At 38.6% G+C, this 72,089-nt stretch overlaps 4 protein-coding genes, 1 long non-coding RNA gene and 1 pseudogene across 26 annotated transcripts in view; 3 read left to right on the top strand and 3 right to left on the bottom strand.

The window, feature by feature from the left end:
- LOC131297896 (uncharacterized) overlaps nt 1-3,577 on the bottom strand; it is an 11,030-nt gene extending 7,453 nt beyond the window's left edge. For 2 of the 15 annotated variants that reach the window (XR_009190406.1, XR_009190412.1), the window contains exons 1-4: nt 3,192-3,475; nt 1,641-1,887; nt 1,435-1,522; nt 192-377 (exon numbers count right to left, since the gene is read on the bottom strand). Coding sequence is in view for 1 of the 15 variants with exons in the window: in XM_058323111.1 (XP_058179094.1) it covers nt 1,435-1,522; nt 1,641-1,693 (141 nt within the window). In the remaining 14 variants the exon portion in view is untranslated. The other 13 variants (XR_009190404.1, XR_009190402.1, XR_009190392.1 and 10 more) reach the window with 13 other exon arrangements.
- Nucleotides 3,578-8,342: 4,765 nt separating this feature from the next.
- On the bottom strand, nt 8,343-12,316 carry LOC131336726 (uncharacterized). Of its 2 annotated transcripts, none has more exons than XR_009202944.1 (4): nt 12,174-12,316; nt 11,082-12,074; nt 10,640-11,003; nt 8,343-8,971 (listed from the first exon to the last, which is right to left on the bottom strand). It is a non-coding gene; the product is annotated as an uncharacterized LOC131336726 (long non-coding RNA). The 2 variants fall into 2 exon arrangements; XR_009190383.1 differs by having other exon boundaries at nt 8,344-8,971; nt 11,519-12,074.
- Nucleotides 12,317-17,836: 5,520 nt separating this feature from the next.
- LOC131329085 (non-specific phospholipase C4-like) lies at nt 17,837-24,707 on the top strand. The gene is made up of 3 exons (XM_058362155.1): nt 17,837-17,942; nt 21,785-21,842; nt 24,288-24,707. The coding sequence occupies exons 1-3, from the start codon at nt 17,837-17,839 to the stop codon at nt 24,685-24,687; spliced, it is 564 nt and encodes a 187-aa protein (XP_058218138.1). The 3' UTR covers nt 24,688-24,707.
- A 4,363-nt stretch (nt 24,708-29,070) lies between these two features.
- Nucleotides 29,071-40,543, top strand: LOC131336697 (putative acyl-activating enzyme 19). Of its 7 annotated transcripts, none has more exons than XR_009202917.1 (8): nt 29,071-29,536; nt 32,133-32,567; nt 35,704-35,900; nt 36,108-36,311; nt 36,814-38,505; nt 38,863-39,287; nt 39,539-39,917; nt 40,060-40,543. XR_009202917.1 is itself a non-coding variant. In XM_058372637.1 (8 exons), exons 1-8 carry the CDS (start codon nt 29,149-29,151, stop codon nt 39,771-39,773), a joined length of 3,543 nt encoding a protein of 1,180 aa, XP_058228620.1. In that variant the 5' UTR covers nt 29,072-29,148; the 3' UTR covers nt 39,774-40,543. The 7 variants fall into 7 exon arrangements, 6 of the variants coding, with proteins under 6 accessions (XP_058228611.1, XP_058228620.1, XP_058228636.1 ...); XM_058372637.1 differs by having other exon boundaries at nt 29,072-29,368; nt 29,402-29,536; nt 39,539-40,543; XM_058372647.1 differs by having other exon boundaries at nt 29,246-29,368; nt 29,402-29,536; nt 32,120-32,567; nt 39,539-40,543.
- A 5,959-nt stretch (nt 40,544-46,502) lies between these two features.
- On the top strand, nt 46,503-49,623 carry LOC131336689 (transcription factor bHLH10-like). The gene is made up of 3 exons (XM_058372617.1): nt 46,503-47,331; nt 48,482-48,868; nt 49,486-49,623. The coding sequence occupies exons 1-3, from the start codon at nt 46,657-46,659 to the stop codon at nt 49,576-49,578; spliced, it is 1,155 nt and encodes a 384-aa protein (XP_058228600.1). The 5' UTR covers nt 46,503-46,656; the 3' UTR covers nt 49,579-49,623.
- On the bottom strand, nt 48,271-54,323 carry LOC131329079 (pentatricopeptide repeat-containing protein At4g38010-like; annotated as a pseudogene).
- Between the last annotated feature and the right edge of the window lie 17,766 nt (nt 54,324-72,089).

The following is a 72,089-nucleotide window of genomic DNA, read 5'->3' as shown; positions in this document are numbered from 1 at the left end:
AGGAATACCAATACATGCAATTACTAACGGAAACATTGGAGGGGAAGACCTAAAATTTGGTTAGAAAGGGTACTAATTCTGTAATTCATTAAATTCCAAGCCCTTGGAAAAGAAGAAGGCCAAAAAGGATTCAAGACTTGGTCAGGAATTTGATGAAACACCAAGTTGTGTGGTTACGATCATTTCCATACCACTGCATTCGCATCTACAATTGTCTCGACCATGCCAAAACACCATCCCATTATACCATCATAGCTTTCTTTTTTAGCAGACACCAGCCACCAACATCACCACATCATTGTTGCAGCCAAATGACTAACTAAATTGTGCCACTATGCTTGTCTTGATCATCACCTTCTCCTTACTTTACAACTGAACTGCAAAACCACCAAATAACTGACACCACAGCTCCAATTTGTTTTCGTTCCTAAAGTTTTGGAACCAAAAAGGAAAGGCAGAACAAGCATATTCAAGCAGAACGGCTGCATGACTGCATCCCTTCAAGCACAAAAGTAGGGTCCAATTTTTTCGTTTGAAACCTATTTTTAATTCCTTTGATAAGCTGAGTAAAGAATTTTTTGCTTTGCTGCCACCACCAAAACCACATCACTTTAGAGTTGGTTTTCCCAAGTTCACAGGACTGTCCACGCAAGAATGATTTCCTAAAACTTTTCCTATTCAACCTTTTGGTGGTTGTTTCTACATTGCGTTCACCACAAATCTGACCTCCAATGTCTTCTCACATTTCCAGCACCTCTTGAGAAATCTGGATTTGTGCGGGAACAGGCATCACAATTCTGAAAATCCGACAAGAGGATATAATTCTGAGATGAACAACTTTTTGGACCTATTAGAGCATACATGATTTTACTGAAGCAGGTGCTGAAACCCTACTTTTGTACATGGTTCAGGCTATGGACAAAACATACCTCGAGTACATAATTGCTTTGAATTCCGAAACATCACTACCAGACTACCACCACTTTACCATTACCCCATTGCCAAAGGTAGCTCCACCACGAAATGTGCCAATCATAATTTGCCAATGAACTGCCTTTCATATCATGAAACACCCCACTGACAACACAAGCACCACAACCTTCACAACATCAGCAAATTTTTGCTTAAAGAAGAGAGGGGAACAAAAATAGAGATATGAGGAAAAATATCTCCATTCTCGACAGTCGACACTAAAGCCAACAACTGCATCACCATCTCCTTTATTGGCATCACTGCCAGTACCTTCACCATAACCCCAACCAATATGCCAACCTGTACAATTGACACTTGCATTCCAAAATTTGAAAATGTCATTCAGACTTGCTATTGTATCTCAAACAAACAGACCTAAACCAAATTATGTTTGATGAATTCTGACCCTAGAAAGTGAACTAAATTGGGGTTAGTACCAATGCAATTTACTGAATAACATACCAATGACCTGGAGCAATCGACGTGATGGAGCCTTGTCTGACTGTCGAATTTACTGAATAAAATATCAAAAAGCATTGCACTTTTTGCACTGCCAGCAAACAAAAACCAAATCAAATACTTAAGCATTGGAAGGATATGATAGCCATCTTCAGAAATCAAAGCAATTTGAAGTCTGACTAGTGAATACCCAACTCGCATAGAAGTACCTGTTCACAAGAAGAATAGTTTTGGAAGCCACAAATGCAGATCTAGTCACCATTTAGTTATCCACTATAAACTATCGGCGGCTGATTTGCTTGGTTAGCATATGGAAACCCAGAACTACTGTCCCCGGTTAATGGCCATACTCGTCAAAGGTAGTGAATGTTGTTCTGGTGGTTCTTGGGCCCAGGAATGATAATGTGGATGAGTTCGAAGACAAACTCCATGCATTGCAACTTTTTGCATTACAACCTAGACGCGTAATTGTTGTTAGTGCAACCTATTGATCCATTGCCACACACAACCAACCCAAAATGCAGCCAGGAAGAGGAAAATGGAGCCAACATGCCATGCCAGACCAAGACAATACAAATATCACAAACTCACTCAACCCAATTGATTCAGTTTCTAACTTCAACTTGATGAAACAAGATAGAGATTGAATGTGCAAGCTGGATTAACAACTCAAAAGAAATAAATGAGGATAGCTAGAAGCCTCAAGTAATAAGCAAAGCTACAGTACTGTCAAAGTTCATGAAATCCCTTTTCTGCGCTAATCAAGTTCATGAGCCCCAATAATTAATGAAGTATTCAAGAAACTAATTTGGGTTCCCGTTCCATGGAGGAAAATTGATAGTTCAATATCCAAGAGGATAATTTTTGTTAATACAACACAATTAGGAGAAAATATACACCACTAGAGAGACGTATATCAGACTCATGTTCTTATTTTGTTTAAAGTCCATAATATACCGAGACTACCATGGATCGTCCACAAAGTTTGCAAAAAAGAAAAATGAGGAATCGAGGATCATTAGGTAGATGGTCATTACCAGGTCCATTAATCACTCTTTCACTGTAAGAAAGCTCAACCGCTATAGCGAGAATCTGAGCCAAGTTCCTCTAAACCAAGTAACTTTCTACCACCAAACATATATAGTGCACCAAGGTTTTCAAGGAGTTCCATTATTAGAGAGCAAAAGGAGGACAATAGAACCTAAAACATTACAATTTGAAGTGACATCATTTGGTATGATTTTCACTTGAGAAAACCTCTATATGCAGTTCTCAAGTGAAATCAATTTCTTTCCAATTGTTTGCTACTATACATGCTTGTTTACTTCTCACAAAAAAAATATCGCTGCCACACAATGTGAGTCACTCATTGTCTCCTCATCAACCAACAAAAGTTAATGATAAAGTCCCCTGCCGCAAAATTTGTCGTCACATAAATGGTTGGGGGTAACATGTAGACAGCCAATTTGTATGTGTACATAAAGCCGTAAAATCATTCTCAAAAAGCCCTAATCAAAAACCCAATTTGTTTAGATACATGTGCTGCATATGAACAAGTGCATGGGTTAAAAAATCCCTAAACACAGTAGCAAAAATTCCCAATCGAAAGGCCAATTAGTTTATCTACAATACACTATGCATCACGGATTTGTAACAGGTGCGGGCACGCGCACGCGCGCGCAAACACACACAATATATATATATATATATATATATATATATATAGAGAGAGAGAGAGAGAGAGAGAGAGAGAGAGAGACCTCGGCTTTGGTTTAGGGTGCTGACTGACGGACGAAAATGGACGGACGACGGCGAACGACAAAGAACAGCGATGGACGACGGCGAACGACAAAGAACAGCGATGGACGACGGGCTTCTCCAGATCTCGACTACGGCTCCACGAAATACGTATGTTTACTTTTGAGGGAACCATTTAGGGGTTTTGGCGTGGAGAGGAGTTGGGGCTGCTCGCATCGATTCCTGCATCTGCTGCACTCCCAATCCCCTTCTCTCTCTCTCAAACTCTGCCGCAAACTCCAGCCACGATGCCTCTAGGTTAAAAAAGTCGGATAGGTACTTCAGTCCCAAGTCTGGCCATTTCGCCTTTGTGTTTGAATGGGGCTTTTGGGCTTAATGAGCGGGATCTCTCATCAAATAGGAAGGAGCTTCGGCCATTCTACTTTCTGCAGTATATCTTTTTTTATTTTTTGGGTAAGTAAATTAATTTTGGTAAAACTGAATATTTCGGGCTAATTTGGTTTTATAAGTCAGATAGCACGGAGTAACTTATTTTTTGTTTTTATTAAAAAAAATTGTATTTGTTAGTTTTGCGTCAAACTTTTGCGACTTATTGATTCGTCTCATCGAGAGGAACCGAAAAAGTAAAAAGTATAATCGAAACTCATAATTTTTTGAATTAAAACAAAAATCAGTCGCAAAACAAAAAAATGCAAAAAATAAATAAATAAACAAAAAAATAAGTTACTTGACTTAGTCCGAACCCACCCTTTGTTCAATCCATCTCTAACTGGAGTCTCATGCACTTCAAACACAAGATCTTAGTTGTACACTTGTCCTCTCTTCAATATTCGGAAACTCGCATTGATCAAAGGCCCCGTTTGTTAATAGGTATGGGTGATGGGATTGGATTATGAAAGAGTGGGATTTCTAATACTATATTTGGTTTCACAAAATTGGAATGAACTATTAAGCCGATAGGAGTATGAATCCCCAAAAATGGGGGTATTATAGCATTTCCAATTTTGACCCAAATTTGAATTTGGGTAAATACTCATTTTGGGGCAAGCCCACTCCCTGGAAAAATAAACTTTTACCCAAATTTGCTGTTTTTATGTTTCAACTGTACATCTTCTCTTCTTCTTGTCCCCCCACGCCCTCTCTCTCTCTCTCTCTCTGTATTGTCAACACAGTAATCGACTCCTCCAAACCCCCCTCTCGACAAATTTTGTACTCCCAATTCCCAAACCTCAGTACTCTTCTCTCTCCTCCTTCATGGTTCATACTCATCCATTGATCAAATTTGAAAACAACAACTGTTGGTTGAGAGAGAGAGAGCGCAGGGGGGTGGGCGGGGGGCAAGGGACTGAGTTTTTTTTTAAGTTTGTAGGATAACAAACCAAAGGACTGTGTCACGCCCTGATCTCGCACGACCCGAGCACGTGAGTTAAAAAAAACTCCAAATAATGATAAAAGAATATCTTTATGGAAAGGTCCAAGTCATATGCCATAATACCAAATCAGATCGCGCCTAAAGGTGACCTGATTTTTATAAATAAAAAAAATTTGGAAGAGAGTGTTTGTTTCAAGGACTTTCTCAAAATGGTAAACACCAATAAAAAGAAAACCTAGAAGTTTTACCATAAATACCAATGAGGCTTCCCACCTCTCCAACAATAGAAAAATTACCCATAAGCGTATTCACGTTTCAAGTTTTTGAGAGAGTCAAAATATGTGATTAAATTTATTACAAACCCAAAAGAATACCAAGTCACAGAACTTCCAAAATCTTACCATCAAATTAATGGAATACAAGTATATCAACTAAGCTCCCAAAAAATATATATATAACAAATCAAACACTATCATGTCTTCGGATCCCCCGCCTTACCTAAAAAAGGTTGGATTATACAATGTGAGTCGACACTCAATAGGAAACATGCTAAAGGCGAAGATAAAAGAACGCAAGCAAAATACACGATACACAAAATAATTTGTTCTAGTCTACTTCTTTTCGAATACATCAATTTGCGAGTATACACAAAATCCTAAGAGAAAACGCATTTTAATGATCCAAAAAAAAACATTGAATGTAATACTAACATTTCCTTCTCAAATATCAAACCGAAGTAAATAAATAAATAAAACAATCCGATACGGTACGATACAATGAAAATCCAATTCCCAAGTACCGAGTTATAATCAAACCACGTAAACTCATTTCATCTCATATAATAATCAAACCACGTAAACTCATCTCATCTCTTATAATAAACAAACCACGTAAACTCATCTCATCTCATATATCCAAAATCCTTCAAACACAAAACACGTTAAATTATTTAGTCAAGTAGGAGAAAATAAGAGCACATAAGACCGATGGTCCAAATTAACAAGTTGTGTACCAATCCTAAGCGACTAATCAGGTCCCTAATCATCCAAATTTATGGCTACTAACCCAAAGGCCTATGGAACACCTTATCCCGCGCGGGTTTACGGACTATACACCGACGGATAAACTTATTATCCATATGCTTCCGGCTACACAATAAGTATAAAATAGCAACGTTAACCACCAATACATGACTCACTATCCCAAATATCAAGTATAAACTCCAAATCATCCTTTATTTAAATATAGAAAAATCAAGAAAACACAAACATCTAGGTTCAAGTTTCTTAAGCTTGTATGTACTTATCATTTTTCCTTATTCAAGGTAACTCTTCCATTACTTACTCTATACTACAATTGATAAGAGAAAAACAAAATATGTTCTTAACAAGATACCAATAATTCATCTAAGTACCCAAGATTACATATTAGGCTAAATAATCATCATACTCTATCATGAAAGCTATAGACCCATGAACAATACACAACATACATATATCACATCTACTTAGAACACATTAGGGTTTTCATGAAATTGGAGGAAAAAAAATGCTATACACCACAAAATTTTAGGTGTATCTCACTATACTTTCCCATATTTAAGCATTTAGCAAGAATCCTACCTCAAAAAGAGAAATCCCCAAATTGCCATGAAATCCCGAATTTGATCGATTGAGATTCTGTTTGGATAGATGCGTAGCCCTTTGTCCATAGATCACGTTTTCTACTTGTCTTTTTGCGAGATTCACGAGCCTTGACCTTCGATTTTGGTGTTGAAGCATGAGGGTTTGTTAAATGTTTAAGAGAGAGAGGAGAAGACGCAGGAAGAAGAAAAGAAAAAAAAAAAAGGAAAAGATCGGCTGTCTGTCTCTCCTGGACCCATTAAGTATATAAGTAAACATATTACCCTAACCCCCTTCTACTTACTAGCACTCTCTCTTAAGTTCTACTTAACCACAATCCTAATTGTAACTCTATGTGCTATAAAAATAAATCTTAACTAATTTTAAAAGCTATCTGACATGGGTCCCCCAACACTCTCGCTCCAAGGCGCACACACTCAAGTCCAATCAACCAAAAACACCTCTACATATATGCACGTATATACATAGAAAAATTTCTGGCTCACCAAATTATTTATTATATAATTACACGCAATAGCAGTATTCAATAAAATAAATTAAAAATAAGCACGGGTCTCTACAACTGGGTTTTATTAGCAGAGAAATAGTTGTTGGAAAGGAGAAAGTAGCCATTGAAAAAATGGAAAGAATAATGGAGAGAGGCTTGGATTGTCTCATATTTGGGCAAAGAAATGGGTAAAATCCAAAAATGGGAAAGGGTTTGGGTCATGATTGGAGATGGGTTTTTGAGAGTTTTGCCCATATTTTGAATTTGGGTCTTAAAATGGGTCAAGATTGAAGATGCTCTTAAGAACCCCTTGGGGGAGGTGGTATTGTTAGTCCACTCCCAACACCTTTTTCTACATTGACCAAATGTCACTGTTGGACACAGGTAATGCTTTGGGGAAAAAAATGGACAAGGGCAATTATGAAAATTCTATATTTTAATCCTAGCTTACTTGTGCAAAACAAACATGATATTAATAGTCTTATCATCTAATAACATCCTAAACAAACAAGCAAGTCACCAATCACATCTCATTACCAATCCCAATCTTAATTCATCTACTTATGAATCCCACCTATCTATCACCGTTATCAAATGAAGCCAAAGAGTTTTCCTTAGAGTGTCCTCTTATGTATAATTTGGTGTGGTCAGGGGCATAATTGGAACTCGTTTGCGATTGGACAAATGTGACTCATTGTGTAGTGTGGGAATTTTTTTAGTTAGGGATGCAAAAATAACCAATGTGGAGATAGAGGTTGTTAAGTTTGATTATGGACTAAATACATAATCAAATGCTGACGTGGTACATTTTGATTATTGGTTTTGATTACTTATTACCATTGCGGATTAGGCAATAATCCCACCCCAACAAGCAAAAGTTATCAACTTCAACAAGTCTTTTACAATCTACTAGGGACATCGCAACATGCAAGGCACGTACGTCATGCCCGTTGAATTGAACGGTGTTGAATATTTTTGAAAGCATAGGCTGCATAAGTTTGATTAAGTGCATGATTTTGATTACAGGTTTATGTATATGATTGCAAGTTCATGTGCAAGTTGTAAAGGCATCGCCTAGTTTGGCTAAATTTGTAATGACTTAGTTATAGTAATGCGTAGTTATGTTATCGTTGCTCAAACAATGACTGCAACATATTGGAAATCAAGAGCTAAACCTAACATACAACAAAATAGGCTTTAACAAAAGCATCCACCTTAGACATAGTCCAACAATCGGTGAGAATTTGCCGAGCAAAAAAAAAAAAAAACAATCAGTGAGAATTTTCACTCTGTATAAGCCCGTCCTTTTAGCCCATTGCAAAGCCTCACGATCGCCATTGGTTCGACCATAACAGCTGAAGAAGCAAAGCCAACAGCACCACCTTTGTTTCAAATGAAGCCATTGTGAGAGAATGTGCACCAAGCAGCTGCAATAATTTGGACAAGAAGACCCATCCACAACAATCCTAAGAGTTACAGCACTGACATCCTCCCGAATACTTGAGAACACAGCTCGGTTACACTTCGCAACATCAATAACTCCTGGAAAACCCTTAGGAATCCTGCTCTAAACCTCGTTTAGGAGCCTTAAAAGCCTACAAATCTCCTGTAAACCCTCTTGGATAGTACCATGAATCCCTTGAAAAAAACCTCTATTACGCCTGAAACAAATAAGCCACAAAATAAATGTAGCCTCTCAAATAGTTCAACTATGCAGAGCTTCTCTAATCCAGTTAGAAAGCAATTAGAAAAAGACACAGGAATCCCTGTGGAGAAATCCAGCCCAGATTTGAAGCTCTCCACAGCCTTCGGATATCCCCCCACCCCCAACAAAAATAACAAACAACATAGCCCTTATATGCTCAATTCAAAGAGAAACCACAAATCATCCTTAAATGAGTCATCTGGGTGCACTTAAATGCCATAAAGCAAACCAACAAAAGATTGGACAAGTATACAAAATTTATTAACTACACAAAGTTCGATTCCATCAGCCCAAGTCTCCAATACCACCACCTAAAGAATGAATTGAGGAAACAGACATCTTTGTAAGTTATAGCCAAATCAAGTTCATGTAAGCATGAGTGAGCACGCACTTACATACACAACACGGGGGGATGGGGGATATATACAGTACAATTGGAGTTCAAGCTTAGGGTTCTGTCATGTTTCTATTTCATCTTTTGAGCTTGATGGTTTTTGCACTTACACTAATTTGATGAAGAGAGACTTTGGATGTATATTTTTCCCTTACTGCTCATATTACATAGATTCCGAGATCTCCCATGTCACGCCCTTGATTTTAAATATAAATATATAAATTAGTTCAATAAAGGATCCTTGCATTAACTAGATAATACCCAAAATGCATTTGCCACCTGTTAAATTACAAACAAGTCCCCAAGTTAAACAGAAATACATCCTTGGTACCGTAGCCCAAATTAATTTCGATACAAGTACAACATGTTTAGAATATTACAACTTATAGTCAAAAGATAATACAAGAGTTAAATTAGTTACAAGCCATCTTTAATCAAAAGCAAACCTATTACAAAGATGAGAGAGTAACTAAATCATGTTAGCTTCCAAAAGTCTTCGTTTCTAGGAACACCACATCGTACAACCTATTGCCCTGCATTCGAACCTAAAAAGAAGGATTTTGCCGAGCTACACTAGCCCAGTAGGAAATTCTCTACAAAATCTATATGTAGTGAGATGATGATGAGCATGAATACAACAAATTAAATTAGATGTCACATCACAAACGAACGTATGTCCATACCCTCTACAAGTGACATAGCATTCACATACACATATACACACACACGCATATACTCACACACACACTTCTCCCAACGAACCTCCACCCTTGCAACATTGTGTATCCACCCCTCGCGACACAATATACTCCACATTCACTTCACATTGACAATCACCCAATCATCGCAATCAACACCTACACCTTAAACTCATCCCACATACAACCAAACACTAACAAATACACCACACATAACTTATGAATCACAACATTCTAGTCCACAATACTACTTTCAAAGAATTTGCACTCCTCAAGCCTTAAAACATTATATTCGACCATAAATGGCAAATAAACATCTAAGTCACGCATAATCACCGCAAACATGTAGAGGAATAGAGAAATCCCTACCTATGTGGGTTTTGAGCAAAACCCTAGGTCTACCAAGAGCAAAAAGCTCGAATCCTCCAAAGACAAGCTTTACCCAAGCTTGGATATAAGATCTAGAGCAAATAAAACCCGAAAACATGGATAACAAGCAAAGATCAACAAATAATCGAGAGAAGAGAGAGAAAAACGTGATAGAGCTTCAAAGAGTGAGAACAAGAACACAAAACTCACCCTTGGTTTACCAAATGCAAGAATCTTGTGATTTTAAGGAAAAAAACCCTTGGATCTTGGAGATTTTAGGTTAAAATCAAGGGTTTTGGGTGAGATTGGAGTTGGGTAGGTGAGAGGGGTGTTTCCAGGTGTGTTTCGTGGGTTTTGGAGTGAGAAATGACAAAAGGGGGGTATTTATAGAAGTCCAAAAAGCGTGTTGAAAATTGCAGAAAAACGAAGCGGATATCGGTACTGGAAGATTCCCAGTACCGGCACTGGAGCCTTTCAAATGTCAATTTGATCAAGTGACTAGACAGCGGGTACCGGTACTAGGAAACAGCCTGTACCGGTACCGGCTAGGTAGAAAAGTGAAAATTTGCAACGAACTCTAGAACGAACCCAACTTGATACCAACACCTCCAAACAACATTACAACATCAAAACTTACATTTTACTATTCTCCGAGAGTCCAATACACAACCAAATACGTATATCCGTACACCCCCACAAACATCCGTACAACTTTAATAACAAAACTATTCTTTTAGACACCAAATGGTTTTCGAAATTATAATAATTTTATGGGTCTCTACATTCCAAATAGCAAGAAAATTATTTAGCCAGAGCCAGGACATACAACATTAGTACCACTGACCAGAGAATTCAGCATTAGTACCTCACAATCTTGCTATATTTAGCAAGAATAATTATAATATCAGTGTTATACTTATACCTTCTCATTCATGTAATTAGTCCAGTAATCCTCTCTTTTTTCTATGATACTAAGAAAATTAGATTGGCATTCTTATTCATTGAGTTGATGGTACATTGTTACATACATAATTGTTCAATGTAAACTCACATTCACAGCTAATGTTTTTGGGAACACAACTGAGTAGTCATAGCAACCCAAAATTTAGAATGCAGTTGCTGGTTCGAAAGTTTTGTTCACCTATCCTAATAATTAAAACAAGAAGAACAATGAGAAGGGGAAAAAAAAAACCACCACAGATTAAAAAAATTAAAAACAAAGACATGATAGCTACTGATGCAAAATCAAGAAGTGGGATAAGGAATTACAAAATAGCTATACTATATATAGGATAGAAAAGGTGTACCAATTCTATATATCCTACCTTACCTACTCCCAAATCAAAGGGAAAAAAATAGCCTCGAACACCTTGGGATGTGAAATTAATAGCTCATACAATCACATCAATGTATTTTGGAATGCAAATCATTCAAGTTATAGAGATTTATATGATTATATATGTAAAAAGTTCGGTTAATTTTTTCCATCAAGGTTGTAAAAAAATTCGCTACATAACGCATGCAAAAGCAGCAAAACTGCAAGACAATGAATATAGGAATAAACATAAAGGGCGTCTAATCTTGAACAATTGTTGTTAAAAACATAAATAAAAGGAAAAAAAATCTTTAGTTAAGAAGTACAGAATAAATAAAATGCTTACATCTAGATCTTGTTCGTTTTGGGATCTCAAAATCCCTAAAGAGCAAATTCGATTGAGGCTATAGTTGACGTGTTTGCATTGTGATTGGCCCTCTCCATATTCTCCAAATGAAATTCTTGGAAAATAATTCTCAATTGAGATCTTCTGATTTTACTGTATTCTTGTTTCTACGAATTTCATGCACAATATACCTGAAATTTTGGTTGATTGGGCGTAGATCTTGGAAGTGGTGGTAAGCTTGGAGCTTCAAAAATCAGTAAGGAGTAAGGAATGCAAACCCTAAAATTCCTAATATGTGACCAAAGAATGAACCAAAATCAGAAACAAACCAAACCACAAAACAATACTAATCATCAATCCTTAACACAATCTAAGGTTGTGAAAGTAAATAGTAAATGTAAGATACCACCATGTTGAATTGCATGAGACCAACCTTGTATCAGCGTTGAGCACAAACATTTTGTCGATGAAGTCATCTCAGCAAAGTGAACAGAATATCATTGAAGAACAAAAGTCACCGCAAATAACTGAACCAACTCACCAAGATACACAAACCCTAAAAAAAAATATATTCAACCACATTTGCCAAACCAAACACCATGCAAACCGTAGCAAAGAAGATACGTCGGGAAAAAGCCACCGAACGGGGCCAAACCTTTTCAGGAGGAGCACGATCCGTCGATTTGAGCACTGGGCGGAGGTACGAACCAGGAGAGTAGAAGCGAACAAATCTCAGACGGAAATATATGCTCTGCGATTGAGATAGTGCAAGGTCAGAATCAGTCGATTGAGAGTTCTCCGATCGAAGAAGAAGAAGAAGAAGAAGAAGAAACGGCGTGGTTGCCTGTGAAATCTACTGGAGAGAGAGAGAGAGAGAGAGAGAGAGAGAGAGAGAGAGAGAGGAAAGTGGGCGTATATACTATATACAGAGTGCAGACCGTCTAATAACCCAACTCAATGACACCTCTCACATTACCTTCGCCCCCTCACGACACGTAACCCACTAAATGCACAAAGTAATATGACCCTTCTACCCAACCAAACAAACACAACATCCCTACAATTGAGGGACAAATCAGCCCAAAATTGCCAAGCGATAAATCAATCAAAGTGATTCTTCTTTAGTAGGAGTAGGATAGGATATAAACGCAAGTTTTGGAACGCTCTTTTCCTCTAATCACCTTCCCATTTCTTCGCCCAATCAACTCTCTCTCTCTCTCTGTCGACTTTCAAAAGGTACTCAACAAATTTGAATCAAATCACAATACACCCACACCAAAATTAACAAAAACAACAAAAATGGCTGCAGAAATGACAACCCAATTCCCGATAAAAACAGTGGTAGTCCTGGTCCAAGAAAACCGCTCATTCAACCACATGCTTGGGTGGATGAGATCCCTCAAACCCAGAAATCAACCGCGTAACTGGATCCGAATATAACCCCCTCTCAACCTCCGACCGGAACTCTACCAAAATCACATTTGGCGAACACGCCGTCTACATCGACCCAGACCCGGACCACTCCATCCAATTCATCTACGAGCAGGAATTCGATCGGTGATAAATGGGATTTTATGTCAATCTCTCTCTCTCTCTCTCTCTCTCTCTAAGTGTTGTGGTTGTTGGCATCTTGCCAACTTTGTTGATGGATTAGGCCCTCTTTGGGCTATTTTTTCGTGAATTTTTTGGCACTGTTTTTCTATTGTCTTTTCTTTAGGCTGTTGATTTTATCACTTTTTTTTTTGTTAACGTCACTCCCCTGTAAGTATATTTTTATACACTTGCAGGGGAGTGGCGTTAACAAAAAAGAGAATGACAAAATCATTTCCCTTTCTTTAATTGCTAATAGATTTTGATATAATTTTGTTTTTGTCGTTTCTAGTGTATTTTTTTTTTCTACTTTTGGCTATGTTTTCATAATATTTTGATTCAACTCTTTGAGTTGTCTTTGTGACTTAAAAACTATGCCATCAAAGTTCTGTGAAAACTAACACCTTGTTTCGTTTAGATGGTATTTTGAAAAAAAAAATTCAACTCAAAAAATACTCATTACTCTTACTTTCAATTATTATTCTCTTTTATCTCTTCACTCATTACCGTTGTATTCAATTATTAATTATTCTTATTTTTCTCTCTACTCATTACCAAAAAATAAAAATAAATTTTTTTAAAACACCATCCAAATAAGGCATGAGAGAACACAACCAAAATAACCCAAAATAGTATCAAAAAGACTTTTTAAAAAATTTAGCTGAAGACATGATTTTTGACATAATTATGTGTCTCGAAGAGATTATAATATGAACGATTCTAATCATTGAATGAGACCCGTGATAGGTGCTGATAAGCACCCTTTTATTCCCATTAACTTAGGCTTTGTCGGTCATATCTAGTGTTATTTAACCAGATTTAATTGGTTTGTGATGTTTCAGGGCTTTTGGAGCATTCGGAAAGGATTGTGAGTAAGAATCATTAGTTAAGGATGTTCCGGTGGAGGCCACGGCGAGAAGAGGAGCAAAACAGCAAAGGTTGACAATCTGGTCCGGACCGAAGACTTGCTGGTCCGGACAACCAAGTCTGGAATAGAAATTGAACAATCTGATATTCTGGTCCGGACAATGGAGCTGCTGGTCCGGACCAGCGGGCAGCAACACATTAATTCTTTGTTTCGTTTGTTTTAAGTGTATTTTGGGCCAACTATAAAAGGGAGGCTTTACCAGCGGGCAGCAACACATTAATTCTTTGTTTCGTTTGTTTTAAGTGTATTTTGGGCCAACTATAAAAGGGAGGCTTTAGTTATTACTTAGGGCAGTTGGACTTTTCTTTTTACTTTTCCAGAGACGAGAGAAAAAGAGGCGTTCTAAGGGGATTTCCTCCATGTTTTCCATGTCTTCTTCAATCTCGATCACATCTTTCTTCTCCATTGTAGCGACCCTAATTTCTTATCAATAAAATTTTAAGTTTAATAAAAATTACTTTTACTTGTTGTCCTTTTATTTAATTAATTGAGAATTTATTTGATTAAACAAATCTTGTTTTAATAAATTTAGATTTTTAGGCCTTAATATATATTCATACCCATTCATAGAGGGAGAGATTTTACCGAGAGAGGAGAGGGAGAAAGAGAGTAGGTTGTCCATCAGTGTTTCCCTTTCCACTTGTACTGCACCAACATTTAACCAGCTTGGTAGTAGCTCTCCAGGGCTAGGAATTTTTTTTTAAAAACTTAAAAAAAAAGAAAAAGAAAAAGGGAGTGTGTGTACCAGAGAGAGAGAGAGAGAGAGAGAGAGAGTGAGTGAGTGAGAGGGAGATTGCCGAGAAGAGGGAAAGGATGGGATTTCTTTTTATCCAAATCTCCATCTGTCATGATTGTTGCCAGGCTATACCATCCTATGTATATATGGCCTATAGGGGAGAGAGAGAGAGAGAGAGAGAGAGAGAGAGAGAGAGAGAGAGAGAGAGAGAGAGGAAATGGCCGAGAGAGGGAGAGAGAGAGAAGGGAACAAACACTTACACTGCTCATCATTTCCCTCTATCTTACAATATAGCCTGTGGATGTGTAGCTCACCAATGACAAGACCAGAGAGAGAGAGAGAGAGAGAGAGAGAGAGAATGAGTGTGTGTGTGGAAATTGCCGAGAGAGAGAGGAGCAATGAGATAAGATTTCACCAGATTTTTCATCCCTCATGCCCCATCATTCACCCTATTATAGCCTTGCCCAGGCTAGAAATTAAAATATGAGGAAGTGGGTGTGTGTGTGCCGTGGAGAGGGAGGAGAGAGAGAGAGAGAGAGATGAGAGGCCTATAAATACCTTCTCATACTTCCCATTTTTGGGCATCCCACTTCCTTATGTTCTTTCCCTTTTGGGAAGCTAAATAGAGAAAGGAACGAGGGAGGGAACCACTGTAGGAAAAGGGAAAAGAAAAGTCAGTTTTATTCCACCAACCACTAATCACATCATCACCCATATAACTGTTCTTCAAAAAATAAATTCTACACTTTTACTGTTATTTTTCGGTCCTGAGAAAGAAGACTAGAATTTCGGCCAATCCTAGACTGAAAAGAAACGTACCGATCACCTGACCCGACGCCATCGTAATCAACCCGCTACCGCCAAGAAGTAAGGTAGAAACCTCCTACTTGCTCACCTAAATATAGTAGTGCTACGTGTTCATTGATTTTAAAAAAATATTGATCTAGAGAATTTTATAGTTTACCCGCATAATTAGTTTGTTGGAAAAATTAAAATGTTAACATCAGAGTAGTTATAATTTCCGTTATACACTGTATAAAGAAAAAACCGGAGTAATTGTTTGTAATGTTGCTTGAAGAGACAATGGAGTAATTACAGGACCTTTAAAAAAAAAAAGAGTTAATTGGCATGAATGAAAAGTCTACACTTGCTAGTGTACTGACTTTGGTAAATTTTATTAATTTAGAAAAGAAGCAAGCACACAATAACTTTTTGGTTGGCGGGGGAAAGGTTTTCCAATTACCAACCTACTGACTTTTGTTTTGCCGTGGAAAAGAAGCAAACCAATGTACTTCATTTACCAGTGTATTGATTTTTGTTCTAGTTTAGAAAGGAAGGATATGGAATACGTTTTTATTTTACTTTATTTTATTATTAGAAAAGCATGAAAGTAGGATTTAGTTCTACATGATTTTAGCAAGCTTTGAAAGAATAATGTGTTCGCGAGAAAAAGATGCATGTTTACGAGACACGAGAAACGAGAAAACAATATTCCGAAAAAAAAAGAAAGAAAAGAAAAGAGCAAAAGATAAATTTTGACATGTGTAAACCTGGGAGACCGGAACGGCGGAACCAGTGTTTGGGAATGTGTGAGTAAACCTGGGAGACCGGAACGGCGGAACCAGAGTTTGTAAATGCATGGTCGACCGTCATTCTGAAAGAGGGAGTAAACGGAACCAGTGCTAAAGGAAAATAATTGATAATAAGTGAAATTGACGTTTTGACACAGAGTACGATACACTATTCTAAACTCGACACTCGACACTTTTATTTGTATGATATCTCTATTTTGTTGATTTGAATATTATGTTGATGTCTTGTAAGTAGATATTATTTTTGGTAAAATATGGGACATAGAGGTAGGAGTTAGCTACTGAGCTTTATAGCTCACGGTGTTACTTTTGTACCCCTGGCCTTTTATGCCAGATTTAGAAGGTGAACAGGAGGCGTACTATAGTTTGGAACAATATGGAGCCGAGCAGAATACCGCTGAAGAAGAAAATCACCATGAGGAGTAGAAATTTCTTGTAGCACCCCTCCCTATCCTTAAATAAGTGAAATCTTGATTTGAGAATAATTTGGGATGTAATGACTTATTATTCCACTTTTATTTATTAAATGTTCAAGTTTGAATAAATAGTTATTATTATTGTTCCCAAAAATTTGGGGCGTTACATCCATGGCCAGCTAAACCCCTTTTCTAGGGTGAAGATGAAACTTCGCATCAAGTAACTCTATTTTATGTATGGGTTTTAGGTTTATTATTCGGATCGATTGTATAACTAAGAACCCTTTCCGTTTCAATTGAATGAAATGATTTTGATGGTTTTAATCTATTGAATATTTGTATGCATGCTTTCAAATACGAGTTATACAATGGTTTTCTTCGATTGTAGTTAGAGTTCTGAGATAGATTATACTCGTAAGACGGGTCGTGCCGTTAGGCGGTCAGACCGTACTTTTGAGACGATCCGTGCTATGGGATAATCTATACCTTTTAACAACTCAATTATTTTCTAGATGATTATTGCTAGGGTTTGCAAGCCCTAGTAATAATCCCTTCTGATTCGAATAATTAATCTTGCCTATGCATGTTGGAGTTACACGGTCGAGGTGGATTCGAACCCAAGATTTTCTCTCCAATCATTACAAACTTTCCATTTAATTTTTCTCTTAGATTTAATAAATTCTCCAAATTCAAACAACCAAACTTCCTTTGCCCGAATTAATCTAAAAATTAATCGAATTTGTCGTAACTCAGTCATACTGTCTCCGTTGGAACGATACTCGGACTTGACTACTATTCTACGGAGTAGTAGTTAATTCTCAATTTTATAAATATATTTTTGACACGAAACGACGCGGTCAACCCACGTGACCCGGGAAATGGCCCACTGGCCGGGACTGAACGGAAGCTTGACCCATATAATTATCTCATCTCTTTTAACTTTTTGTAATATTTTGCATAAGTTAATTACGGTTTCCCCTTTTTTTTTCTCTTATTAAAAATGTCTTCGGCCAGCCATGGAGCTCCGAATCCGCTTCCGAAAATCTCGAGCCAACAATGTCCGGGTTCGCCCAGAACGCGGAGAGATTTTTGAAGGGCATGTCGATCGACGACGTTGATGAACGGGTTCGACCCAAACGCCGTGCCTGTTTAGAAGGAGCTGGTGGCTGAGTACGCGGTGTGCGACAGGTGGTTGGCGGCGGTGCCAGCATCGACGCAGCCGAACAGATTGTTCGTGCACTCGGCGACATCGCATGGGGCCACGAGTAACAATACGAAGCAATTGATAGAAGGGTTTCTGCAGAAGACAATATATGAATCGTTGGATGAAAGTGAAAATAAACACAATTGTGGAGTAATTTTCTGATAATTCCATTCATCGTAGTTGTACAATATATATAGTACAAACATTAACAAGGAAAGAATACAAGATTACATGGAAATATTCTACACTTATGGCATAAAATAAGATTACACAATTTAGGATATTGACCAAATCAAATATTGACCAAATCATATCCTTAATTCTAGCACTCCCCCTCAAGTTGGAGCATGTATATCGCACATGCCTAACTTGTCTAAAGAGTGACTAAAAACACTGCTGGCAACAGCTTTGGTAAGGACATCGGCTAGTTGGTCTGCAGACTTCACAAACGGGAAAGCAATGATTCCGGCTTCAAGTTTTTCTTTAATGAAGTGCCTATCAATTTCCACATGCTTCGTCCGATCGTGTTGGACTGGATTATGAGCAATCTCTATAGCAGAAGTGTTGTCACAATACAGCTTCATTGTCTCCTGAGAGTGAATACCCAAATCCTTAAGCAAGTTCCTCAACCATAGTAACTCACATACTCCAAAAGCCATGCCTCTATATTCAGCTTCTGCACTTGACCTTGCTACCACATGTTGTTTTTTACTCCTCCAAGTCACAAGGTTGCCCCCTACAAAAGTAAAGTATCCTGATGTAGATTTTCTATCGTCAGATGAACCAGCCCAATCTGCATCAGTGTAACCTTCTACCTTCAAGTGATTATTCTTGTTGAACAATAACCCTTTACCCGGAGCAGACTTTAAATATCGCAATATGCGTTCCACAGCATCCATGTGAGGTTTACGAGGATCATGCATAAACTGGCTTACTAAGCATACTGAATAAGCAATATCTGGCCTAGTATGGGACAAGTAAATTAATTTTCCCACAAGTCTCTGGTATCTTGCTTTATCAGTAGAAGTTACATGTAAACAATTAAACAACTTGTGATTTTGTTCAATAGGGGTATTTGCATGCTTACATCCAAGCATACCTGTTTCAGTTAACAAGTCAAGAATGTATTTTCGTTGAGACAAGAAAATACCATTCTTTGAGCGGGCTACCTCGATTCCGTGAAAGTATTTTAAATCTCCAAGTTGTTTCATTTCAAACTCTAAGGCCAAGTGTCGTTGTAAGCTCTCAATTTCTTCTTGATCATCTCCTGTCACCACCATGTCATCAACATATATAATCAAAGCAGTAATTTTACCCATTCGATGCTTTAAAAACAACGTATGGTCTGAGTTGCTTTGTTTATATCCGAAGCTCTTCATAGACTTGGTAAATCTACCGAACCAAGCTCTTGGAGACTGTTTTAACCCATACAACGCCTTTTTAAGTTTGCATACCATTGTAATATCTGAGTATTTTTCCACACCTGGAAGGGGATCCATATACACTTCCTCTGTAAGATCTCCATGTAAAAAAGCATTTTTTACATCAAACTGAAGAAGTGGCCAATCTCGGTTCACCGCCAAAGACAGGAGCACTCTAACTGTATTAAGTTTGGCAACAGGTGCAAAAGTTTCCTGATAGTCAACCCCATAAGATTGCATATATCCTTTCGCAACCAATCAAGCTTTATACCTCTCAATTGTCCCATCTGCTTTATGCTTGACCGCAAAGACCCATCTACATCCCACGGTCTTTTTTCCTTTCGGTAGAGTCACAAGCTCCCAAGTATCATTTTTCTCAAGCGCTGCCATTTCTTCTGCCATGGCTTGAGTCCATCTATCATCTGCTAGAGCCTCCTGCATTTTACTAGGAATAGGAACAGATGATAACTGTAGCACATAAGACGCATATGACTTGGACAGTTTTTGACAAGACACATAATTACTAATGGGGTATCTAACGTTGGATTTAGGATCAGGCTCATATTTAACAGGTGGTACACCACGATTAGAACGAGGCGGAAGACGATATTGAGACACTTGAGATTCAGAAAAAAGATCATCACTACCAGTGGAGTTAGGGTTAGTGGATACCTCTGGAGGAATCTCAGAAGAAGACTGGCTCAGTGGTTGTGTTGAATTGTTGGGAGGCATTGTACTATCATGAAGAGCATTATCTTCAGTATGAGACGTCTCTGGTTCAACAACCGATAACTCTTCCCTTTCATCTGAAAATTCACCCTGTCCTGAAGAATCTCCAGATGAAGAAATATTTTCTGAGGTAAAAAATGCTTCCAGTTCTGCATAATTTATCACTTCGTCTGAATTCTCCCCTGGAAATGGTAAATTAGGAATTGGCGCCCTGTAAAAAAGTTCGGTCTCGTGGAAGGTAATATCCATGGAAACATAAAGCCTTCGAGTTTTTGGATCAAAACACTTGTAGCCTTTTTTATTGTTCCCATATCCCACAAAAACACACTTCAAAGCACGAGATTCAAGCTTAGTCCGTTGGCGCGGATGCAAATGAACATAAACTACACACCCAAAAATTCGTGGAGCCAGAAGTACTACCGGTGGGAGAGTGCAATGGTCAGAAAGGGCATCCAATGGTCTTCGAAAATTAAGAACACTGGATGGCGTACGGTTCATTAAATAGACCGCCGAATTCAAAGCTTCACCCCACAAGTAAATAGGAACATGACCCCCAATTAAAAGAGACCGAGTAATTTCCAATAAATGTCGATTTTTTCGCTCTGCGACACCATTTTGTTGAGGAGAATCTGTGCAAGATGTTTGGTGAATAATCCCTTCAGAGTACATAAATTCCATCAATTCTTTCTTTTCGTACTCACCACCATTATCAGAACGAAAGACTTTTATTGGAACACCAAATTGAGTAGTTATCATTTGATGGAACATGCGAAAAATTGAACAAACATCACTCTTGTGTTTCATTTGATAAACCCAAGTCATGCGAGTGCAATCATCAACAAAAGTTATAAACCACCTCATCCCATTAAGAGTAGAAATTGGGGCCGGTCCCCAAACATCTGAATGAACTAATGAAAAAGGTAAATCTGTTTTATGATCACTCAAATGAAAAGTAGTACGATGGCTTTTTGCTTTCACACAAGTTTCGTAAACAAAATCTGAAAGATTACATCCATGAAACAAGGATGGAAATAATCTCCTAAGATAGCCAAAGGAAGGATGTCCCAATCTCCTATGCCATAACCAAATTTCCTCTCTTTTTTTATTCATCGAATCTCCATTTACCACAAGAGCGTGCCCTTTTTTATCGGATTGTTGGAATCCATCTTCAAGATAGTACAATCCGCCCATTTGTCTACCACTGCCAATCTTCTCCCGAGTATGGATGTTCTGAAAGACACAGTGAGTAGGAAAAAATAGAGCAACACAATCATGAGATTTGGCCAATTGATTCACAGAAAGAATATTACAATTTAACGACGGCACAAATAAGACATCATGGATTTTTAACGTGGAAGATAATGGAACTGTACCAACTCCAATAACCGGAGATGATACATCATTATCAGTGGTGATAGTGGCTTTGGAACATTTAGGAGATAAATGACTAAACTTATAACACAATTGTGGAGTAATTTTCTGATAATTCCATTCATCGTAGTTGTACAATATATATAGTACAAACATTAACAAGGAAAGAATACAAGATTACATGGAAATATTCTACACTTATGGCATAAAATAAGATTACACAATTAAGGCTATTGACCAAATCAAATATTGACCAAATCATATCCTTAATTCTAGCAGAAAGTGGGTATAGCTTTGGGATATACTATCAGTACCCTCCTTCCCCCCTCTTCCATAGGTAATTTTCCTGCTTTTGAATTTTTATTTTTTAAATTTGTCACTTCTTATTTTTCCAGTGCTTGAAATTGTTTGAATAAAGAAAGATTTGTTTTACGACCAATGCTACGTACTCTCCTATCTACTGACCACCACATATGTGTTGGCCCCACAATTATGGACCTCACACATATGTGAGAGAGGACTGATTGGTAAGAGTGTTCCTAGGCTTATTAGTTCGGTTAAGACCACAAAAGATCATCGCATCACATCTCAATCGATCTTTTCTATTTTGACAATTAATCATCAAGATTTGTTAAAGATAATTTTTTCAAATCTCACAATTAAAATCATTTTTAAACGATTGAGATTGCACAGATTGCTTCATTATCTAAATCGAGAAAAGTCAATTTTTTTATTCACTTTTTATGAATTATAGTATGATGCAAGAAGAATCCATTCCACTAAGGAAGAACTTATTTTTCGTTTTATAAGACAGGTCATTCTCTCACAATACATCATCTTTAATTCAAAAAATAAGTACTTATTTAAAAAAATGTGCTTATTTCAGTTAGTGGAACACACCCTAATCATAAAACTTTTGTCATGTTTGCTTGTTTGACAAGTATGAGTCTTCGATTGGACTATACATTAATTTGATAATTTTATGATCGTTGTAGTTAAATATTCACTTGAGATAAATGATGCAAAATGGCATATTCACTAGAGATAAATAGTACATTAATTAGTAAATGCGTGTATATATATAATACCATAAATGTGGTGTTATAATCCTCTCATAATTAGTCAAATTATATTACAAATCTTGCAAAATTTCATGTTTCTTTCTTTCACTATTTATCGGGCCAAAACAAATGAGCTCTTAATCGGCCAAAACAAATGAGCTCTTAATCAGATCATCACCGATGGTGATCGTGACTCTACAAGTTTTTTTTTACCTTGTCGAGAATAACAAGCAGGGCGAAAATCATGTGTATCAAATATCGATTGATATGTTTTTTAAACAGATTTATATAACGAAAAATGGAAAAATTAAAGTCTGAATTGATATTAATAGGTATCCTTGCAATACACATCCAATTGGTATTCATACAAATTCACGGACATCACTATATCTTTTTCATATATAGATACGTACACGTGCATTTACATATTATCCGGTGCTTAGCATTTTCCTAGAATTGAATATGTCCACTAGAAATATGTGAAGGTAAAAGTTGCATATTCGCTAGTATCCTTGTTTTAATTTGTTGCAAACAAAACTTAATAACGTTTATTCGCGGGCACCTTAGAACTGACATAATAAGTATTTTTATTCGCGAGCATCGTAGGACGTACAGTCTTGCCGTTGATCCAGCTAATGTTCAAACAGTGTAGTTTTATTTGAGACTAATGTATGGGGTTAAAGCATAAATACCGCTGGTAGATTCTGATCCTGAATAAATAATCCAGTTTATATTTTGGTAGCACAGTCTAATTAGATTATATGTTATTTGCTAAAAGTAGCAGATACATAATATGATAGATATTTGATATTTGATGTGTGGTAAATTAGCAAATACATTACTCCATTTGATTAATGCGTTCATGTAATTCTTTCATAAAACTAGTCTCCACCTAGCATAGTAGACTGTATTACAATAAATAACTCGCACATAATGATGCCCACATTCGCCTCATGTGATGCACGGAAAAGTGATGAGTATAAAATTTGTGTTTATCACTATGTAAAGAAGTCCAAAATAATATTGGAAAATGGAAGGTTAGACTAATTTAAAAGAATTTCACCTACTTCCTTTTTCAGTTGTGATTTTGGGTAATAATTCAAAAAATATAGTGACGATATATAGATATTTATCTTGTCGAGAGTAAAAAAAACAAAAAACAACCAGTAATTATTCAGAGAACTCCACCTAGGAGAAAACAAAAGGGTAATATTATGCCAACAAGTTATTGCCATGGTTTCTCAACATGCAGTTCTTTTGTTCGTTTTGTGCGCGCACGTGTGTTTGGTGTAGGCTTGTGCCTGTATGTATGGTGAAAAAGGGAGGAGGTAATCTAGCTCATCAAGTTATTTCCATGGCTTGTTAACATACCTCTTCAATTGTCCAATATTTATACTTTCATTATGGTACAAATGATTTGTTTTTGTTCCCAACCAATTAAAGTAGTTTGTTCAATGGGGTAAGTACTTGCAGTTTTCTCGCTTAATTCTTGGGTTCAAGACTTCGAGTCTTCATAATCACTCGGTGGTACTAAGCATACTATTTTGTGCCTATAGCATGCAGTGAGACCTTAGCTTGAGCAGGACATAGGTGGGTTGGATCCTTTTTAGTTGGGTATGTAGTGTTAATAGCAATACTCCTGTATCGATCGATGTGTGAAGTAGCTAGCCTATCTTTTCATCCATTTTTGTAATAAAAAACGATTTTGTTTTTGTTCGCAGGAACCTTAGAAAACTGAAGTACATTAAGAACTTTCACCCGTTCGATATAGACTTCAAGAATCATTGCAAAGAGGGGAAGCAACCAAACTACGTTGTTGTTGAACAGAGGTGCTATGACTTGAAAATCCTTCCCGGTAATGATGACCACCCTTCGCATGATGTGTCTCAGGGCCAGAAATTCGTCAAGGAAGTTTATGAAGCGCTAAGATCAACTCCCCAGTGGAACGAAATGTTATTCATCATTATGTACGACGAGCATGGCGGATTCTTCGATCACATGCCAACACCTGTCACTGGAGTTCCGAGTCCTGATGGCATCGTGGGCCCCGAGCCATATAACTTTCAATTCGACCGTCATGGTGTTAGGGTTCCGGTCATCATGATTTCTCCATGGATTTAGTGGAACAGGTATAAATGAATTGCAACAAATACTAGATGGCAGAAAAGTGCAGAAAGTGGGATGAAAATTAGAACAAGAAGAAGAGCAACATCAATTGACTACATACCTCAAGTAGGTTTACGGATTTTCACCGACGGCGTCATAATTGACCCAAGTAGGTTTACGGATTTTCACCAACGGCGTCACAATTGACCCAAGTAGGTTTACAGACTTTCACCGAAGGCGTCAGAATTGAGCCAAGTTTTCCGGTGACCTACCTCAAAATCACAAAACTATCATATTCCAAAATATCTCAAATACTTGGCCTTAAAGCCCAAATCAACTAAAATTCCTGGAATACTCACCCAAATCCGTCAATTTCATCAAATGTAAAATATACTCAATCTAGTTTCTACAAACACAAAAATTATTCAAAACAACTCACATATATGTAACAAGTATACAAAATCATATATCAACAAGTCCCTTTCCTTAGCCTACTAATTGCATAAGGTAAAAATAATCCACCTGTTATAAAACAAAAATTGCCCATTTAAGTTACTATCTTTTCATCAAACAGATGGTGTGCGTAAACTAGCTCATGTTCTCGTGTAACTTAAAAGTCACAATTTTGGTCCCTTAGAATGTGAACCCAATACTAATGAAGACCAAATATGCCAAAAGCAGTAAAATCTCAACCCTAACCATGAATAACAAAACAAAATCCCTCGCAAAAATCATGTATAACACACAATCTCGAACATATAAACTAGGGCTTGGCTTATAATTTGATTACTCTACCATAAACTAGAATTAAGTGCACACCAAGGCATATACACACCCATATTTAATCATTTAGCATATATCCTACCTCAAAGAGGAAAACTCCCAAAATGTTGAAATTTTAAAATTTGATTGATTGAGATTTTGTTCGGATAGATGCATAGCCCTTTGTCCGTAGATCACGTCTTCTTCTTGTCTTTTTGCGAAATTTTTGAGCCTTAGCCTTCAATCGTTTGAACCATGAGGGTTTGTGCAGAGTTAAAAGAGAGAGAGGAGAAGACGCAGGAAGAAGAAAAGAAAAGAAAAATCCTCAAATATTCAAACAAGTTGGATTAGGTTCCTACACCCTAGTTAAGAGATTTGAGGAAGAGATCAGGGCCTGTTTGGTATCTTTGAAGTTGTCCATACATTCAGAATTTGATGCTGTTGTTTGCCAAGATTGGGGGATCCAATTCAGAGTAGAAAGTTAGAAGGGTTTGGTGTTTTGTTGCCTTTCTTTTCGTTGTGAGCAGTTAGGCTATCAGGTGGCCAAAGTTTTGGCTAGAGTCTTGTAATTTTTGTCCCAAGACTATTTCCTTGGTTTTTTGGGCTTGGTCCATTTATAAAATTTGTCTTTTTCCAAAAAACTAAAAAGAAAAAGAAAAGGGAAAATGACGGCTAAGGACGTGTTTTGATACTGTAATTAATACCAGCCAAGGATATTTTTAGCATTAACAAATGTTCTTAGCTTGTTCTTGACGAGTATTAATTATCAAAAGACGTCCTGAGCCGTCATTTTCCCAAAAGAAAGGGTGCTGCTATTCGCAACCCTCTATTTACTCTCATAACCCGTTAAAAATTTTCAATTATACTCGACAGTTAGTTACCGAAATTGAGATATATTTTCAGCATCCAATTATCGAAATATAATATTTTTTTCAACAGATATTTACCGAAAATGCATGTTCGGCAGTTGTTTACCGAAAGTTGAACATATTTTCGACATGTAGTTACCGAAATATAATCTTGTTTTCAACAGCAATTTACTGAAATGTTATTTATGATTTTCAACAACCATTTACCGAAATGTAGTGGGCTACAGGAGAAAATAAAGGGCTGCGAATAGCGGCACCCAAAAGAAAAAGATCTGCTCTCCCCCGAACCACTTAAATATATAAGTAAACATATTACCCCAACCCCCTCTACTTACTAGCACTCTCTCTTAAGCCCTTCTACTTAACCACAATCCTAATTATAACTATGTGCTATAAAAATAAATCTTTAACTAATTTTAAAAGCTATCCAACATGGGTCCACCAACACTCTCGCCCTATGGCCCACGGACTCAGGCCTGCATAATCAACATACGTATATATATATATATATATAAAAAATAAAATTCATTGCGCACAAAATTATCTAATTATAATTCCACGTAGACCTTATCTTCTACCCGAGATAAGGGCCGGTGAATGCGAGGAAAAATTCCAGGCGCAACAATACTATAATGATTATGAAATATTTGCTATTCTTGAAATCCTGCAACCATCAGTCAGGCAGTCACCATATACCACATACGACTATAATTCTTATTTCACCAATAAAACATAATCATAATGGGCCGGACTCTATTTACTCTCGGTTAAATACTGTATTTAGTAGGATGCTCCTAGCGATAAGAGTACTCCCCAAATAAGGAGACTTGTGCGTGTGCACATTGGGACAGTTGCACATGGATAATTACCTCGGAAAAAAAGCACGAGCCCATCGACAGCCCGTTTCACTAATAAAATATGTACTTATTTTTTACTCAATAAGAACCTATGTTTTAGGGCAAATTTCACTGACCTCCCCTGAGGTTTCTGACACGAACAGAAACCTCCCCTGAGGTTTCTGAAATGACACTGCCCTCCCCTCCTTTATCCGACAATACCAAGGGACCCCCCTGCCGTTACCTTTCCGTTAGAAAATGGATGGAAAAGGTGATGTTGTACTATACTTTTTACAATACCTATACTACTCTCATCAGACTCTTTACCCCTCTCATTTATAAATTATAAAATACAAACATTTCTACACTTTGTGCTCATTTCACTTTGAGATTTTGTTCTTATTTAAAAGGATTCATATTTGTTAATTTTCTGTCAAACTCTTGTGAATTATTGGTTCGTCTTGATAAGAGGAATTGAAAAAAGTAAAAAATTAAGACTTTTACCAAATATTTTGAGAAATTCAATATTTTGGGTAAAAGTAATAAATTTATACTCTTTTGATTCCTCTCGTTGAGACAAACCAATAATCCACAAAAATTTAACGCAAAACTAGCAAATACGAAAAAAATTCAAATATGAACAAAAACCAAAAAGCCTAAAAAACCCCACAAACAAGCCCGTACGAAAAAAAAATTTGTGGGTTTGTTTGTGGAATTTTTAGGCTTTTTAGTTTTTGTTCATATTCAATTTTTTCATGCAGGCTTGTTTGTGGGATTTTTAGGCTTTTTGATTTTTGTTCATATTTGAATTTTTTTCGTATTTGCTAGTTTTGCGTTAAATTTTTATAGATTATTGGTTTGTCTCAACGAGAGGAATCAAAATAGTATAAATTTATTACTTTTACCCAAAATATTGAATTTCTCAAAATATTTGGTAAAAGTCTTAATTTTTTTACTTTTTTCAATTCCTCTTATCAAGACGAACCAATAATTCACAAGAGTTTGACAGAAAATTAACAAATATGAATCCTTTTAAATAAGGACAAAATCTCAAAGTGAAATGAGCACAAAGTGTAGAAATGTTTGTATTTTATAATTTATAAATGAGAGGGGTAAAGAGTCTGATGAGAGTAGTATAGGTATTGTAAAAAGTATAGTACAACATCACATTTTCCATCCATTTTCTAACGGAAAGGTAACGGCAGGGGGGTCCCTTGGTATTGTCGGGTAAAGGAGGGGAGGGCAGTGTCATTTCAGAAACCTCAGGGGAGGTTTCTGTTCGTGTCAGAAACCCTCAGGGGAGGTTTCTGTTCGTGTCAGAAACCTCAGGGGAGGTCAGTGAAATTTGCCCTATGTTTTATTAACTTTTACTTTTTTATTTTGCCTTATTAATTCTATATTCCAAAGCCTGTGTCATTTTTGATCGCTTATATTTTTCAATTTATAATGAATTTTATACTTTTGAAAATCTTGTATAATATAATTAATTGAGATCTATAAAAAAATATTTATATTGCTTGTTTTTTGAGATTCATATTGAAAGATTTAAGTAATAAAAAATGGCACGCCTAAAAAATACTTATTTTCTAAGAATCCTTAGTTGAAAAAAGAATTTTTATTTCCCTCCCTAAAACTCAAAATAAACACTTATTTTTTAAGGAGCCTGAGCAGAACGGAATTAACCCCGAGCCATGCCACGAGCCCCCAAAATGGTGCAATCACCAATTTGTATTGCATTGAATCTAGGATCACCGCACCATTTCTACAGTTCTTTTCCACAGCCTTACGTGGGCCCATTCCAGGCAGTACAAAATACAGAAAATACTGATAAGTTTTTAAAAATTTAAATTCATAAATATATAGTAAGTATTTTTTAAAAATCAGCTCAATGTATTTTGTTTTTTGTTTTTTTTGTTTTTGGTAAACAATGTATTTATTTTCATTCTTCTAGCCATCGCTAATTTGTACTTCTCAGTTCTCTCGGATCGAAGCTTCTCTCTCTAGCAGTGATGACCGGAAAGAAGCTGAAGCTCTCCTCCTTCTCCTCGTGCTGCTGCATATCTCACGAGTTCTTGAAAGCAGCGACAAAGAATCCCAACAAAATCGCAGTCATACACGCCTCGGGCGGCGCCAAAATCGCCAGAGAGTTCCGCAATTCCAACAGAGGCAGCACAACCGTGTCGGACATCAACTACGACAAGTTCTACGGCGACCTTCTCGAAACGGCCCTGTCGTCTCGCCCTCCGGTTTTCGAAACGGCCCCGTCGTCTCGCCCTCCGGTTTACGACGGCGACCGGTGTTTCACTTTCTCCGAAATTCTCTCCGCGGTCGACTCCCTCAGTTATCGTCTCCGCCGCATCCTCGATGATCCCTCCTCTATTGTCAGAGCTTCCACTGGTTAGACCCCTTAAATCTCAATTGTCGTTTCTCTATTCAGTTTGGTCTGCAATTTCTCGGGATACACAAGAAAATCTTTTGAAGAGAATTTTTACTACGATTAAGCACTTCGCAGCCCGGCTCTGAGTTTTCGGAGGCCATGAAAACTTTTTAAACGGCCCCTCTATGTAATTCATAAATAAATTACTTTGGAAATCTGAAAGGAAATTGATTTTGACACTCCAGTTTTAGCCACTGGTACTCCACTTTGTGTTTTGATTACGTGAGATTACACAATAAAAAGTGGAGTGCCATCCGCTAAAAGTGGAGTGCCACCAAAAGTGGTGTGCCAAAATCACATCCCTGAAATCAAATTTAAAGAGAAATATCACTTCACTAGTAGTACAAAAATCTTAATAATAGTTTAAAAAAATACTCCATTACTTAAACATCACTATTCTCCTATTTTTAGCGGCAAAAGTAATGATTAATTTCCCATACTAATCTTGTGCATAGGGCTATAGTCACAATGTAAGAGCATAAAAAATTTGAGGCCACGATGCTGCCTCATCCTCGGTATGCCCAGCGCTTGCCTTGACGCTTTGGATTGCTGTGTTTGGATGGATTTTTGAGATTTTTTGAGTTTGATTTTTTGGATAATAAGTGAAGAGAAAAATAGGATAATAATTGGAGAGAGGGGTAATGAGTGGAGAGAGATAGAGAGAGAAATGAGAATAATGATTAGAGAGTGGAGAGAGAAATGAGAGTAATGATTGGAAGTAGAGGTAATGAGTGTTTTTTGAGTTAGAATTTTTTTTTCAAGTTCCCATCCAAACAAAGCAACTTGCTTGAAAACTAGTCAATTTTGACTTCTTGCTAGTATCAAGTGTCATAAGTTGTAATTGTTTTTGAACTGCTGTTATAGTTTTTATTTGGTAATATACTATGACTTTGAATGGGTGACATTGAAGCTGGAGATTCATGTAGGTTTGTATTGAACATGCACTTTCTTATCAAACCGTACCAAAACAAAGTAACCTAAGCCTTGTGTCCCAGTCTATCAAGCACAGACACTTCTAGAGGCCGGCATGTCTCCTGTGTCCAACACAGGGGGCACGACAAAGAACATATGGTGGTGTGTCCATTAAATTTAACGAACTTTTTTTGGGGACACGGTGGGGTTAGATATGCATTTTTTTAAAAAATTTTGAGGGGTAAATATGCATTGCTTCAAATAATATGGGGTAAAAGTGTAATATGATGTACATATGATGCTTTTTCTGTACACGTTGATGGTTCATGCTTATACATATAATTCACTGGTATAAAACAAATATTATGTATTTATTTATTTATTTTTTCCATGTCCCCTGCCGTGTCCGTGTCTCCATTATTGTAGAAATCCCAAGTCGGTGTCCATATCCGTCTCCGTGTCCATGCTCCATAGGTCCCAATTAATTGAGGTTGCCTACATAAGATTTTGATAGGGTTTTGTCCACGCACAACTTTTCTTTCTCCCAGCTTGAGATCAACTGTGCGAAAGGTAGTACTCTAATCATGGAAAATAGGGAGTTATAGACCAAGTATTTTATTGTTTAGCTTATATTAGCAAGTCGATATGTTCTTTTTATGGAATAGAAGATGGTAAACCGTAAATGGCCTGAAGATCAATAAATCTTGAGGAAGTGATCATATGATTCATATCTCATGTGATAGAAACAACCTCCAGACCTTTAGTGAGGTGTAAAATGTTAAGTCCAGGCCTTGATATATAGCCAAAGTCTCATTTACTTGGTGCATTTTGCTTCTAGTGGGAGAGTTAAGCCTGATGGATGGTGTGTGAGCTTACCAGCTTTAAAGTTGATTCTGGATTCAAACAGTAAGCAACAAATTGTCCCACCATCTGATGGTTTCTTTAGTCTCCTATTTCACATTCGTTTGACACACCTTAATGTTGAGATCCAGATTTTCTGAGATAGATGAGAAGAGTTAAGAACAATGTTCTAAGCTACTATGTAGCACGGATACGGATACGGACATGGGACACGGGAATTCTAAAAAAATGGGGATATGGATATGGCGGGGGACACGCCACATGTATAAATCAATAAAAAAATAAATATATCCAAATTTTTTTTATGAACCATTGTATATGAATAATTTCACAAATTGTATAATTTTTTTTTCAAAGGCATAATTACCGTTTAACCCAAATATTTTGAATAATTTCATATTAACCCCCCAAAATTAATAATATTACATTTTGACCCCTAGTATTGTCCCCGGCGTGTCCCCTATCAAAAATAAATAAATAAATAAAAATTATTGGACATGCCACGTGGCAAGTCCAATACGTGTCCCCGAGTCCATGGTGCCCTTTTGGAGTGTCGGTGCTTCATAGGTTCTAAGACCTCATCAATTTTTAGGCCTATATAATTAGTGTAATGGCTTGGTCTCTTTTGAAGCTAACAGGTGCTAGGGCAAAGTTAAATTGTATCTTTGAATGACAACGCGAAATATGATTCATTTATGTACTTTGTCTTTCTTGCACTTAATGTTCCAACTCAGCAGCTAGAGCATTTTTGTATTTCTGAATGTTTGAAGTCTTCAAGAGCAGGTGTAGAACAGTCTACTGAGGATCAAGTTCATTATACTCCAAAGATAGTGGGAATATGTGTGGAGCCTTCTGCAGAGTACATTGTTGCTGTTCTTTCAGTTTTGAGGTGTGGGGAGGCTTTTATCACATTAGATCCGCTGTGGCCTAGGGAAAGAATATCTTCGATTGTTTCGTTTTCAAATGTGAATGTTATAATTAGATGCCAATCGTCTTTTGATGGAAATGGCTGTTACGAGCTGTGTAAATCACATGGGGCTGTAGATTTTAGCAGTTGCCCTCAAGTATTTATATCAATGAAAGAAAACCTTCAGCAGGAGTTTGGTTCAGCCAGTTCAGCATGGCCTTGTGAAAGTGAGAAGTCAAGATCGTTTTGTTATGTACTGTACACATCGGGGTCAACTGGGAAGCCTAAAGGTGTATGTGGCACTGAAATAGGTAAACCATCACTTCAGTTTGCATGTTATGATCTTAGCAAGCCCCAATATTTTTTCCAGATTTGGTCAGCAGCATGCAATTGCACCATTACAAATTTTTGAGTTAGGAGTAGAATAAGCGCAATGCATGCTACGTTGTCCAGAAGCCTTAATCCCGACAATAATATATGTGTCTATATATATTTGTATGTATGTGTATGTGTGTGTGTGTGTGTGTATATATATACGGTTCTGGGAACATCTATAAAAACATCTAAAAAAACATTTCATAGTTTCCAATCAAATTTTGATGATCTGAGCTGATCAATGTGATCAGAACTTGATTTTAAGGGTACCCACAAGAAATTAACAAAAAATATGACCAGTGCTTGATTAGAGCAGTTTTTAAATTTGATGAACAGTTCAATTAAAAACTGCTCAAATTAAGCCATTCCTGGTCTTTTTTTTTTGCTGATTTCTCGCAGGTACCCTTAAAATCACGTTCTGATCACATTGAGTTGCTCGGATCATTAAAATTTGATCGGGAACTATGAGGTGTTTTTTTAGGTGTCTAATTAGTTGTCCCCGGAACTGCCCCGTATATGTGTATATTATATATATATATATATCTATCTTATAAGGGAGAACAGTTTTTGAATCTTATCTCTCTATAAATCCTAACCATTGATTTGCTCCATGAATCCTATGGCTCTCCCTCAAACAATATTAATTACACAATTGCCACTAATTAGATCTCACGTTGCGCCGTGCCTTCATGCACGGGCAAACCTTAGTGTATATATATATATATTGAGAGAGAGAGAGAGAGAGAGTTTCGGGTTTGCATTTCGCAACCCGCAGGGGGGGTGGTGTTGGGGGAGGGGAAGAACGTTATAGGAACAACATTTTTGTTTGCACGACCCTATATTTTCTCCATTGCCTCACTTTCTTTGTGAATGGATGGTGCTGCTGAGTACAGTTTCCCCCTGGTCTTCATAACTCCAGCCAGCAGGACTGCTTTCTGATCTTCGTGCACCTCATTTCTCTTTTGGATTTGAGGATGGACAGCGAGAAAAGTTTTTTTATCTTTTTCTTCTTCTCTTGTTCTCTATCCCCTAAGGAAGAGTTCAATACTTGATTTTTTTCTTTATCTTTATGGAGTGCGAACTATTGCTAGTTTTGGTTTTGAATGTGGATTATACTCTATTTGAATACATTTTCTTGAACATGCTTCTTAGAGTACCAGTTCTTTATTTGGATGCATATTGTTTAGTCCAGTTTTGAAAGCTTCGCTTCAATGACCATCATGTCACAAGGAGATGAGAGATGAAAGTAGCATGATTTTGTAAGCATTTTCATCTCGTCAAGATGGAAGACAAGTGGTTGACAAACTTTGTTTTACCGTGTTGAATTTTGAATCTTCAACAATAGACATTAGCATGATAACCTGATGTGATATTTAACCTGTTTCGCTGCAAGATGCATCGTTTTTGGTAAACTTTCTTGTACAACTGTGACTTTTATGACCCTGTGTTCAGGAGAATTGGCACCCTTCTGAGATGTTTTGTATGGTCTTCGTCACTGCATATTCTTATTCATGAGAAATTTTCTTGCTTCCTAAGAGAAGGATCATTTCCCTTCTATTCTTTTTATTCCCCTTCTTTATTTAACTTTGCAAAGCTTCTTATCCTTTAGGAAAGTGAAGAGATTTCACCTAATTTCAAGTGGTGGTTTCATCTAATGCTTCTTAGAGTATCAACATCAGCCTCAGTATATTTTGGACCAAATTATACATAAGAAGTCACTTTTGTATTTTTATTTGGTAAAGTGTTATATTTTCTTACTGGATATATTCTGAAGGCCGTATTTGTAACGGCTCTGTTTTTATTTTATTTTTGATCAGCAGAAGAAATTTTTTTGATCAAATTCGATAAGGGTACATCGAGAAGTGGGAGGGGCATCAAACCAAATGTTGAATGGGAGAGAAGAAAAGAAAAAATAAGTAAAACCACCCAAAAATAACCTAAGCATTCATGTCTCCATCTCCCAAAAACCTGAACAAGCCAAATGCCCACCCACCTGAAACAACCAACTCCTAACCACCTCAACCCCTCAGTGGACCCAACACCTGATGACCTCAACGGACTCACCCAACTCCAACAAAACACCTTTGGCGGTGACCAAAAAACCACCTTTGTCCTCGACGACCTCACCAGACTAGCTTCTAACTCCCGTGGCGGTGAAGAAAACCACATTTGTCATCTAACAACTGCACTGGACTCGCCCTGACGCCAACAGTTAACCTCTGGTGGTGGCCAAAGAACCACCGTTGTCTTCCGACAACCTCACCAGACCCACCCCACCATGGCCACCACCGACATTCAACCTCCGGAGGTGGCCAAAAGACCACCTTTGTCAACCGACAACCTCACAGGACTCATCCTTCCACCAACAAGGTTCCTCCAGCGGAGGCCAAAATGGCAACCTTCTTCTTCCGATGACCTCTCCGGGCTTCCCTTCAATCCACAAACTTCCTCCGATGGTGGCCAAAGAGCCACCTTCATCTTCCGACAACCTCACCGGAATCGCCCCTCCACCAATGGGATCCAAGCTTACTTGAAATAGAAAAGAGAGGGAGCGTAACGGCTCTATTTGAACGTTTTTTTGTGGAATGATCTTATTTTGGTAAATTGTAACAACTATATTCCAATGGTCATATTTGCAAGGGCTATGAATATGATTTTAAATTTAGTGAGTTTGATTTTCATTGTGGTCATTCCAAATTTCATGTTTGTTTGTACTTTGGAATGTTTCATGTTTGAATTTTAGTATTTGTGTGTTCATTTTTTATTTGCCAAATAAAGGAAACTTATTTAGGAACTTGATCCATTTTATAAAATGAGCAGAAGAAATGTGAGCTATTAAATATTCCAGCATAGTTAATCCATCGGGAAACCATTTAAATAATGAATGGCGTGTGACTAGTCCCTCGTCTGAAATGATGAGGAACTGTAGCAATGGCATTTTTGCAGCCACATAGAAGCAAGCCTGATGCAACTCAATAGTGGAGGCTTTCCTCTCTCCTAGAGATCCTGATACGGATGCTCTTATCCTTGTCTTCTGGTGCACTTTGGGTTAATTTGCTCGTCCTTTTTTAGGTCTCCTGAACCGATTTTTATGGATGCAAGAATTCTATCCCCTTGGTGGTGACGAATTATTACTGTTCAAAACGTCAATAAGCTTCATTGATCATCTGCAAGAATTCCTTGGAGCTCTCCTTACTACTTGTACGTTGGTCATTCCTCCTTTCAACGAGCTCAAAGAAAATAGTTTTTATGTGCACGACTTTCTCCAGGTATAGTTAAAAAACCGAAACTATATGGGATGGTTCCTGAGTTTATCTACTGCTAAACGTAAGCGAGAAGAATGTCTGGCTTATGAAAATAAAACATGACAATCCTATGTTGGTCAGAATTTAGATCACTCCTAAACTCGACGTTATATATATTTTTTGGTTTAAGATAAAGAGACGTTCCTGATTAATTTCTACTTGGTTTTGCAGGCTTACACTATAAATAGACTTATTTCTGTCCCATCACTCATGAGGATGATTCTTCCTGCTTTGGATAGCCCCTATAATATCAGAGTTCAAAGTTCCTTGAAAACTTTAGTGCTGAGTGGAGAAGTTTTCCCTATTTCCTTATGGGAAATGCTTTACAAGTTGTTACCAAAGACTACAATCTTGAATTTATATGGGTCTACAGAGGTTAGAAACTTGCTTTCTTATGTTTAACTTTGCATACAACTATGACGTTTCCAGAAGATTAGAATCCAATGACTTAACCTTTCTTACCCTGCATCTGGACTCATATTTTGTTCATACACAAATCCCTCACGTACGTCGCAACGGCTTCAAAACAGGGTCTTATTTTGTCTTTCTCTTAATACGTCATTAGATTTGGTGATTTTTCATCCCCATTTGCTATGGGTAAGAAAGGACAAAATTCAATATCTTCTTTTTGTACAAGAACTTAGCAGCTCTGTGTTTGCGGTACTGAGTATCGGACATGCATTGTAGTACATTGAATGTTTGTTTCTATTTTCCTCCTTTTACCTGTTTTACAGTCACTTCTTATGTTTTTGAGAGAATATGCTAAAATGTTGCCCTTGTGCATCTCCTTTTGTACTAATATGCAGTCTATGCTTCCTGGTAATAGTTACTGTTAGCACCTCATTTTCAAAGGCTAATGAACCAACATTTTATGAAGGTGTCCGGTGATTGTTCCTATTTTGATTGCAAGAGGCTGCTATCGATTTTGGAGAATGAAGCACTGGACAGTGTTCCTATTGGCATGCCTATGTCAAATTGTGATTTAGTTCTTCTAGGTGAAGATTCTCCCATGCAAGGAGAAATATATGTAGGTGGACTCTGCATTGCTAAAGGATACTACTGTGATTTTTCCGCTTCATCCCAGGAATTTGTGAAGTTGCCTATATGCTCTTCTTCTGGTTGTTTTGTCAGTGACTTGAAATGTCATCACTATTTTAAAACTGGCGACTTTGCTAGATTACTACACAGTGGTGACTTGGTTTTTATGGGGAGAAAAGACCGCACTCTAAAAGTTAATGGGCAGCGGATTGCATTAGAGGAAGTTGAAAGTACATTACTGGGATACCCTGGTGTAGTTGATGCTGCTGTGGTTTCTCGTAGAGGTCAAGTAGAAGTGGCACTTCTGGAGGCTCATTTAGTAATGAGACAAAAGGATGTAGGTAGTGAAATTTTGAGAGCTTCTATTAGGAGTTGGATGCTTGACAAACTTCCCTTAGCAATGATTCCTAGGTATTTCTTTTTTTTGGAGTCGTTTCCAGCGACTTCCTCCGGGAAAGTAGATTATGCCCAGTTGGCCTGTATGACATCTTCCATAAAGCTTGATCCCAGCGAGTTTGATAATATCCAGAGTACTGAACTCTTACAAGTTATCAAGAAGGCCTTTTGTGATGCTTTGATGGTTGAAATGGTGTCCGATGATGATGACTTCTTTAAAATGGGCGGAAATTCTATCTTAGCAGCACATGTTTCTCATAGTTTAGAAATGGATATGAGGTTGCTTTATATCTTTCCTAGTCCAATGAAGCTTCAAATGGCGCTTATGGGAAAGGAAGGTTTGCGCGCTATTAATGGAAGAGCTAATGCTAATTTGGCTCATGAAGAGAGTCTTTTGTCAAATTTGAAGTCACCTAGTCTTCATAGCTTTAGGCCACGTGGAAGGATTCTGAGACTCTGCGACAAGAGTGACGATTTTTCTGGAAAGCGGCAGAAGGTGGATTCAGATTACTATAGAAGCTCTATGAGGATTAGTCTTGGAGATGGTTATCCATGGGACTGCAACCCATTCCAGGTTCCATGTTCATTTAGCCGTTGCAACAAATTAATTTATGAAGGATCACATGAGGGGAAAGATTTATGTCAAAAATTCATTGAAGTGGAAATTCCAAGAAACAAAAGAGTTGATATGAAAGAAGTATGGAAAGTACACATGGAATCTTGCATTGATGCATCACCACTTGTTGTGTTCAAAGATCAGGATGTTTTTGTTTTCATTGGCTCTCACTCCTTCAAATTTCTTTGTATCAATGCCAAAAGTGGTTTTGTCCAATGGGAGACTAAACTAGAAGGACGGATAGAATGTTCGGCTGCAATCATTGGTGATTTTTCTCAGGTTGTCGTTGGATGTTACCAAGGGATCATCTACTTTATTGATCTTCATAGTGGCAGCATCTGTTGGCATTTCCAAACATGTGGTGAGGTAAAGTGTCAGCCCGTGGTTGATGAGTGCAGGAACTTGGTCTGGTGTGGATCGCATGACTGTAATCTTTATGCTCTGGATTATAGAAGTTACTGCTGTGTTTATAAGCTTTCGTGTGGTGGCAGCATCTATGGTTCACCTGTAATTGATAAGGTCTGTCTTGACAAACCTTCATTGTTAATTTCTTAGTCATTCTTGTCCCTTGTTCAAATCACTTGGCTGACTCTAGCTATAGCCACACAAATAGTATGATTGATTTTGCAATTTATGGTATATTTTATCCTGGCAAGTGTTGAAAAAGTGAAATCTAGGGATCATATTCATTAATGATGCCACCGGCAACACAGCAACTTTAATCTACACCATAGTCCTCGCTTCCTTCTGGGTAGAATCGAAATTCTGGGTACATAGCATTTCTTATATACATTATGATGAGGATTGTTGTGTATAGCCAAAGAGCAAGTTCAAGAAATGACTTGCTGTTCTATAACTGATTGCATTTAAATGCAGGTTCGCAATACACTTTACGTGGCATCCACTAGTGGCCGTGTTACAGCAGTATCCATAAAGGCTATGCCATTCAGTGAACTGTGGCTGCGTGAGTTGGAAGCACCAGTTTTTGGGTCCCTCTCCGTCTATTCCAAGACCGGAAATGTCCTCTGTTGCTTGGTGGATGGGCACGTTATTGCACTGGATGCAAGTGGGTCCACTATTTGGAAGGTAAAAACTGGTGGGCCAATATTTGCTGGACCCTGCACATCTTATGCACTACCCTCTCAAGCACTGATATGTTCGAGAGATGGAAGGATTTATTCATTTGAATTGGAAAAGGGTGGTCTACTCTGGGAACACAATCTTGGAGACCCAATTACTTCGTCTGCTTACGTTGATGAAAACTTGCAGTTGGTATCCAACTTCTTGCACCTTTCAGATAGGTAATTAAACTAAGCTAAGGATGTTAATGTTTAATAGAGGTATTTAAGGATGGAAAGACTAAGGTAAAAGGAAGAGAAAAGACAAATATAAAAGATATTTAAGCGAAACATAATCATTTTCTTTGTTTCCTACCATTTTCCTTTCTCTGAGTGTATCCTCCACTGATCTGCAATCCAATCATGGATTGAGGGGATAAACTTGTTTCGATGTTTTTATTATTTTGGGAACATTGATCCACTATGTCTTTCAGGTTAATCTGTGTGTGTACGAGTAGTGGGAGTGTCTATGTGCTCCGTATCCCCTCAGATTCTGATGGAGCGCTAAGCCGACTGAGTGAAGACGTGGTGAAAGAATTTGGTAGGTTGGATCTCCAAGGCAACATTTTTTCTTCTCCTGTGATGATTGGAGGCCGGATTTTCATCGGTTGTAGGGATGACTATATGTATTGCCTTCAGTTGAAATCTGAAGAAGTCAATGGCCTGTGATATTTTATCTTGGTACTTTGATTCCATGAAGTTGGATTGCGAATGGCAGGAAATGCGCCTGTAGTTCACCTAAATTGATGGGGCTGCTCATGCTGCTTATTTGATGTAGAATGGCCAGAGTGGTTCTTGGCTACAGACTGCATGGTAAAAATATTGCCACCGGCCCTTCTCTTGAAATATTTCAAATCAGTTATTGGGAGGCTAAAGTTATCGAAGTTACATGTTTGACATTACCCATTCTGTTACCAAGCTCTCTTATGGATAGTGTGATTTCCTGCCCATACAGATATTATTCGGAGGAAAGTGGATGAAATATAAGGACTGCGAATTCCAGCACCCAACACCGCTTTAACTTTTGACTTGAGATATTCCAAGCATGTTATAGAAGTTGCAACAACCCTGTATATCGTCAAGCCTATTTTGCTTATTGTGGCTTGGCGTCAAATCATGTCAGGATCCCTTTTCAGTGAAAACTGCATTCCTTGTAAGACACCTTCTCACCTTCTCTGTCTGTTATAGTACCAATGGTAAGCGAGGTATGTATGTATTGGCCTGGGTGGCGATGGCAGACCACCCCTTTTCTACCCCTGCATACCAGATATTTATGAAATATGTAAAGGTTTATGTATGTGTATGAATACTATAGTGGTCTACTCGATGGTAAATTTGTGAAACGAGGAGAAGAAACATTTTGTTTTTCTTTGTTTTAGAGATAAGTTACTAAAAAGTTGAGCATGATTCAACATAGATAATTGTCGACTCATTAATGATGTGGCTGGGTTTCCAAGGTACTTTTCTGGTGTCTAAGATCTATACTGGGACTTGGTTTTGTTTCTATAAAACTATCCATTTAGGAGTGTTTTTTCCCCAAGTGGCCATCGAGTAGGAGTTCAATGTTTCCGATCAGATTCATACGAAAAAACACATTAGAAAGGGATAGGACTTGGACGTAGGAATAATCTATGAAGCACGGACACCTCACAGGAGGTCACGTATGAAAGTCAAACGAACTCTCCATACACATGACCTTGACTCAAATCACTGGTTTCATATTTGTTTTCCATTCTTTTTATTTGGACACTTTAGAAACACTCAAGGACATGCTAGGACACTCTTTGGAAACTCGTTGGATGAGTCAGAGGTATCAATCGTAATTTTAGGTTGCAGTTAAATGCTGGGTGGCACAACTCGAAAGTTCTAACAAGCTATGTAGCACGGATATGGGACATGGCAGTTCTAAAATAATGGGGACACGTAGCCGGCAGGGGGACACATCATTTTTAATATTTCTTGGATTTATGCAACCTGCATTGTAACTGCTAAATATTTCAGGTCAAGACTCCTATTGAATGCATTATTGATGGATGATTTATGCCTATGCACATACACACATGTTTTATGTTCACTTTTGGTCCAATACTTTTTGAAGTTATATATCTTGTACCCCAAAAAAGATTTTAATTTTTATAAAAAGACACCCTGCCATGTCTGCATGTGTAGCCCAAGTGTGTCCCACATGACAATGAAATTTTGATGGACACATCACGTGGCGTGGCCCATATGTATTCTTGTGTCGTTGGCGTGTCGTCTGTCCTTGGAGTGTCCAATAGGGATATGGCAATTTCTAGAAGTGTCAGTGCTTAGCGAGTGTCAGTGCTTTGCGAGATTACAAAATGTTTCACAGTGGCCATATGCTTTATTTCTCATTATCTTAGCTGCAAATCAAATCCTTCAAATGAATAAACGTGTACGTATGTGTACTGTATTCTTGGTGTCTATATATCTGTGAATCTATACTCGACAAAACGGAGATTTGTCGGGAATCATCTCATTCCTCCACTTTTATTGTTCTATTAACGTCTTCTTCTATGATATTCTGCCCTCTGTTGAATGATCCACTAGTTAATTTCGGCATTCTAGATTTTCTTTCAGCATTACGAATAGCCTACATACTGTAACTCCACTGAAACTTATTGCTTCCAGAAGCTGCTTCTTGGTGACCATTTTATGGTTGAATTGTTAATATATATATATATATATATATATATATATATATCGGGGCGGTTCCGGGGACACCCAAAAAAACACCTAAAAAAACACCTCATAGATACCGATCAAATTTTGATGATCCGAGCCGTTCAATGTGATCAGAACATGATTTTAAGGGTACTCGTGAGAAATCAGCAAAAAAAATGACCGGGAAAGGCTTGATCCGAACAGTTTCGAACAGTTTTTTATTGAACGGTTCAAATAAAAACTGCTCAAATCAAATCTTTCCTTGTCATTTTTTTTGCTAATTTCTCGCGGGCACCCTTAAAATCACATTCTGCACACATTGAACGGTTCGGATTATAAAAATTTGTTCGGGAACTATGAAATTACGATTATGGGTGTTTTTTTAGGGTGTCCCTTGAACCGTTCCGTATATATATATATATTGGTTTTTGGTCTCCTGCAGATTATGGCTGTGTTAATCTTTTTTTTTATCCATCAACAATGCATCGTGTTCGCTGTTGCCGTGTTGGAACATTCGCGGGAATAGTTGCCGTTCCAAAAAAAGTTCGATTTTTCTGTCTTTCAGTACAGTGAGTAAAAGGTGCATATGTGTTTGTGTATGAATGTGCGCAGGAATAGTTCTCAAGTTGGATTTTACTTTAGTCTTCAGTTTTGTGAGTAATATGCGTGTGTGTGTGAATGTGCACGCGAGCGTGTGTGTTACTTTAACGTAGTTCAGCCAACATTCAATACCCATTTTCGTCCCCTTAAAAGTTACTCTTGTCGCTTCGATTATCTCTTCCTTTTTCTTCTATTGTTCCCATAACATTTTTGAAGTGATAGGGCAATGAAGTTTCTCGTTGAGCTACTATACACCATTACACCCTACTGGCAAACTGGTACAAATTCAGATCTGGCCCTAGGGCAAGGTCCAAGAGGCCCGTGCCTAGGCCCTCCATTTTTTCTGGCCCAAAATAAGGCTTCCAATTTTGGATTAAGTAATATGTAGTACTCTTTCTGTCCATTTTTAAGTGTCCTGTTTCATAATTTCAACTTATTAAAAGGACATCATCATTATATCTTTCACATCAACTTTTTCCTCTACTTTCCGTACTTATTTATCATCATTACATTTTTATTCACTCATTTTTCAAAATGGAATTTATTTTTAGGGACAAAATAGACAATGTATCAACTTTTTTTCATTAACTTTACAAAATGGACAATCATTAAAGGACAACTAAAATGGAATACTGGACTCTAAATAAGGGACGGAGGGAATAGTATATAATTTCCAAAAAAATAACAAATCGTCTGTCTTGCACCAACAATAAAAACCTGGGCCTCCAAGCAAGTGGTTGAGTGTTCAAAACTTGGTACCTATGCTTAGTTTTTGATGCTAATCATTGGGGGGAAAAAAATCTTCCTCAAAAATCAAATCCAAATTTTTTTGAGTTTCCATCTGAACAAGGCATAGCTTTTGAGATTTGAATCTAGCAAACTGGCACGATAAGGGTCTACTAGAAATGGTGCCACAAATGACAACCAATCAATGTCATATTGGTACGATACACAGACAAATCTCATATGTAGACTTTTAAAAAAAATTAGTATTCATATTTCTTAATGTTTTTCGTTATGCTTTGATTAATCATTTAATTAGCTAAATAAAATAAACAAAAAAAAATGATGTATACATTTATATTTTCTTTTTTAATAGCCTTTTTTTTAACATACATAAAAATAGGGCCCATGTTGCAAGTTGGCATGGGGCCTTCAAATGTATAGAGCCAACTCAAGTGACTTGAGGATTGTTGAGAAGTATGTATTACATTTCCCAACCTCCACAAGGGAAAACTGATGCACTGAAGAACAACCATAACAAACATGAGAGAGAGAGAGAGAGAGAGAGAGAGAGAGAGAGAGAGAGAGAGGAATAATTTTCCTGGCTCTAGTTTGCAGTCCGAAAAAATGGTCGTTACGTTGTTTGAACTCTACATTTTGTTTTTTATTTCCCTTCTAGGGTATAATGTGGTGACTCTTATGCCACTATATTAAGTTAAGCAGTGACATGTAGTATTTTTTTTTCAATGAATAAAATTAAAAAGAAATGAAATCACATGTATACATTTACATTGCAAGCGTGGTACCCGTATTGTGCACTTGTTTGACTCTTTAGTCACACACAAATACATGAGAGAAATGGTGACAAGGAATGAATAATTTGGGAAAGTAGAAAGGGTGGAGGAAGAAAAGAATATGAGATCAGAGAAGTGGAGAGGTTGATGTCAACCTAGTGACCGACTCACATTTCTCTTGATTAAAGTGGGTTTCGATTTAGTTTTGTAAGGTCCGAAGTTCAGGGTCTCTCTTTGTAAGCAAATTTCATGATACATTTAATTGTATCTCCGTTTATTGAGTTGTAATTTATTTTTTATTTATTCCTAGAGTGTTTATTTAGGAAGTGTAATGAAATCAATATTTTGTAATTGAGTGGTTATTGGCTAATTGATGTGAAAGGAAATGCAGGACATCAAGGGTTTTGATATATAGCAACTAGGGCAGATTTATGCAGCTTATAAATATGTGGCTTATAAGGATTTGTGGCTATTGCATATGATATAGCCGCCCAAAAGCACTCCTCCTAACCTCAGAAAACATTGAAGGGGGCCTCTGGCTTGAAATCTTGGAGTAAAAAGAAAATCGATGGATTTGAAGGGGGTCTTTGGCTTGAATCTTGGAGTAAGGAGAAAATCGATGGATTATTGAGTAACAAGCATAACTCCAAGAAATTCTTACAAACTTTGATTCAACTACTTGAGTTGTTCTTCCGGTAGATTTTTTGGTTGTATTTCGGAAGGCTTGAGGATTCAAGGCATTCGGCGGTCAAGCATAGAGTGTTGTGAACGTGGATTTGGTAAGTAAATCTTAGGACGATTTGTGAGGATTCAAAATTGTAGGATAAGTTTACTTGTAATTGCACAATATTTTCCATGAACTCATTTTCTACATGAACTCCAAACTATCTTCCTTGTTTTTCTTCCACAAAACGGATATTTCTCTATGGGTCCCCCTCCTCATTGACTTTAAGAAACTCATCCTAATAGAATGGCTGAACGGTTACGTTCTAAAGTGGTACAGTTATCAAACTCATTTTTAGTACTTTTTTCATGAATGATCTATTTTCAGAACACATTCTTAAAAAATAAGTACTTATTTCACATTTTTAAACTCAAAAATAATATAAATGAAAAATTATTTTTCAATTTTTTTTTCACCGTATAAAAGATGTCAATGAGATCTATCAAACAAGATCCATATTTATAGGAAAATTATTTACGTAAACACATGATTTTTGAGCTTGAAATTGCCTTCTTAAAAAATAAGTACTTATTTCCGTTTCCGGAACGGGGCCTAAGGCTCCGTTTTGCTAAGGTTTTTTATTTTTTTAAGTACTTATTTCTCGCTTTACGAGACAAGTCATTCTCTCTCAATACATCACATTTAATTCGAAATATAAGTACGTACTTATTTTAGTTGGTGGAACACACTATAAACACAGTTAATGAAAGTCAAAACTTTTTTGTGGTGGTATTGCAAATAATGATAAGAGGAAATAATTGGGAAGAACGAAGGAGCATAAGAGTGCAATGATGTAAGAATCACACACAAACTCACACACAATTAGGGATACCCACAAAGCTGGAGAGTCACTCACCAAGGGAGAAAGACCCACACAATCCCCCTTTGTAAGTGTGTTAATTTTTCTGTAGTAAGTGTGTTAATTTGTATGTAGTTTAAGGATTTTCCATTATGATAAAAAAAAGTATATTTCCATGAATTATGGTACCCTGACAATTTGATCATTTTATTTTGTAAATCAAATTGTGTTTATCGTCATGCAAAATAAAAAATTAAATAGATTGGACATTGATAAGAGCTTGATCCAAACGTATTGGTCATAAAAGAAATAAGGTGTGAGACAGTGACCATGAATCTCCTAGGAAAATTATGCTTCGGTTAGGTGGAATTTGACGTCCTATAAAATTGATTTTTTGGATGGATAATAGATCAAATCGAAACCTACAATATGAACAAATCGAATCGTCAAATGAGACCACAATTAATTTCACTTTGTGTCACATGAAAGCAGGGTCGGTCCTAGGGGGTGCAAGAGGGGGGCCTGTCCCATGCACACCTTTCATAGTTTGTAATAAGTATTGCCATACTTTATGGTAAATGTGACCATAAAACATACTGTATAGTCTTTTTTCATGATAAGTAAAAGTGTAATTTTTCGAAAGGAAAATTGCAAAACCACCTCGTTTTTAGCAATTTTAGCTCACTTCTTACGTGTGGTTTTGATCAAATAGCTGATGTTCACCGATTTTTGATCTAATGACTGAGATTTACGGAGGAATTCATGTCCTAATACCACATTGAAGCATCATAGGAATTGGAGCATATAAGAAAATTCGCTCAAAACTGTCATTACAAATCATGCTGCTGGTCTGTTTTCTGAGATTGTGAGTGGGCCCAATTCCTTGGAATCTTCTAACAAACTTCACAGCACTGGCAAAACGGAATGGAGCTCTCTCTCTCTCTCTCTCTCTCTCTCTCTCTGTAACTAACCTCCCAGCTCTAGCGAAACCGGAGAAAGAACAAATGTGTATAAATACATAGCTTCCATATATATTGGACTATTCTTTCAATTGAGACGAGTAGCACAATTATGTTCATCATTTGAATTGAGGGGCTTCCATTCTATGATGTGTACGTAGTTTTAAGTACTTACTGGCCTTTGCCATTTTTTCTGTTCCTTTTCTGGAGACAAAGACCCAGAAGAGTAAAGGACAGAAACAAACACCAAATTTCTGTCGATCCAAAAATGTATCAAGAGAATGCTATGCGACTACCAGAAAATGGGTTTTCGCAAACAGTCCCCAATTTCACCCCCACCTTTTCCTCTATAGAAGAACTCTCCTTCCATCAAAATCCCCAACAAGAAGCATCCGCTGGCATGGAAATAGAGGAGCTTCTGCACCGTATGGGTTTTGAGAGAAACACCCCTTTGACACAAGAAATGGTCCCTGAATCTAACCTTTTTCACTTACCCAATTCGTCGTTTTCGTATCCGGACCAAGCCCAAAACTCCCCGAGCTTTCTACCCACGTTAGGATTTCTAGGGAACGTTGCGTCCGATACTCACAGTGCGTTGGATTCAAATTCTGCTAATTTTGACCCACGATTTCATTTGAACCTTCCACCACCACTGCCTCCTCTGTCTAGGGGATTAATGTTCGAGTCTCCAATGCCCAATGGGGGCTACAATATGAATACTGGTTCTTTGTTTGGTGGAGTGGTGGATGAGATAGAAGGAAGTTGTGGTGGGTATGGATATGATAATGGAGTTTTTGAGTTCAATGGTGGGGATAGGAGTTGCGGGGGCAGGAAGAGTAATGGGAAGGGCAGCAATCGACAGTTGAATACTGAGAAGCAAAGGAGAGGGCAGTTGTCTGATAAGTACGAAGTTTTGAGAAATTTGGTTCCCAACCCCACTAAGGTATTCCCATCTCATTACAAGTTAAGAGCAATTTTGTTCACCCTCGCATTAGCTGAGGGTAAGTTTTTCCACATTCGATGAGGTGTGTTGCGGTTTCGATTCGATAAACAAGACCGTTTATGTTATAGACCTCTCTAAAATTCAATTTGGATGAAAATAACCCAATTTTTTGCTCAATCTATTTCTAAACTCAACAAAAAGATTTTTTGATCAAATAATATTCGATTGAGCTTAATTCTTGCATGATCTCCTAATGAATCAATTCATATAAAATAAGTGATTTTGATTACCAATTGAAACCTACATGCGTTACCGAATGTGGTAAAGTTACCCTCACCCAAGCGAAGGTGAACAAAATTGCTCTCGTACAACTCTCTCTCTCTCTCGCTGTTTCTTCAATCGGGAAAGAAAGCAATGAAAAAAAGTGCAATAGAAATGAAAAAGAAAAAGCAATGGGTGGTCTGAGAATCAAATCAGTGTTGTGAGTGTCATCTCCAAAATGAATATGAGTACATAATGATTTTCTATACAAGGTTCTTTGTATTCGTTTTTTTGGGTACGTAGCATAGCTCATATTTAATATTAACTGCTAATAATGCACATGCTTTTGAGTATCTTACAAACTGTGAGCCAAAATAAGTGTAAAGTTAGAATTTGGATTTTGGCAAGAACTTCTCAGAATAGAACAAAAAACAAACTCAAATTCTGTACCGAAGTTAAATGTCGCCAAATCATGGGCTGGCAAACCTTCAGGACAAATTTGGCACCAAACGTGGTTACTAGCTTTTGGCATAACTCATCCCCTTGACCACTCTCTCATAATGGGATCTAAAAGCCTATCTAAACAGTATTGCCTTCATTGCAGAAAATAAAAAAAATTGACATTTGCACCATTGGGGCTGGATTGTCACATTCTTGATTATGCTAGTACTTCGGCAATGAAAGAAAGGCCAAATTTTGGCTTTGGTGTCGCCATTGTAATACCAACCAGCGATGTTCTTAGTTCCTTTCTCCCTCTCCATGTTTACATGTCACTTCCCATTTAAGGAATTCCAGAACTTGGTGATGCACGTATACATACTTAAATGTAAAGTTGGCTTTCTTTTGTTTGACATTTTCAACAATTTCTGTTTGGATGAGTACACCAAAGGCTGATAGAGCATCAGTGGTGGGAGATGCCATTGGGTACATCAAAGAGCTTCTCAGAACTGTCAATGAGCTAAAAATGCTGGTAGAGAGGAAGAGATGCAGCATAGAGAGGATCAAAAGGCACAAGACAGAAAGTGATGGTCCAGATCATCAAGACCAGTCTTCCTACAATGGATTGAGGAGCTCATGGCTTCAGAGAAAGTTCAAAGACTCTGAGATCGATGTCCGGATTGTTGATGATGAAGTAACCATTAAATTCGCCCATCCGCAAAAGAAAATCAACTGCTTGTTGCCTGTTTCAAAAGCCCTTGATGAGCTTCAACTGGATATCCAACATGTTGGTGGTGGCCTTGTCGTTGATAACTATTGTTTCCTCTTCAATAGTAAGGTGGATAATCAATCTTTTTTTTACTATTTTTGCATGGAATATCATTCTCACTTTAAATACCATCCCTTCCTATTTGTTTGTCCGATCAGAATTTTGACCAAACATAGGGTTGGTATTTTTCTGTTCTACTTATGCACTTCATATTTGGTGGGCTTTGATAACCATAGTAAACAATAAAACAGGTGACAGAAAACTTGTTTTGAGAACAGAAAGATGAATATTTTAAGAAAGTTGAACACTACTCAGAAGCTCTTAAAATAAGTCGCAAATACTCCTTAAAAATGTGCTTCACTTAATTTATAACCTACTTTTTCCCATACAATTGTATCTTATCTTTCAACAATTTTTATTGTCTTCTGTAATGACTTGTACGGAATTTTATACAGCATTAGCACTTTTACTAGTTACAAAGTATTCGCGTAGTCATGGCTAATATCTTGAGATTCTAAATAAATCTTGTAGGTACCCTAGTCACTGACTCATTAATATATCACCTATCGTTTCTCACTCCCCAATATTGTTGGACCACATATCACATTCCTGGGGTTTTTCTATCTCGTATTTTCCAAAAAGAGTTTTAACAGTGTATATCTGTGTTGGTGTTGATCATATTGCAGATATGTGAAGGTTCTTCTATCTATGCTAGTGCTATAGCAAACAAAATAATAGAGGTTGTGGACAAACAGTACCCAACAATTCCAACCAACTAGTAGCTGTACATTACAAGAGAAGAAGGGTTTTATGAAGTGGGTACCTTTTCCCCTCTTTAAATGACTGATATGTCAGCTAAGTGTCAAATTTTGCAGAAGGACAAAGAATAGCTAAAGTAGCACCTACTCTGATTTCAGGTTTTTATTTTGTGGTTTTAACTACTAGTCATGCCAAGTGAAAATGTCTTTGCATTCCTTATCATCATAGCAGTTGTTTGCTAACACCAAAGTGACATCTTGATAATCATTAATCTACTCTCTTCTTTGGGTGGTGAATTGCTTGTTCTCAATAGATATTTACATGTTTGGGTGTTTAAAACCCTATTTCCAAAGTCTTGGGAGTTTTTGCATAAATAAGCTCCTTGGATAAAAATAAGCTTTGTCGGCATCAACCTGATCAGCTTCTTGTAGAGAAGAGGAAATGGTGTCATTTCCAATCTGTATAGAGGAGAGTGACAATCATGGGGAAAAAAAAAAAAAAACTGAAGTAGCAAACGAAGGAAGAAAATGAAAGACCCAGGCTGTTAGAGTGGATGTGTTTTGGAGAATTTGAATGCATTTTGGTTGGAAGTATCTGTGTGTGTTTTGGTGTTTGTACATCGGAGGAAGATTTCAAATAGTAAACGGTATCAATGTTTGACCGTAGTTTTTTCTCACTCGTTGGTCTTTCGGTAACCAGTTCTATAGGTTAGCATGTGTGCATCGCATTCTGAGTAAGCTGTTGGCATCTCCCTTATAGATGTCTATTCATGCTTTCTTTTCTATCTTCTAATTTTTTTCGGAATAAGCTATTGGCATCTCTCTTACAGATGCCTATTCGTGCTTTCTTTTCTGTCTTGCAATTTTGCTTTAACACCAAAACAATATTGCTTTTGTTGGCAATCAAAAAAAAAAAAAAAAAGACCTCGACTTACCAGTTCTATAGGGTAGTTGTGTACTTCCCTCTTCTCTTTTTTCTTCTTCATTCTACAGTGTATGTGGAAACCTATATATGGAAAGCACTAGGAAAAGAAGAAATCAATATTTATAAGTAAGATCAAAATGGTCTTGTTAACCAGGTGACAATGTTTTTTTACATAAAAGGAAGTGAGATTTTGTTCTAATATTCTGATATTCTAATAGCTGTGCGAGTAATATGATGTCCAATCTAAGTTTCCTATAACTGAGGGCATAATGGTGTCTTGCATCTTTTTTATTAAGCTTCCAGTAGTCCTTCATCGAGGCATGTGTGTCATCATTAGATCACTTCATTACCTACCATAACTGGAAGAAAATTAAAAATGGACAATAACCAAAGCACCAGGTCTACACAGGCTATGCTCAAATTTCAAAATTCAATTGTGCGAGAAATATGCCATAGCGATGAATTATAAAAGCAATTTCTTGTTTCTTTGATACATGATGTGTAATTTTAGACAATGATGTGAGGGCATGGAATTTTTATGATCTAAATGTTTTCATGCTTACCTGTCACTGGAATGGCTGCTTCCATAGCAAGTAGTTGTTATACATGCAGCTGTCGCAGTCGTACATTGTTCCATACACTTCCAGTTATAAATTTGCTTCTGGAAAAGGGGTTGTCCAGCCAAAAGAACGTTACACTACATAGCAACACGAGCTCAAAACATCATCATATAGGAGTTTGAAGCCGCTCCTGCATGAAAGTTACATGTCGATAAATGTCTCGAACAAATTGGGTTTTTTAACACTTTGATATATTTGAAAACGGTAAATGTGTAAGTTGTTAATGAACTACAAGAAGTGCACATAAAGATATACACTTATTCAAATCTTCTTAGTCAGAGACTCAGACTTTACAAGAACTCTTGCTCATCTCTAAGTAGCCATGATTCTTCTGCTTAGTCCTTGATGCTGACTCTGATATCAGATGGAAGGAAGGAGAGATCAACTCTCTCTCTCTCTCTCTGAATACGCACATGGAAATACATCATGCCCTTATTTCTTTGTTATCAGTTTTTGCTCCTCTAATCAGTTCCTTCAGTATGTACCCACTGGCCAGTACTCTAGAAATGACTAGTAAATTCGTCCAATATACCATACATATCCTTAGTTTTCTGGTGTGACTTGTCACCCCTTCGGAACTCATGAACCATCCAGTTCAATAGAACTACACCCAAGAATCTTTCTTATTGCCCTTTTTTCATTGCCTTTCTCAACTTCAACGCATATTTCCTCTTATTTGCAGAGAAATATATGTTAGACATGAGTACGTAGGTCCCATCTCTTTCAAGCTCTAAGTTCTCAAGTTTTTCCATGATAATCTCGCCAAGCTCAACATTCCCATGGATCCTACAAGCTCCCAGTAACGCTCCCCAAACAAAAGCATCAGGTTCAATTGGCATATTTACTAATAAACTCTTGTGCTTCATTTACCAACCCCACACGACCCAATAGGTCAACCATGCAACCGTAGTGCTCCATTTGGGGTTCAAGATCATATGCTCTTGACATCTCTGAAAAATGCTTATGCCATTTGTCCACAAGTCCTGCATGACTGCACGCCATAAGGACACCTAAATATGTCACGCCATTCGGTTTTATGCCCATCTTAGGAATCAGAGAGAAAAGATCTAATGCTCTCTCTCCTTGTCCGTGCATTGCTAGCCCAACAATTATAGTCGTGTATGTATAGACATCTCTGCATTTCATGCCATTAAATACTTTCGAGGCTTCATCTATGCTTCCATACTTTGCGTACATAGCTACCAATGCATTCCCTATAAACCCATCTGCTTTGATGCGGTTTCTATCAACGTAGACATGAACCCATTTCCCCAGCTCAAGCATGCCTAGATTAGCGCATGAATTGAGCACGCCAACTATAGTGAAATCATCCGGCTTGACACCTCATCTCTGCATCTTCCTAAACATATTTAAGACCTCTTTAAATTCCCCTTTCTGCACCAATCCTGATATCATGGAATTCCAAGAAACCACATTCTTCACTGGCATCTCATTAAAAAATTTATGAGCAAAATCAGCATCACCACATTTTAAGTACATATCGATTAATGCATTCCCAACAAAGACATCAAAATTCACCTTATGGTCACACATATACCGGTGTATCCTCCTACACAAGGTCAAATCTCGCAACTTAGCACACGCAGAAAGGACAATCACCGCTGTCAGTTCATCAACCTGAAAATTCGCATCACATATCGAAAAACACCAGTATGCCTTCCTTCCAAAACCCCATCTTAACATAACCCTGAATCAATGTAATCCGCGAAACCCAATCCCTATAAGGACCTTCATCGAACATCTTTTGCGCTGAGTCAATAGCCCCACAAATGGCGTATAATCTAATCAATGTGTTGACCACATACAAATCCAACACAAACCCATTCTTAACTACACGGCATGAACCTCCTGCCCTTCCCTCAACGCACGGGATTCAGTGCAGGCCTTGAGAAGAAAAGGGTACGTGTACTTATCAGGAATCAAACCCTTGGCCAGCAATTCGCTATAAAAAGATAACGCAAGCAAAGAGCCGTTCTTGTTCTTGCAACCCGAAAAGCACCGGATAATGGCATTGTACAAACTAAAACCTGGAAATTAATATGTTTGGGAATTAATAGGAGTAGCACATACTGAAGATAAGTTGAGAGAATTTGTTTGGTTACTTCAATTGATTGAGAGACGAGCCATAGTTACCTGGATTGGAAATTTGGGTGAAAACGGAATGAAGATAGCTGAGGTCTATGTCAGGAAATTTGGCGCATAGAGAGAGTAATTTTGGACAGAGGAGTTGGGGTGGTTTTGATGATGAAGGAGTGGATTTGTTTCAGTTGTCGTGTGGATTTGCAGGAATTGAGCCTATTAACGATTGGGAACTCATGGGGATAAGAAGATGAGAGGCATTTGAGACTTTCAAACAAAAGGAAGGAGAAGAAGCAAAGGAGAAGCCCATGCTGTTTTTGGGTTTGATTGAGCGTGATACGATGTTAATGGACACACTCCGCAGAGGAAGAGGATGGGAAGAGGGAGAAACCTACCGGAGTCAGAATTTTACATCGAGGACCAACATTTGTGTAGCTTTTGTAGAACATTATACTCGTTTTGTGAAAAAAAAAACGGAATTATTTTTACATGTCAATGTAGAAATTTTTTAATTTTTGACTAGATCAAATTACAATTTGTTATTCAGATTTTTTTGAGATTTGTATACTAATCATACAAATAGTAATTATATTATATATAATAGTAGTAAAATTCTAAAATCTGGGGTGGTGTGGCCGGGGCCCCTTGAGCCCCTGCATACCTCGCCACTAGTCACAACAAGTTTGATCTACCCAGTCTGCAGCATCCTTCGCCTCATGAAACCACTCAAGGATATCGATTCCCGCATGGAATGGTGCTGGGGCTTGTGTACCTCCGGATGAACTACAGGTGGTGGATGAACAGGAGGTGGTGGGTCCACTAGGTCCTGGTCCCCGTGGTAGTGGTGGTGTCCGACGTAAGCAAAAACACATGCAATAGCCTTCTGAAATGATCACAAGAGACTGAGTAGTAACACGGCGCCAGCTAGCATGCACCGAGCATACCGACATCCAAGTCATCCACCCCTGCAACACATGAAAGGCTGGTAGGGTGGGAACCACGAGAAAAAAGATTGGAGCCGGCGGAGGTGGTGGTGGTGTGAGGGTGCAAGGGTCAGGGTCACAATTGTGACCCAAAAACACGGGTAAGAGGAGTAAGACAAACATCAAGTTGGTCTTCATTTGGATCAGGTGTGGTGTTAGCACCTTGATTTCCAAGGCTTGCTAAGCTTGGCTAGCGGTGGCACCTTGTGTAACGCCCCGAATTTTTGGTACGTTAAGAAGACATTTTATTGATAACCTCAAAATAGAGTCTGGCTCTTATTACAACAAATACTCCTACAAGAGTTCAATTTTTACATAAATGGAGGGGGATTCTAGGGTTCCTAACTACAGCTCCTCAGCTCCTCCATTCTTGCCAACTCCTTAGCTCCAAAGCCTCCACGGTGATCTGCTTACCCTGATCATCTACAAAATCTGACACATTATACCGGCGTCGCCACCCATATAATATGTCAGGGTCACCAAAAGGTAACACCGTGAGCTACAACAGCTCAGCAGGAAAATCCCGTACCCGCTAACCCATACTTACAAACAACAGGAAATAACACATCGATTTCCACATGATACATATATACGCAGCTAACAATGACACATCCATATTCGTTAATCAACTATCGTTGGTGTCCAAGAGTTTCGTGTTTCTCCTACGCGACTCATCGTAGACTGTGTCAACATTTTCATTTACAAAACAATCTTTCAAAAACCATTTGTTTAACACAAAACATTTGCATTGGCTCCGTACCGCGGATAACCAAGCTACACACCCAACCTTGGTTCCGCCGTTCCGGACTCCCGAGTATCCTCACAATGGTTCCGCCGTCCTGGGTTCCCATTGGCACACAAAAAATATTTGCATTGGCTCCGTAATGCGGATAACCAAGCTATACCTCACCATGGTTCTGCCGCTCCGGGTTCCCATGGGAACACACACATTTCAAAACCCTCGGTTCCGCCGCTCCGGGTTCCCGAGTCTCCCACAATGGTTCCGCCGCTCCGGGTTCCCAATTGGGGGTTTTCGAAATCTAAAAACATCGGTTCCGCCGCTCCGGGTTCCCGAGTATCCCCACAATGATTCCGCCGCTCCGGGTTCTCATTGGGTTTTTCAACACACACAAAACCTCGGTTCCGCCGCTCCGGGTTCCCGAGTATCCTCAATGATTCCGCCGCTCCGGGTTCTCATTGGTTTTTTTCAACACACACCACACAATGGGCTACCACGTCCGGCCACATTGCGGTTTTCGAAAATTCAAAACCTTTTCAAAACACGTCTTTTACACACGCACACACACAACTCACATAATGCCACCCGAAATTGGTCATTATGTTGTTTCAAAAATATTTCCTTCCTCGAAAAACATTTCCTTTCATTACTCACACCCTAGGTGTTATATTTCTACTTTCTCGATTCTCGTGTCTCGTTACATACAAAGACTACGCGGTAGGACAACACTAAGCAAGAATCATCCTAACAAGATCATCCAATTCTATATTACTCATCACGCTCAATTACTACTTATAGCATAACGCCACATGTATGGACGCCTTTGGAGTGTATCACTTATGCTTTATTCAAAGCACAACGCCACATGTACGGACGTCTTTGGAGTGAAATCACTTATGCTTTATCACATACCACAAGTAATACAAGCAACTCATATACGCATACTCATAACTATCTTAAAGATCAAATACGAATACTTCTAAACAAATGATAAGTACGTAAATAAAGATAACCTACTTTATACTTGAGTAAGTAAATAAATAGGGAGTAAGTAAGGATTTCCTTACAGTTCTTCTAGGCGGTAGTCGGCTACGGAAAGTACGTCGGTGGTCGGACGGAGTAACTTCCTACGGTGGTCTCCGGTAGCTTCGAAAGAGAAAGGTTTCTCTCGAAACTTCTACTTGACTATTACTACTACTACTTTTGGATCGAGAGGTTGGTCGAGTGGCGGTCTAGTGGCGGCCTAGGTTGAGTTTCTTGAAGAACTCAAGAACTACTCAAGAACAAAGGAAGAACTAAGCAAGAACAAAGAAAGAACAAGGAAATTCTAGAGAGAGAAGTTGTAGAATGGGAGGTGTGAGTTCAATACTTGGAATGGGGTCCTTTTTATAGGAAAAATCTTGGCCCTCTCCTCCCTCTCATGGCCGGCCCCCCTCTCTCTCTCTCTACCTCAAATTTTGACACATGGCATGCAATCTTTGAAAGATCAAAGTCTAACCCTAGGCTTGCATGGCTAAGTTTGGCTAAAAGGTAGGCTTGCATGGCTAGGATTTGTCCTTGGATGGGATTATGGGAGATTTGTTGGAAGATTTGGAGACAATGGGTACAAGATTTTGTTTTAAACAAGCATAGAAGTACAATGGAGGAAGTTTCTTAGCTAGGAAGAAAGATATCACCAAGGATTTGAAAGGATGAGGAAGGTCAAGTCAAGGTACAACCCATCTTCCTCCTTTCTTCCTTCTCTCTCTCTCTCTCCCTCTCTCTCTCTCGGCTCCCCTCTCCCTCTCTCTCTCGGCAATCTCTCTCTCCCTCTCCCTCTCTCTCTCTCTCCCTCTCTCGGGTCTCTCTCTCTTTCTCTCTCTCTCTCTCTCTCTCCCTAGTACACACACACACACACACACACACACACACACACACATATATATATAACAAGAGAGAATAAGAAAGTACAAAGTACAAAGATTCACAAAATCAAATACCCAAATAAAGAAATCCAATTAGGCACATGTTTGACTAATCAAAATAGACAAGTGTACAAATGTACTCTAGGAAGATCAACTCCCCAATAAATTAATCCAATTGGGTACAAAACCCCAATACAAAATAATAAAAAGGTACTTAGGAGAATATTAGGTCTTAAAGGCTACTAAGTACTTTAATAATAAAATAATGTATACTTTTCATCACATGGGGTTTAAGAAAATATTATTTTAATGAACCCATGTACTTGCTTGAAAGAATAACCTATTACCCAATGGACAATAAATTTCCTAACTTTTATTATCCAATGGACAATAGCTACTAGGAAACTTTTATAATAAAATAATTAAAGTTGTCCTTTTTAAAGCATGTGATAAAAGCCCTATATTTAAATATAGGTGTGGTACAAAGTACCCCAATTAAATAAAAAGGCTAGGATTCTCCCCATTAGTTTATAAAAGAGTACAAGTACAAGAAAATCTAGGGTTTAGATATACCCAAAAGTTTAATGCATAAAAGTACATGGGAATCCAAATCTTGATTATTAAAATGCAACTTTGTACTTAGTAGAAAGATTTGGGTTATTACCCAATGGATAATAATTCCCCTTGCGGTTAATAACCATTGGACAATGGAGGGGTGGGGGAATCCCCAATAAACAATGCATATAAGTACTAGCACATGTTTTTATAAACCATAAAAATATTACATCTTGTACTTACCAAAAATATTTTAATAGGAGGCCTATTGTCCAATGGACAAAGATTACCCTAGCAACTATGGACCAATGGGCAAAAGAAGTACAAGTACTTTTATTCTTTAAAATAAGATTTGAAAAGACTACATGTACTTTAGTCAACTAAAATAATGAAAAACTTATTGTCCAATGGACAAAGATTACCCTAACCATTATGAACCAATGGGTAAAGGCAAAAGGTTCAAAAAGGGTAAAAAGGTTCAACTAGTAACTTGGTGAGTTGGTCACTCGGTTTCTCCAACTAGTCGGTTGGAAATTTAACTAAATTGGTCACGTAGGGTTTCTAGTCGAGAGTTTAACCAACGACCGAAATCTAACTACGATGGAAAATAACAAGAATCATATAGCCACCCAAGAGAAAATAAGTAATTTAAATAAAATTCAAATATTGAACGAAATTTTTATTGACCAAAATTCAGGGTCGTTACACCTTGCACCCTAGCCAACCGGTGGAAATGAAGGCATGAGGCAGGCATGTCTTTACAAGGTGACCCGACGGTGTCGGTTGGTGTCGGCACTGGTCCCTAAGGCAAGTGGCAGTCGTGATGCACGTGATGGCCCGATGATATCGAGGTAGGGATGCTAAATGGGAAGCAGGCTTGTGGGACAAGGCAATCGAGAAAAACGGCTAGTATTGGGAGCTGGGGTGGATCACCAAATTGGCCAGGTAGCCTTGAGTTGGCTCGGGCAAAACGGAGGCAGACTTGAGTTGGCTCAGGTAAAACGGTTATTGACGGATAAACAGCATTCTGCACATGTTGCTAGGAGCATAGGACAGGTGCCCAAGGTAGAAACGGGTAGTTATCGGCAGTTATCTCCAGGCAGTTTCATGTTTCAGTGTGCTGGCAGATTCTGGCAGTGCCAGCACAGCCATAGGGCGGTTGGGGGTGTCAACTGCAAGATCATGGGTTGGCCCCATGATCTCATGTACTTAGTGGCCACGTTTTTATGATTGTAAGCCTATTTAGGCAAGCATTTTCGTAGCCTAAGGCAAAGGGATGTTCTGTCTAGGTTCTTGAGTGTATTCCTTTGTAAGTTGGTGCTTAATAAAGGTTGGGACAGTTCCCGTAACTCTTGAGTGTGTTTCTAGACGTTCAAACATATCGGGTGTGTGAGTAAACACTAGTTGGTTGAGACCAAGTTGCTGGCGAACTTGGTGCCATTACGGGCAGATTTGTAGGCGAAAAATAGCCTCGTGACAGTTGGTATCAGAGCAGCTCAGGTTGCGAGCATAAGTTGTAGGACTTCGGGTTGGAGGTATGGCTGCAAATGCTGCACTCGAGGCGGTACAGGTCAGAGTTACACAGTTGGAAAAGCTCGTTGGTGATGATGATTCTTATAAGGGCGTTACCTTGGTTGAACGCCTGGATGTCGTGTTGGCTTCGGTCGAGTCACAGAAAAAGGCTCACGAAACACACGTCGTTCAGAACGAAACCAAGTTTACAGAGATGCTGGCTGACTTGAACAAACTCTCAGATGTCATGAAAGAGCGGGTTTCTAACTTGGAGTCAGAATTGCTGGTTGTGAAGAGGGCCGTCTTGGGTCGCTCAGATGGATTTGAGACACGTGTAAAGGTCCCTGAATCGAAGGCTTTCGGTGGTGCCCGAAATGCCAAGGAGTTGGAAAACTTTCTGTGGGATATGGAGCAGTACTTCTCTGCTGCTCATGTTCTAGATGTAGATCGTGTGACAATCACCACGATGTTTCTCATGGGCGATGCGAAACTCTGGTGGAGAAATCGATGTGAGGACAGTGGGCGTCCAAAGATCGAGCAGTGGGAAACACTGAAGAAGGAATTGAAGGATCAATTCCTGCCTTGCAATTCCTCGTGGCTTGCAAGGGAGTCTCTGAAACAATTGAAGCACACAGGTTCAGTGCGAGATTATGTAAAGGAATTCAGTTCTTTGATGCTGGATATCAAGAACATGTCAGAGGAGGACAAGGTTTCCAATTTTATGTCGGGTTTGCAGAATTGGGCACAGTTAGAACTACAAAGACTAGGAATTAAGGACTTGCCATCAGCTATTGCTGCTGCCGACGGGTTGGCAGATTTCAAACTGATGTGCGAATCCAAATCTTTTGAATCTAGCATGTCAAAATCTAGTTCAAAGAAATGGGATAAGAGTCAGAAAGACAAGGGTCAGAAATCGGAATCGGTTGCAGAGGACAAACGACAAGGCAAAGGGAATTTCAGCAAGGGTTGTTTCATTTGCGATGGGCCTCATCGGGCAAAGGATTGCCCAATGCGTGAAAAGCTGAATGCTATTTGCGTGGATGAAGGGAAAGATGGTGATTCAGACTTGGAAGTGCATGTCCGGGTCAACCCTATGCAATTGCTCAATGTGATTCATGCAGACAAGGCAGTAACCACGCAGAGATCGGGTTTGATGTATGTCAAAGTGTTGCTTTGTGGAATGGAGGTGTTGGCCATGGTGGACACGGGGGCCACACACAACTTTGTTTCAGAACGGGTGGTGCAGTCGCTTGGTTTAAAAGTCGTTGAAAGTTTCAGTCGGATCAAGACAGTAAATTCCAATGCATAGGTGGGGCATGGAATGACGGGCAGTGTCGCTTTGGCGATCGGGGACTGGAACGGGCAAATGGATTTGATGGTGTATCCGCTTGATGACTTCGAACTTATACAGGGTAATGAGTTCTTTGTGGCTGCAAAAGTGGCTGTGATGCCACATCTCGGTGGGATTTTGATTGCTGATGAGAAACGGCCCTGCTTTGTACCGCGTTGTTCCAAGGCAAAGAATGGAAAGCGGGGAAGGGAAGGAACGGGTGGCTGGCTATCGACAATTTTCCAGACTTGGTGGTTGCTGGAAGAAAACAAGCTCAACGGGCTTTTCTCGCAGTTCAGATGCACGGGATTCTGGATAATAAGGCGAAAGGGCAGAGCAAGGCAAATGGGAGAACCTCCTGTTTGGCGAAGTGTGAAAATAGGCAAGACTTGGAGGCTACATGGGAAACGGATGGGACTTTGTGGCAGTCTGAGAAGGAAGTGTTAGAGTACTTACGGGCCTTACCGACGAGGATGTCGGCTTCCTCTGGTGGGGGTGGTTTGTTAGCACCTTGATTTCCAAGGCTTGCTAAGCTTGGCTAGCGGTGGCACCTTGCACCTTAGCCAACCGGTGGAAACAAAGGCATGAGGCAGGCATGTCTTTACAAGGTGACTCGACGGTGTCGGTTGGTGTCGGCACTGGTCCCTAAGGCAAGTGGCAGTCGTGATGCACGTGATGGCCCGATGATATCGAGGTAGGGATGCTAAACGGGAAGCAGGCTTGTGGGACAAGGCAATCGAGAAAAACGGCTAAGTATTAGCAGCTGGGGTGGATCACGAAATTGGCCAGGCAGCCTTAAGTTGGCTCGGGCAAAACGGAGGTAGACTTGAGTTGGCTCAGGCAAAATGGTTATTGACGGTTAAACAGCATTCTGCACATGTTGCTAGGAGCATAGGACAGGTGTCCAAGGCAGAAACGGGCTGCATGTGTTACTGGCAGCATGGGACAGGTGTCCAAGGCAGAAACGGGTAGTTATCGACCGTTATCTCCAGGTAGTTTCATGTTTCAGTGTGCTGGCAGATTGTGGCAATGCCAGCATAGCCCTAGGGCAGTTGGGGGTGTCAACTGCAAGATCATGGGTTGGCCCCATGATCTCATGTACTTAGTGGCCACATTTTTATGATTGTAAACCTATTTAGGCAAGCATTTTCGTAGCCTAAGGCAGAGGGATGTTCTGTCTAGGTTCTTGAGTGTATTCCTTTGTAAGTTGGTGCTTAATAAAGGTTGGGACGGTTCCCGTAACTCTTGAGTGTGTTTCTAGACGTTCAAACATATCGGGTGTGTGAGTAAACACTAGTTGGCTGAGACCAAGTTGCTGGCGAACTTGGTGCCATCACGGGCAGATTTCTAGGCGAAAACAGCCCCGTGACATGTGGTATGGTGGAGGAGCAGGGATGGAACCAAGATTTTACCTTAGCAGTGACAAAATGTATACTAAAAAAATAAAAAGATGTATTACAATATTAATAGTCATCGACTCTAGAAAAAAATTGAAATAACATAAAAAATTTATATTAAATGATGTTTGTCATTTGCACATGCAGTACAAAAAGAGACTACCTTTAGTTTTTTTTCGTTAAGTCGTTTTACAGTTAAAGTGAGGAGTTCTTTTTTCATTAATTACACCTCATCCGTAATATTATTTCATTTTTGGATCTCCTTTCTAGAAAAAAATAGAAGATTTAGGACTAGTATATGACAAAAAAACAAGAAAAAAAAACAAGCGGTGGCGAGACTATATTAAGTTGGAGATAATTTTCTTATACATATAATAATCGTATTTCCCAAAATTCTTGTCGAGCTGGTTGCTGCCACAAGACCCCCATTATAGGAGCTCGATAACCTATTTGTTTTAACTAAAATAATTTATACGTGTTTTTTTGGGCCCGTGCTTTTTCCTTGCATTTGACATGTTGTCCAAAACAACACACCAACCATAACCATCCAAAGTGATTGGTGACAGGAGCCGGCAGAGGTTGTGGTCATGGGAGGGTGCAAGGGTCAGGGTCACAGTTGTGACCCAAAAGCGCGGGTAAAACGAGCAAGACAAACATCAAGTTGGTCTTCATTTGGCTATGGTGTGGGGTATGGTAGAGGAGCATAGATGGAATCAAGATTCTACCTTAACAGTAATGAAATGTATTTTCGTTCCCCAAAAATAAAAATATGCATTACAATATAAATAATCATCGACTTTAGAAAAATATAAAATAACATAACAAAAACTATAGTAAATGATGTTTGTTAAAACCAGATCATCTCAAGTCCATTTACAACTAATACTAATATTAAAATTTGAAAAAAAAAACAAAAACCTAGAAACGATACGAGCTCGTGGCCCTCATACGCCCTAACGCAGATCCGTCTCTGGTTAAGCCCCCAAGCCCCAGAACTGCATGGCCTGATCTACTCAGTCTGCAATATCCTCCGCCTCATAAAACCACTCGAGGATATCGATTCCCGCATGGAATGGCGCTTGGGGCTCGTGTACCTCTAGATGAACTACTGGTGATGGATGAACAAGAGGTGGTGGGTCCACTAGGTCCTGGTACCCGTGGTGGTGGTAGTGATCGACGTAAGCAAAAACACATGCAATATCCCTCCGAAATGATCACAAGAGACTGAGTAGTAACATGGCGCCGACTAGCATGCACCGAGCATACCGACATCCATGTCATACACCCTTAAACACATGAGAGGCCGGCAGGGTGGGAACCCCGAGAAAAAAGACTGGAGCTGTAACGCCCCGAATTTTGGGAACGTTAAATAGACATTTTCATTGAAAATCTAAATAGAGTCTGGCTCAATATTACATCATAATTCTCACAAGAGTACTTTTATTAAACAAAAGGAGGGGAAACTAGGGTTCCTATCTACTGCTCCATCTGCTCCTCCATCCTAGCCAACTCCTCGGCTCTGAAAGTCTCCAAGGTGTAGAGTTTTTCCTGTTCATCTACAAAGTCTGATGCATTATACCAGCGTCGCCACCAGTACAATATGTTAGGGTCACCAAAGGTAGCACCATGAGCTACGAAAGCTCAACAAAACAATCCCATACCCACTAACCCATAACTTACACATAATAGGGCATAGAATCAGTGAGATCCACATAGTACATGCGTATTTAATAAAATAATTAACAATGACACAACCACATTCACTATTCAACTAATGTTGGTGTCCATGATTTTTGAGTTTCTCCTACGCGTCATTTTGTAGACTGTGTCACCATTTTTTCCCACATTTCATAACCATAACAACATTTCCAAAATCGTATTTAACACACCCAACCTCGGTTCCGCCGTTCTGGTCTCCCGAGTATCCACACAATGGTTCCGCCGCACCGGGTTCCCATTGGCACACAAAAAAAATCATTGAATTTGGCATTGGCTCCTTTCCACGGATAACCAATCCACAATTCAAAACCCTCGGTTCTGCCGCTCCGGGTTCCCGAGTATCCCACAATGGTTCCACCGCTTCGGGTTCCCATTTGGGTTTCGAAAATCATTAAAACAATTGCATTGCCTCCTCTCCGCGGATAACCAAACCACAATTCATCCCTTGGTTCCACCGCTTCGGGTTCCCGAGTATACCACAATGGTTCCGTTGCTTCGGGTTCCCATTTGGTTTTTCGAAAATACTTTACACACGCACTCCTCACAATGGGCTACCAAGTCCGGCCACATTGCAGTTTCCAAAACATTTCTCTTTTGCAAATCACATCATTCCATTAACCACATCCTAGGTGTCATATTTCTACTTTCTCGATTTCTGTGTCTAGTTTTCATGCAACGACTCCGCGGTAGGACATTTCACATACGTAATCATAAATCATTCATTGTAATCTTGAAACTAAACTAGCAAGATCATCCAACTCTATATTATTCTATCATGCTCATATCACAACTTAAAGCATAACGCCACATGTACGGACGCCTTTGGAGTGAAAATCACTTATGCTTTACAACAAGACAAGTAATGCAAGCAATTCAAGTATACATGCTCATAACCATCCTAAAGATCAAAATACGAATACTTCTACCAAACGATAAAGTCTTATCTTTCGAAAATCGTTCTTTCTTCCTTTGTGGGGAGTTCAAAATAACATATGTTTATTAGAGTAAAAGTCAATTATTCCAACATGCTCATACTTCCATTAGCAAAAATAAGTTTGTTGATTATCATGCATTTCAAACATTATAAGTGATAGATAATCTTATATATTTAGAGAAAGATTCTACGTTATACTTTCCAACGTACGGTTTATACGTTGAGTTAGTGGACAAGGGACTCTACCTTACTTCTTGGCGGTTGGTCGGTTTTGAGAGTTGGTCGTCAGTTTTGCGAATCGGCGGCGTAACGGCTCCGAAGTGCTTCGAAAGGAAGAGAGATGGGTTTTCTCTTCCTAGAAATAACTTTGCTAACTAAACTAGGCTACTTTAAAGATCTAGGGGTGGTTTTTGGAGGTGGTTTGGTGGTAGCTCTCAAGAACTTCAAGAAACTTAAAGAAACTTAAATTTTGGAACCAAGAAAGTTTAGAAATTCTAGAGAGAAGTGAGAGCAAAGAGTGAAGGTGTGAGAATGGCTTGAAGTGAGCTTGCTATTTATAGGCCAAAGCTTCCTCTCTCCTCTCCCTCACCCGAATCTCTCTCTCTCTCTCTCTCTCTCATATCTTTGATTTTTTTCTTTCTTTTGTCATGTCAAGGCATGGCTTAGTGGGTAGGTTGAAGGGTAGTGTACAAGTAACCATCAATGGAAGACTAGATTTTGTACTTTGGGTAGATTTTAGGAAGATTTGATGAAGGATGGAAGGGATGGTTCAAAATTTAGTCTAGTAAGTTATATATAAAAGGACAATGGTGGATAGATTTGACTTGAAGAAATGCATAAGTAAATCATATCAAGGTACTCTCCCAATCTTCCCCATATCTCTCCATATCTTTTACTAGTACAAGGTACCTATATATATATATATATATATATATATATATATATATATATAACTATGCATATATAAGTATATTAAAGTACATAGGAAATCTAGTCTTATAAATCTAAATATTTTATTGGCATGACTATCTTTTTATTACCCAAGGGATAAAACTTTCCCTAATAGTTATTAACCAATGATTAAGACTTTCCTAGATACTCTATATGTCCTTTAGACATAGATAGGCATGCCTAAAATAATCTATGAGGTACATATATCTACATATAAATACCTAGAAAAATCTAGGGAAGATATGGTCAAGATTCCTAGAAATAAAATAAGCTAAGAAGTACTCATATCTATATATAACCATACATGTGTACCTAAAAATCTTAGTACAATATCTTTGGAGGTCAATGGCAAGTCTAGGTTTTCTATTATCCATATATGGGGTCAAAATTCCCCTAGTATTTATTATCCAATGGGCAAAGGTTAGGAGTATGGTCTAGGATTCCTTAGAAATATAATAATGGTTATGAGGTACATATTCCTATATATAAATATATAGGTGTACTTAGCAAATCTAGGAAAAATATCTTTATAAGGCACATGTACCTATATATAAGGTTATTTGTGTACCTAGGAAATCTAGTAAAATACCTTATAAGGTACATATATCTATATATATCCAAGTATATATAGAAGTACACAAGGTACTATGTAATCTAGTAGGATTTTCAAGTATCAAGGTTTCCTAATAAAATAGTCCAATAGGCACATGCTCCACTTAGAATACTATATTTGTGCACCCAGTGAATCTACGGTAATAAATTTATATGGTACATATACATATCTTTAAGTATACAAGCACATGGGAAATCTAGAAAGTGACTTATTTAATAAAATCCTAGTACTTGTTGGTAGACTAACCTTATTATCCAAGGGGTAAAGTTTACCCTAGCATGTATTGACCATTGGTTTAAAGGAGGTGTCCAATGGTTTAAAGGAGGTGTCCTTTAAGCAAGCTTATATAAATCTATGATGTACATAAGTCTATATATATAATCTTATTTATGTACTTCAATAAATCTAGAATGGTACCTTAGGTGGAAAATCTAGGTTTTCTATTGTCCAATGGATAAAAGTTACCCTAATTTTTATTGTCCAATGGGTAAAGGATAAAAGGTTTATCTAGGGTTAGGAGAAAGTAACTCGGTGAATTGGCAGTCTGGTTCCTCCAACTAGTCGGTTAAAAACGAATTCTACTTGCCATGTAGGACTTCTAGTTAAGAAATATAATTTTAAAGGACTAAAATCTAATTATGACATTTTATCAGAATTAAAAAGGAATTTTAAAAGAAACCAAGTAATTAAAAATAAAAATTCAAATATTTAACGAAATTTTTATTTACCAAAAATCAGGGTCGTTACAGGAGCTAGCGGAGGTGGTGGCGGTAGGAGGGTGCAAGGTTAAGGGTCACAACTGTGACCCCAAAGCACGACACGGGCTAGCATGCAATGAGTATACCGACATCCAAGTCATCCACCCCTAAACACATGAGAGGCTGGTAGCGTGGGAATCAGGAGAAAAAAGACTGGAGCCAGCGGAGGTGGCGGTGGTGGGAGAGTGCAAGGTGCAGGGTCACAACTGTGACCCAAAAGCACGGGTAAGAGGAGTAAGACAAACATCATGTTGGTCTTCATTTGGGTTACGTGTGGTATGGTGGAGGAGCAGGGATGAAACTAAGATTTTACCTTAGCCGTGACAAAATGTATAGTAAAAAAATAAAAAGATGCATTACAATATTAGTAGTCACCGACTCTAGAAAAAATTGAAATAACATAACAAAAATTATATTAAATGATGTTTGTCATTTGCACATGCAGTACAAAAAAAGAATAATTTTAGTTTTTTAAGGTTAAGTTGTTTTATAGTTAAAGTGTGGAGTTCTTTTTTCTTTAATTACATCTCATCCTTAATATTATTTCATTTTCAGGTCTCCTTTCTAGAAAAAAAGGTAGAAGATTTAGGACTAATATTTGACAATAAAATAAGGAAAAAAACTAGTGGTGGCGAGACAATATTAAGTAGGGAATAATTTCTTTTACATATAATAATCGTATTTCCTAAAAGTCTTGTTGTGGCGGTCGCTGCCACATGACCCCCATTATAGGAGCTCGATAACCTATTTGTTTTAAATAAAATAATTTATCCGTGCTTTTTTTGTGCCCGTGCTTTTTCCGTGCATTTGACACGTTGTCCAAAACAACACACCAACCATACCCACCTAGAGTGATTGGAGACAGGAGCTGGCGAAGGTGGTGGTCATGGGAGGGTGCAAGGGTCAGGGTCACAGAGATGGTCTTCATTTGGCACGAGTAAGTGGAACAACACAAACTTCGAGTTGGTCTTCATTTGGCTATGGTGTGGTATGGTGGAGGAGCAGAGATGGAATCAAGATTCTACCTTAACAGTAACGAAATGTATTTTCGTTACCAAAAAATAAAAAGATGCATTACAATATAAATGGTTATTGACTCCAGAAAAAATTAAAATGACATAACAAAAACTATAGTAAATGATGTTTGTTAAAACCAAATCATCTCAAGTCCATTTACAACTAATACTATTAAAATTTGAAAAAAAAAAAACAAAAACCTCGAAACGATACGAGCTCGTGGCCCTCATACGCCCTAACAAAGACCCGTCTCTGGTCAAGCACCCAATCTCCAAAATTGCATGGCCTGATTTACCCAGTCTGCAACATCCTCCGCCTCATGATACCACTCGAGGATATCGATTCCCGCATGGAATTGCGCTGGGGCTCGTGTACCTCTGGATGAACTGCAGGTGGTGGATGAATAGGAGGTGGTGGGTCCACTGGGTCCTGGTCCTCGTGGTGGTGGTGGTGTCCGACGTAAGCAAAAACACATGCAATAGCCCTCCGAAATGATCACAAGAAACTGTGTAGTAACACGGTGCCAGCTAGCTTGCACTGAGCATACCAACATCCAAGTCATCCACCCATGAACACATGAGAGGCCGGCAGGGTGGGAACCACGAGAAAAAAGACTGAAGCTAGCAGAGGTGGGGGTGGTGGGACGGTGCAAGGTTAAGGTCACAACTGTGACCCAAAAGCACGACGCCGACTAGCATGCAATGAGCACACCGACATCCAAGTCATCCACCATTGAACACATGAGAGGCCGGCAGGGTGGGAACCACGAGAAAAACGACTGGAGCTAGCGGAGATGGTGGTGGTGGTGGGAGGGTGCAAGGTGCAGGGTCACAACTGTGACCCAAAAGCACAGGTAAGAGGAGTAAGACAAACTTCAAGTTGGTCTTCATTTGGGTCAGGTGTGGTATGGTGGAGGAGCAGGGATGGAACCAAGATTTTACCTTAGCCGTGACAAAATGTATCCTATAAAAATAAAAAGATGCATTACAATATTAATAGTCATCGACTCTAGAAAAAATTGAAATTACATAACAAAAATTATATTAAATGATGTTTGTCATTTGCACAAGCAGTACAAAAAAAGACAACCTTTAGTTTTTTATGGTTAAGTTGTTTTACAGTTAAAGTGTAGAGTTCTTTTTTCTTTAATTACATCTCATCCTTAATATTATTTCCTTTTTGGGTCTCCTTTCTAGAAACAAAGTAGAAGATTTAGGACTAGTATAGGGCAAAAAAATACGGTGGCGAGACTATATTAAGTTGGGGATAATTTTCTTTTACATATAATAATCGTAGTTCGTAAAATTCTTGTCGTGGCGGTCGTTGCCACAAGACCCCCATTATAGAAGCTCGATAACCTATTTGGTTTAACTAAAATAATTTATCCGTGCTTTTTCCGTGCGTTTACATGTTGCCCAAAACAACACACCAACCGTAACCACCCAAAGTGATTGGTGACAGGAGCCGGCGGAGGAGGTGGTCATGGGAGGGTGCAAGGGTCAGGGCCACAGCTGTGAGCCAAAAGCACGGGTAAGTGGAGCAAGACAAATATCAAGTTGGTCTTCATTTGGCTATGGAGTGGTATGGTGGAGGAGCAGAGATGAAATCAAGATTTTACCATAAGAGTAATGAAATGCATTTTCGTTACGAAAAAATTAAAAGATGCCTTACAATATAAATAGTAATCGACTCTAGAAAAAATTAAAATAACATAACAAAAACTATAATAAATGATGTTTGTTAAAACTAGACCATCTCAAGTGCATTTACAACTAATACTAATATTAAAATTAAAAAAAAAACCTCGAAACAATACGAGCTCGTGGCCCTCATACGCCCGAACATAGATCCGTCTCTGGTTAAGCCCCCAAGCCCCAGAACTGCATGGCCTGATCTACCCAGTCTGCAGCATCCTCTGCCTCATGAAACCACTCGAGGATATCCATTCCCGCATGGAATGGCGCTGGGGGCTCGGTTACCTCCGGATGTACTACAAGTGGTGGATGAACAGGAGGTGGTGGGTCCACAAGGTTCTGGTCCCCGTGGTGGTGGTGATGAGCAACCAAGATTGTATAATCTTGGTGCTCTAGTTCCCTGATTTGTAGCGTTTTGATTCCCTTAGGTATCATTTGTATCTCATTTTGCACGTAAGGTTTTGTTTTGTTTGTTTCAGGTAATACGCGGTGCTAAGGCAGTTCTTAACGCCAAGGATCGTAGTCGAAAGGATCCAAGGGCTCGAGGCAGTGAAATTTTTTTCCACCAAGCCCCGTCGGGTGATTAATCTAGTGCAAAGAGGGTGTTGGGACGCTGTCGGGCTGTCTGGGCCAAAGCAGAGCAAAAATTGAAGTTCTACCTCCTATGAACCGGTACTGGGATTTGGCCAGTACCGGTTCATGCTGTCCAGAGTCTATGTTTTTCAGCTTTTGAAGACCTATGAACCGGTACTGGGATTTGGCCAGTACCGGTTCATACTGCAGAATACAGCCACGTTTTTGCTGCTTTTTCTATTTTCTACTTTTGGAATATCTTCCACTTTTGGCTACTTTTAGGATATTTTTTGGGATATTTTGTGAGAGAAAGACCACTTTGTATAAATAGGGTCTCTCTCTCTCTTCTTGATCATCTTGTCATATTCCACTTTAAGTCTTTTAATTTCTAGAACTCCATTAATGGCTTTCAAGCTTTTCTAGCTAATTTCTTCAAGAACTCCTCAAGGTATTTGTCATTTAATGTTTTCTCGTTTATTAATGTTGTAGCCGCGGACTAGATCCTTTATAAAATCAACTTTATTTTCATTTCTATCGGTTAAAATTCATGTCTTATTTCTATGCTTTGGTTTATGCTTTAAGTATGTGTGAGTAGTCGTTTGGCCAAGTCTTGGGATAATCTTTCCCGAGGACTTAGGTGGTTATTTGGTTCTCAAATATTAGGGCTTAAAAGCATGATTTACGGAATAGAGCTTAACTTGCATTTTTGGTCTAAGCAAGGGGTGTTAACTACTTGGTGAGGCGTTTGTCAAGCGGTCTTGGCAAGCGGCTCCCTGAGGGCTCGTGGCCTCCTATGTGTTCGATAAATGTTAAAAACAAGTTGGTTCGTCTCCGTTTAATCACATTTTTCATTAAACGTAGTCATTAAAGTTAAATTCTCCGGGCGTGAGCACGCGGTCGTGACTCTCGCTTGAGTTATTTTGAGAACCGGTAACCTTCTTTGTCAAGGGTTAGAAGATCCTTAGCCTTGCCTCTTTTAAGTTAATTAAGCTTTTTCCTAGTCTTTTGCCCAGGCGATTTTCACCGATTCTAAGAAAAATCAAGGTTGCCGTCTTGAACGCCGCAGTCTACCTTTTTCAACTTACAATCCGTTTAAGCTATCTTGCGAATTCCCTGTGGTACGATCCCGGTCTTGCCGGTTTATTATGCTATTGACGACCTAGCCCTACGCTTGGGGTGTTTCAACCTTATTGGAAGGCGAGGTTCAGAGGCTAAGCATTTTTGGCGCCGTTGTCGGAGACTTCTTCATCTGGCTTATTTGGAGGATCGACAAACCACTGTAAATACTCCGTTTATCTTTCATTTAGAGTAAATTGAACTCAACTTAGCGGATACCTCTAACTGAGCCACCAATTCAACTTGAGGTTTAACGAAGCTAGTCGAGCATTATTTGCCTTTCTACTTTCTATTTATTATTGCTTATATAGCCGTGGTGGTGGCATAACCCCACGAGACTGTTGTGAACGAGGCGGCGGCATAGCCTCTCTAGTCTACTTAATTGGATTGTGCAGGTTGTATGCTCAATATCTATCGTAGCCCTTTGTCGAATCGGCTACACCGATCTGCATCTCGTGAGTTATCACCTCCATTAAGCCCAATGGCAGATCAACCGGCAGCGCGTACTTTGCGCGATTATTTGACACCAGAAAGAGGTCCACATGTCTCCCCCATAGCCATTCCCACTTGCACTGCCGCCAATGCGTTTGCTTTCAAGCCAGAGTATCATCGGGTTATACCAGAGTTTCGGGGGCATGAATTGGAGGATCCCTATGCTCACATTCGGGAATTCGAGACTATCGTTAGCACCTTTGTGACCGGGCCGGGACAGCTAGATCAAGCTCACTTGAAGTTATTTCCCTTCTCGCTCAAAGACAAGGCTAAACAGTGGTTCCATTCTTTGAAGCCCCGCTCTTTGCTGACATGGGGGGAAGTGCAAGATGTGTTCACCACAAAGTTCTTTCCGGTCAGCCGAACCAAGCTTCTCATGGATCAAATTCAGAATTTCAAGCAAAAAGATGGGGAAGTCTTCTACAAGTATTGGGAGCGTTACAAGGATTTACTTGCAGCTGTCCCACACTACAATTTTCCCATGTATCTTGTGATTAACTATTTTGTAGGGAGGTATTCCCGAGCACATACATTTAGTTGCCAAACACGTGGTGTATAAGCACACGTGAGAAATTGAACATGACTGATCGCCGGTCAGTG

Source organism: Rhododendron vialii, chromosome 1a, assembly GCF_030253575.1.
Source record: "Rhododendron vialii isolate Sample 1 chromosome 1a, ASM3025357v1".
Taxonomy (NCBI): domain Eukaryota; kingdom Viridiplantae; phylum Streptophyta; class Magnoliopsida; order Ericales; family Ericaceae; genus Rhododendron; species Rhododendron vialii.
The sequence above is the reverse complement of the archived record's forward strand: the minus strand, read 5'-3'. Positions and strand labels throughout refer to the sequence as shown.

Bases quoted from the DNA above. Each gene is read 5' to 3' on its own strand.
- LOC131329085 (XM_058362155.1), top strand. From the start codon at position 17,837: ATGTCCGGGTTCGCCCAGAACGCGGAGAGATTTTTGAAGGGCATGTCG. The intron at 17,943-21,784 runs GTGGCTGAGTAC...TAATTCTAGCAG, and splicing joins TGCCTGTTTAGAAGGAGCTG to AAAGTGGGTATAGCTTTGGG. The intron at 21,843-24,287 runs GTAATTTTCCTG...TTTTGTTCGCAG, and splicing joins CCTTCCCCCCTCTTCCATAG to GAACCTTAGAAAACTGAAGT.
- LOC131336697 (XM_058372628.1), top strand. From the start codon at position 29,149: ATGACCGGAAAGAAGCTGAAGCTCTCCTCCTTCTCCTCGTGCTGCTGC. The intron at 32,568-35,703 runs GTAAACCATCAC...GTCCTTTTTTAG, and splicing joins TGTATGTGGCACTGAAATAG to GTCTCCTGAACCGATTTTTA. The intron at 39,288-39,538 runs GTAATTAAACTA...TATGTCTTTCAG, and splicing joins TTCTTGCACCTTTCAGATAG to GTTAATCTGTGTGTGTACGA.
- LOC131336689 (XM_058372617.1), top strand. From the start codon at position 46,657: ATGTATCAAGAGAATGCTATGCGACTACCAGAAAATGGGTTTTCGCAA. The intron at 47,332-48,481 runs GTATTCCCATCT...AGTACACCAAAG, and splicing joins TGGTTCCCAACCCCACTAAG to GCTGATAGAGCATCAGTGGT. The intron at 48,869-49,485 runs GTGGATAATCAA...ATCATATTGCAG, and splicing joins GTTTCCTCTTCAATAGTAAG to ATATGTGAAGGTTCTTCTAT.